At 33.6% G+C, this 72,089-nt stretch overlaps 1 protein-coding gene across 1 annotated transcript; it reads left to right on the forward strand.

The window, feature by feature from the left end:
* Window positions 1-15,788: 15,788 nt before the first annotated feature.
* DAL1 (E3 Ubiquitin ligase family protein) lies at window positions 15,789-45,337 on the forward strand. The gene is made up of 11 exons (XM_039042546.2): window positions 15,789-16,339; window positions 16,502-16,554; window positions 25,628-25,749; window positions 25,826-25,921; window positions 26,054-26,191; window positions 26,278-26,343; window positions 40,794-40,906; window positions 41,022-41,132; window positions 41,416-41,459; window positions 41,538-41,646; window positions 44,879-45,337. The coding sequence occupies exons 1-11, from the start codon at window positions 16,266-16,268 to the stop codon at window positions 44,979-44,981; spliced, it is 1,029 nt and encodes a 342-aa protein (XP_038898474.1). The 5' UTR covers window positions 15,789-16,265; the 3' UTR covers window positions 44,982-45,337.
* The last annotated feature ends 26,752 nt before the right edge of the window (window positions 45,338-72,089 follow it).

The following is a 72,089-nucleotide window of genomic DNA, read 5'->3' on the forward strand; positions in this document are numbered from 1 at the left end:
GATCTACCTGCACGGACCCCACACTCGTTGCTAACCATTGGGCGATCCTATTAAACACCCTATCCTTCAACTAAGAATCTGCTCCAACCTACGAAGTACTCGACTCACCCTCAGACGTCGTTTCCTACACTACTGGATCTCTACCCTTTTTATTGGTTGGATCTGCATCTCTCCGAACCTCGGGATCTCTAGTGGCAAGGTTAAGGTCCCCATCGGCTGTCTGTTTGCTCCGCCTGCCACTTCTTCTTGACATCTTTACCCAATTATAAAGTACACATATTAGGGACATACAACATCGACAAATCCTAAACTAATGCATGAATTCTCTCTCCTAAAACCTTATGCTCTAATACCAACTTGTCATACCTCTTCCAAGATTAACCTCTTAGTCTAGAAGAGACTATGACGGCAATAATTACCAACCCTCTTATTGTTGGGTTTTATGTCCTAAAACTCGCAGTTTGTAAAAGATAAACATATTCTATAGTTAATAAACTTATTATTGATTTTATAAATTTCATACGTAAAAGTTTAAATCCAATAAACTAAGATCCATGGCTATTATTTGAATACTTGAACTTTATATAGAGACATAGAGATGGATCAAGTTCGAGTAAATAGCTAAAGCGGTCTATAGTACATGATTAAGGTTGGGTACCTTATTCTGATAACACTATTGGATGTGGCCTACTCTGTAGTTGTTACAAGTTGTTGTAAAGATACTACAAACGAAGTTATCCAGATTCGTTCATGTATTGACATGAGGAGTGGGGGCGTCCTATGCAATGAGTTTGCATAGAGAGAAAATCAAAATTTCTGATGATTGATGACCAAGAAATAAGTCACTCTTACTTTATAACGTTGTTTACTGTATAAGACTAACTATTTCACTTAAATGACCTAGGTAACTCGATCTTAATTCTGAGCTAACTATGAACTCCTGTTTATTTGGGATTATCCTCAGATTTACATAGGTGAGGGTTGGCTCAACAGCGCTGACTCAATAAGCCTCCCATTTCAGAGGTAAGACCAGGTAGATAACTGGGGATATAGGGTGCAAGACGGATTTCACGCCTACCCGATTTAGAAACAGGAGAAAGGTTGTTCTCTTAAGTACTAAATTTAAGTCTTGAACAAGGGGTCTCATCCTCTCATTGGGTTGAGAGGTATCTGGTTTAGTGACTGGATCACAAACCAATTGTTCAATAGGAACTTAAGGAATAAGATGTGTAAAACAAACATTTGACCTAATTGTTGATACGAAAAACCTGTGAAGGGTCGACTTACTAATTATGGTTAAATCATGTGGACATAATATATGTACAGTGAGGGAGGTGCAATTATGGGCTTTAGTGAAGTGACCCATTAGTTAACGAATGGGGATTAATTCGGTGTAAAAAGTTTAGCCACTTAATTTCATATCGTTGTAGCCCATGATCTGTAGGTCCGCGAGTCCCCCTACTAACTCATAAGTGGATTAACTTTAGAGTAACGTGATAAGTTAATTTGAATTGTACAAATTAAAATTTAATGGAATTGGAGAATTAATAATTAAATATGATTTAAATATTAAATTCATGAATAGGGATTCATGAAGGTGGAATTTTTGTAAAATTAATTTAATATTTGATATTAAATAAATTAGAATTAATTAAATTATTTAATTAATTAATTATTGTTAATTTTGTTATAAAATTAATTTATGAAATTAACTTTGTAAAATTAATAAATGTTTTCAGTTTTGTAAAATAAAATTGATTTTAGAAATCATTTTATCAAAAATTGGAAAAAAAAACACAAGAAAAGAGAAATATGGGATTTCTCCACCAAGCAGCTTACTCAAAAACCCGCTTGCTCTTGCTTCAATTCACCAAGCATGAGCTGCATCTCTTACAACCTTCTTCTTTGCATGAATGTCCTGCAATAAATAAAGAAGATGGAAGTGGAAATTGGGCATACAAACTATTAAAACTTGCTGAAGTTTTGTTGAAAACTTGTAAAGTTGAAGAAGTGTTTTTTAAGTTGCATCAGTGGTGTTCTTCTCTAAATTCCTTTCATTCAAACTTATTTTGAGTCCCACAACTCAATCTAAAGCTCCAAGAGAATAGTAGGGAAGATCTCGAGGTGGTTCACAAGAAGAATTAGAGAAGATTTGCAGCTGAATTCGAGATTTAAAAGGTTCTACAACAATATGACATGAAATCCTCTTATTATTGTATATGTATGCTTTATTTATAGCCAAAATTAATGGATTAGAATGCTTATTGATCATTGTTGCTCCCGTTGCATGCTGATATACTCCTTCACTTATGGCATCTACTGCCCATCTAAACTTCTTGACTTTCTTAAATAACCCTTGCCATACGAACGCAACATAAACATATAAATATCATTCCCATACTAAATTGAGAACATCAAGGGTTCAACACACAAGCATACATAACATATTTACAACACAAAACCTAGTGGGTCCCAACACTTCCTTACTAACAGACATTAACACAAACATAACCAAGGTAAACACCTAAAACTTCTCTTCTATCTTTAAGCTTCAATATGTCCTTTGAGTGGCAGAGAATAACACAGCTATCCTTTGAGGAGTTGACTACTACCTGGGGAAAAGGAAAGCATTTAAAAAGAATGAACTACTAGCCCAGTGAGTGACTATCTAAAAACATATGTACTGAAAAACCAAGCAAACTCATACTTAAAACTTTTAAACATAAGACTACTAAAAATCATTAAACATCATGATCCTTAGTAGAGAGAGAACCATTTTGCTCAATCCCTCAACATCAACCCTTAGTTAGTGTTGAGTAATCTCAACATAACCAACGTTAACTCTACACACGTTCATTGTGATAATAACTAAGTATCATCATACCTTAGGTACTAGGACTCGAATACCTTCTCAAAGTCCTTCAGTATCGGGTTTATCATCAAATCATCATAAAACTAACATAACATAAACAGATGTTCAACGCATGCTTCATAAAACATAAGAATGGAAAGACTTAAGTCATGCTTTCATAGAATCATCATTGTACTTAAGCATGTGTTAAAGAGAACTTTTAAAACTAGTTGTTTGGAAACCTTTCTCTTTATACTAGAAATAAAAACAAGTGTCAAACTAGCTTAAGGGAAATCATGCGTTCATCAAAGCATTTGGAAAAAACTTGAATTTCTTACTCACTATCTTGGGTGTCCTTCTTATGGTTGGTAGGCCTTCCCTATTGGCATTTGTCCTGTGAAATTGACAAACACATTTGGCAAATGCTACTAGCTCCCTAATGAACCTAACTTATAAGAACAAGCTTAACATTTAACTTAGGGTACCATTTTTCCCACAACGCATAACCATTTACGCATGCCATCATTTGTACCTTGAGTCAAGCTAGGCTAAACAGCCAAGTGAACTTGTCCCTTGTGTTGTGGCACGCTCATAACTCCCATGAGTTGCGCACCCTAATTATATGTCAACGCACACAGCCTCAACGCAACCACGTGCGCTACCTCGCATACCACAACACGTTTCGTGCCTTCTCAGTGCAATCCTTGTGTGCACACTTGTGCAACGCCTTGTGCCAACTTGCCCTCACCTGCATGACTGCTAGTGCCTCCGACTAGTGTAAACTGCTTGCTTACTCAACCGTTGCAGCCGCTTACTTGTTTAACTAAAAATTCCATCTTCAACTTTGAGCTCGAATAACTCTTTTCCTAGACTTGATTTTGGAAAACTTCCTTCTACAAACTTGTTTATAAATGTCTTAACTCTCTTACCTTAAAATTTGAGCAAATTCCTCCTGATCAGCCCAGAAACCTTCAAACTTCACACCTTGCTCACGATCACTCGAGAGCTTGAACTACTTGGGGGAATTTCAAATTTCAACTCGATTTCTTGGGAGATTGCTTCCGACAGCCTAAAGACATCATCTATACACTCCAAACTTCAAATTAGCTCAAGAATTTTCCTATTTGCTTGAGTTAAATGGCCAAACTGAGAGCCTCTTCTGCTCTTTTCTTTTTATAGTTGAAGATGCATGCCTCAAATCAAGCTTAAGGTGCCAGCTAGCTCATTAAGTGAGATTAGATTCCCTAACCTTGACAGCTGGCCCACTAATGAGTGATTAAGCTGAAATCATTCACTAACTCACCAACGCATGGCTCATCCTTCACCTCTCATCCGCATATGGTTCACTCGATCCCATGCCCACAATTGACCAATGCATGCGCTTATTCCATCATCACCTGAGGCATCCTTACTCGTTTCTATGTGCCACCAACACCTCTTTAACCCTAGTGCATGCTTCAGCACCTCCTCACGCCAACGCCTAGACCAGTGGTCGTGGCATGGCTTCATTCTCGGCCATCACTTAGCCAACGCATGCCTAGACCTTGCCCCCATAATGTATGTCTTGCCTTCACCCTTGCCTTAACTCGTGTCTTGTGCCCCTCCTAACCTCGTTTGACACATATGACTGTCGTACACCCGCCTTGGTCATCAAGCCTACTTAGCCCCAATGCATGGCCCATACTTAGCCACATTCTTCCTACAAGGCGTACACACTTCCTTTACTCGAGAGCCCTATACTTCAACACTTAGAATATTTCCTTCCTTTCTTACCATTCTCAAGCCTTTTCCCTACATTCTAATGCTTAACATTAGCTAACCATTCTTAACATATTAATCAACATACGTAAGTAGGAAAATAAAGGCACAGGGTTTACATGAACGACCCAAAATTTTTTTTGAACTACTTTATGGCTTGATCCCTATTCATTATAAAGAGTACGTAGGTAGCTCAAAGGAAACTTTAAAAAAAATTGAATTACGTTATGACTTGATCCTTTTCTTGAAGGATACATAGGCAACTTAAATAAATTTAAGATGAGTCTATCAAACAATTTCACATAAAAAAAAAAAAAAAGAAAGAAAGAAAGAAAGAAAGTAGTGAGTCAATCACCCTGCGTCTGGTACTACAAAATTATGTTGTTCATCCTCACTAAGGAATGCAACTCTAAATTGAAGATGTTCATCTCTATTAGAGGCAGTACAACAAATTGAAGATGTTCATCCTTACTGGGGGGAACATAACAAATTGAAGATGTTCATTCCTAGTAAAGATGTGATGCATCAAATTGAAGAAACGTGTAGTTTACATGATACTACATACGTTGGATGCATACAATAAGGTCTTTGCTAAAAAATTCAATCGTCTTTCCGCTCATTTAAGAAATGTTGGGTATAGCTTGCTTCAAGTTCGAGGTATCATTCATCTAAAGTTGGACTCTTCATCTTCTATTATAAATGTCCTTCAAAATCAAGTTCGAAGGTTTTGTCGATGCTTCTTAAAATTCAGGATCAGAAGCTGCGTTGATGCTTCATCAAATTCAAGTTCGAAGGATTTGTTTATGCTTCATCAAATTTAAGCTCAAAGGCTTCATTGTTGCTCTTTCATCTTCAAGTTAGGGCATCACTTTATCTTCAATATAGGGGTTTTGCTCATATGAAGTGGCATTTCAACCTCAAGTTTGGTACGGCTCACTTCACTTCACTTTCTCAAGATCTGAAGCTTCAACAATGTATCTTAAAAAGTGTGAAAGATTCATCGATTCTTTTTCAAATTCAAGTGCAGAAGATTCACTGGTGCTTCATTAAGCTTAAGTTTGGAGGATTCATCAATGCTTCATCTTCATGCTCAAATTTGGAGGTTTTGTGATGCCATCATCATGCTTAAGTCGCGAAGTCAAGCTTAATGCAGAAGACAAAAAGTCAGGTTTGATGCGGAGGGTGGAAAATCAAGTCTGATGCAGTTGGTAAAAAGACAAATCTTTGCTTCATCAAGTCCAGTCTACATGGTTCTACCTCATATACGAGATCAAGTTTGATCCGCTTAGCTGCCCCTCATATGCGAGATCAAGTCTGGTTTGTCTGGCTTTGCTTCATATGCGATATCAACTTCGGTTTGCCTGGCTCCGCTTCATATGCAAGATCAAGTCTAGTTCTCCTGGCTTTGCCTTATATGTGAAATCAAGTCCGATCCTCTTAGCTCCCTCTCATCTATGAGATCGAGTCTTTTCTGCCTGACTCTACCTCAACTACACAATTAAATATGATATGCCTTGCTTTGCTTCATCTGCAGGATCAAGTCCAATCTACCAAGCCTCACGTCTGGTCGCTAAGCTTTGCCTTATATGCAAGATTAGGTGTAGTTTGCTTTGTTTCATCACATTTGCAATATCAGAGTTAATGAAACATTGAGATCGAAGCAACCAGAGCACCAAAATTAGGGCTAATGGAATACTTAGATCAAAATCGGTAGAACACTAAGATCAAAATCGACAGAAAATTCAGGTTGCGCACTAAGACTGAAGCCAATGGAACACTGAGATCATAGCCAGTAGAACACTAAGCTTGAAAAAAATGAAACGCTCGAGTCAATAACTGAAGCCAAATCCAATGGAATCTTAAGGTTGCGCACTAAGATCGAAGACAATGGAACATTGAAATCAAAGCCACTAGAGCACTGACCTTTAAAATGATAGAATGTTTAAGTCAAGTACTCAAGCCAAAATTGAAGAAATCCTTAGGTCATGGATTAAGATCATGCTTGTAGGAAGAACACTAAAATTGAAGCCCTAAACTACCACCCATTCTATTCTTTTCTTTCTTTCTTTTTTTCTTTTTTTTAAAAAAGGTCACTTGCCATGTTAAAAAAAGAAGAAGAAGAAGAAGAAGAAGAAGAAGAAGAAAGGAAATGAAGGAAGTAATAAATTACTTAAGTGAATAAATATACAATGAATGCGGTGGAGTTAGCGACCACTCCTATAAGCTACACAGTCACCTATATAGAAGTTGTGTCTAACAAGAGTTAGCTCGTTATTGGTGAAGCTAACAACCACCCCTACAAGCTACATAGTCACCCATATAAAGCTTGTGTCTAACAGGAGTTAGATCATTGTTGGTGGAGCTGGTGACCACCTTTGCAGACTGCACAGTCACCCATATAGAGGTTGTGTCTAGCAGGTAGGGATGGCAATGGGGCCGAGGCGGGTTAGAGATGCACTCCCCATCCCCGTCCCCATGGAGATTCTTAATTCACGTCCCTGCCCCATTTCTCATTTTGGGGAGTCAGAGTCGGGGTTAGGGAATCTCCATTTGGGGATTTGGGTTCTTGCAAAGAAAAATTCCCATTTTTATTTTTTATTATTTAAATTTAACTAAATTTAGTATTTACATTAAAATTGTAAATTTTATGTAAGAAAATAGTATTATTATTGCATATATTTGTTTAAATCAACAATTAAAAAACTATTTTATTGTTTTTTTATTATAAATTAATAAAACATCAAATTTATTATATTAAAAAATTAAATTAAAAAAAAAAACTTAAATAGTAGCTTAGCTACTGTTCCAGTTGTGTGTACATATATATATATACACACACATAATAATTAAAAAAAAAAAATGCAGTAGCTGAAAAAGCTACTGTTTTAGTGTGTTGTGTGTGTGTATATCAACAATTAAAAAAATCGGGGTGGAGATCCCCTCGCCATCCCCACCCCATTGATTTAAATCGGGTTTGACCCCTGTACTCGGTCAAACTAGGGATTCCCCGCCCCGATCAGGTTGGGAACCCGCAGTGACCTGACCCCATAGGGAATTTTGTCATCCCTACTAGCAGGAGCCAGATCATTGTTGGGGGAGCTGGCGACCATCCTTACAGGCTACACAGTCACTCACATAGAAGTTGTGTCTAGCAGAAGTAAGGTCGTTGTTAGTGGAGCTGATGACCACCTTTACAGGCTACACAGTTACCCATATAGGGGTTGTGTCTAGCAAAAGCCAGATCCTTGTTGGTGGATGTAAAACCTGAACCTTAATTACTTTAAGTAAGAGTAAGTAGTGTGATGTCTTTTAATGAGTTAAATGAAACCATGTTTTAGGAGGGATAGAGGATGGAAGCAAGTAGAAATAAGCTCTTGTGTAGCTAAGTGTCAACCTCAAATTCTAAGTTTCCTAAACAAGCATGTTTAGCCAAAGGAATGATATATTAAATATCTAATAAGTGAAAATCCATGTTATTTATAGAAGTTGTGGAGAAAGGAAGAGAAAAACATATTAAATAAGGAAAATCACTTATTGGTTTGGCTGGAGGCACTAAATATGGGGTGACGTGGTGGTTAATCCTTGAACTCGGGAGGCGGCAAGAAGATTAAAAGGAAGAGGAACTTCAAAAGCTTGGTTTTGGCAATCTACATGAGCAAATTTAGTGAAATTAGTGCTATTTGAAAGCTGGGAGAATCTAACTTTCGAGGTTGTCTTTTCGGAGAAAGATTGCAGGAGGAGAAGAACAGGAAGTGAAGAAAGTGCAGAGGAGGCAGAATCTCGGGTTAATCAGGACTCGAGGTGAATATTGGAAGCTTTAGGCCAAACTATAAGGAAATTTTGGCTAAAATTTTAACATGAGGAAGGAAGTTAACTAGATTCTAAACATGTTTGTAGAAGGAAGTTTCTTCAAAAGAGGTCTGGATTTTGAGTTATGAATTTTTGAAGTTGTAATAGAGAATCTGTGCATAAGCAGACAACTACTTAGGAAGAACAAGCAAACAACTCACCGTGGAGAGTTATAGTGAGATATGGAGAATGGGGATCTCGCTAATTTTGTGATGAGGATCTCGCTCTAGAAGAAAATCTCGCTAGAAATTGGGCTGAATCTTGCTGGTATGGTGAGTATCGCTAGGTTGAAGTTTGTTAAAGAAAAGCTTGATCTCGCTCATAATGAGGATCTCGCTCATGAGGAAGAATTCATTCATAATGAGTATCTCGCTAGTAAAGTTGTCTTTGATGATGAAAGTTCCATTAGTAAATGAACTATTTGAGGTATTTTGCTAAGAATTTTAAGTAGTTTAATTGGGAATTATGTCCTTTCAGGCCAAGAAGAGCTAGGAGAGGTGTATAACCCGTTAAGAGACCAACGAGCTTTGAATGACTATGTGATGATTTAATATTTTAATGATTTAGAAACCATGATTTCCTTGAAGTTATTTCTCATGCTAAGTGTTTATATGAAGTGCCAAGCAACATATGTTTGAAGTTATTTCTCATGCTAAGTAAAGCATGTTTTCCATGGAAATTGACATGATTTAAATATGTTATCTTGTCCAAATACTTTCAGCATGTTTAAGTAACTCCATTTTTATGATGAACTAGTATGATGGATGAACTAGTATGATGATTTGAGCACTAAGCCTCAGTGTTCAAGTAAATGTTTATGACTAATTATATGACGGATACTGAAGGACAATGAGAAGGTATCCTAAGGATATCAAAGGATAATGAGAAGGTATCCTAAGGATACTGAAGGACAATGAGAAGGTATCTTAGTCAAATACCTAAGGTATGATGGTACTCAGTTATAACCACGTGCACGTTGGTAATACGACATCGAGGGATTGAGCAAAAGGGTTCTCCCCGACTAAGGTTAATGTTGAGGGTTAGATCTAGTAGTTCACTCTCAACTAAGGATAAAGGCAGTCATATCTTCTCTAGGCTAGAAGGATAGTTTGGAATTGCTAATGCTTATGAATGTTTATCAACGCATGATGTTACTAATGTATGAGTTTTCCAAGTATCCTATATCTAACGCATGCTAATAGTTTTTACAAGCTAGTCCAACAAGAGTTAAGCCAACTTATTTTACAAAGTATGAAGCATACATTAGGGTTGAAACTAAGGTTGAATGAAGCTTGATGTACTGTGTTTAGAAATATCAACGCATGTACTTTCTTACCTTAGGTACGTTTGTCTAGTGACTAGTATTCTAGATGGGCTCACTAAATTGTAATATTCATGTATGGACAATGCTATGAAACCTTGTAATGTAAAAGTGTTAAGTTCTGAGTTATTATGTTTGTATATTGATGATATGTATATACTCAGGGTTTGAGCAAAATTTAACAGGTTAGATAGGCAGTAAGTGCCAGCAAAAGAGTTGGTAACTGCTGCAGTCACCATTCCATTCAGGTTAAGAGGGTAATCTAGAGCGGGATGTGACAGTGGAGCTAGCAACCACCCTTATAGGCGATAGTTGGGGTTGATGCCCAAAATCTCGTGGGTTCTATAGTTTGTAATTGTAATGTACAAACAATTTTATTTGTTTAATAAATTATGAGATATTTTATTCATTTAGTAGCATTAACCCATAAAACCAATAAACTAACATCCTAGGTTATCTTTTGTAACTTAAATATGTATGTAAAGACATTCAGGTGGATCATGTTTAAGTGATAACCTAAATGGTCTATAGTAGATAGATGAGGCTGGATACTTTATCCTGGTGACACTACGAATATGACTTGCTTTGTAAATGTTACAATTGTTGTAAACTGCCACAAATGATTTGATCCTGATCATTCGTGTATAGACATGTGAGAGAAGGTATTTTATAAAGAGGAGTTTGTATAAGACCGGACCACGAAATGAATAGTCTCATTATATAACACCGTTAATAATAAAGACTCACATTTCACCAAGATGACTATAGGTGACATGACCTGAATCTTGAGTGAGTTGTGAACTCCTACCTATGAAGGCGGTCTTTTGATTTGTATGGCTGGGAGTGGCTAGATCGTTGACTCAATGAGCCTACCATTTGGGGATTCGTCTGATTGGGGAGCTGGGAACACAACTACACAAGACGGAATTCACTCATTCCTTAATGTTAGGGTAAGTAGATAAATTGTTCCTTTAAGGATTGATTCCAGGGCTTGAACAATGTGGCACCAAACTCTCTCTTGGCCCGAGAGGGGTTTGGTCATAGTTGGACTATGACTTATTATTCATTAGATAGATCAATAGTACTTAAGGAGATAGATGTAACTACAGGGGAAAAATGCTAATTTTAATCCAATTGTACTTACGAACAATTTGTAAAGAGTCATCGCACTATTGACTGGTTATATCCAATTGACACATAAATATATCTGTAGGGTGAAGAATGCAAATGTCAGTCTTTAGTAAAGTGATCGACAATTAATGGATGTTAAGTAACTTAATTAAAGGAGTTTAATTAATTATTCAAGTACCATTGGAGCTTCAATCTATAGGTCCATAAAGTCACGTCTGTAGCTCAACAGAAATTATTGAGAATTAATTTTAATTGCTCAAATTAATTGAGGGAAATAATTATATGTGATATCATTAATTTAACTTAATTATATATGATATAATTAATATAATGTATTTGATACATTATAATATAAAGTTTATTTGAGAGGAATTAAATTTAGTATAAATACGATTTATATTAAATATCATACATATATGAGAGAAATAAAACTATACGTTATATTGTATTTGATACAATATAAAAACTATAGGTTATGTGTTATGTTTGATACAACATATAGTTATATATATAATAAATTAGTTATTATATATGTGTGTATTTATATTTATTTATTTATTTATTAAATTAAATTTATTTTTTATTTATATTTAAATTTCAAAATTAAAAGGAGGGAGTTACAACTCCCTTCCTTTCATTTTCTCTCATTAGACGTGTAGGGGAGTTGGTTTTTATTTTATTTTCATCTTCTTCCGAAGAAGAGAATAGAATTCTCTGTAAGTTTTTTTCCAAGATCTCCCTAAAAGCTTTTATGCCCTCTCTCAAATTTTCTCTCTCTCCCAAAATTCATAGCAAATCCCACAACTCTGGCTCATATTCTCATTCCTAAGGAGAATACAAAGGTCTCTCTTATGATGGCGGCCATTTTTTTTGTTTTTGATTGTGATCATCAAAGGGTTCATGATCGTGTTTGTTCATGATCATTTGGAGAGGAAATTCGTGAAGGCATTGAATCTTTAAGGGTAAGTTGTTTTTCCTTCCCAAATTCCCTTCCTAAAGTATGCTATATTTTTATTAAAATATATACTTAGGGTTTTTTGATTCCATAATTGTGTGAAATTGGAAATTAGGAACGATCCCTGCTTCTGCTATAGACCTCTTGGTTCCTTCAACACAATCACCCACATAAGAGTCGTGTCTAGCATGAGTCAGATCGTTGTTGATGGAGCTGGAAACCACCCCTACAAGCTACACAGTCACCTACATAGGGGTTGTGTCTAATAGGAGTCAAATCGTTGTTGGTAGAGCTGATATCCATCCCCTGCAAGCTACACAATCACCCATATAGGTGTCGTGTCTAACATGAGTCAGATCGTTGTTGGCGAAGTTTGCGACCATCCTTGCAAGCTACACAGTCACCTACATAGGGGTTGTATCTAGCAGGAATCAGATCATTGTTGCCGAAGCTGACGATCACCACGGCAGGCTACATAGTTACCCATATAGAATTGTGTCTAGCAGGAGTCAGATCGTTGTTGGCAGAGCTGGCCACATGATCACCCACATATGGGTTGTATCTATAGTCAAATCAGTTGTAAGCAACTTTGGTGTCCATCTCATTACAAGGGGACAAGTATTTAAAACATTCAAGGATATATCCACAATGAGTATACAAAAAGTATGATTTTTAAAATGAATAAATAAATGTGAGAAAAAATGAAGAAAGAAAAAGAAAAATAAGAATACAAGAACAAGGGGAGAAAACGTGAAAAAAAAATAAGAAAAAATAAGAAAAAATAAGAACAAAAAATAAAGGAATAAGGAAAAAAAAAAAGGAAAAAAAGGAGAATGAAGAAAAGAAAGAGGAGAATAGAGTAGGAGGGAAAGATGAGAATGAAAAAGATGGTGAACCCTATTTATAGAGATCAAGATGGATTCAAATTTCATTTGAATAAAAAAATCTTATCTTTTAAATTTGAATTTATGATTATTGGTAGGTTTGAATGGATTGGCCTTAAATCAAGTGATATCAAGATCCATTTACATTAATTTTAAATTTGGCCGTATTTCAAATTCTATTCCAAGTTCAAATCATCCAAATTTAATCTTCTATCCTCGAAGAAAAATTAAATTAGGGATAAAGTCTCAAATACATCTCAAAATAAAATTTGGCCATATTCCAAATTTTATCTCAAATTCAAATCAAGCTTAGCTTTTATCCTCAATCCAAATCAAATTGGAAGGTAAAATCTCAAATTAAAATTTGGCCATATTTCAAAGTTTATCCCAAATTCTAGTCAAACTTATGTACTAAATTCATAGTTTGACTAATACATCAATTTGAGTCATTTTGAATTTCGATTCCAACTTTATATTTTTCAAGATTCATCCATCCATATATGCACATAAATCTCGAAAAAGAGACTTTTTGTTGAATCAGAAATTTTAGACCAATCGCAAATTGTCATGCTAAAATAATGATGAAATTTCAAATAATTGAATTTGAGACTAACTAGAAGTTGACATGTGTCCCGAATTGAAGTTGAAGACATAGTGAATTCTGATGATGTTATGGATTGAATAAAATTAATTTGGTTCAATTTGATATTATTATTTGGGCTAAAGTCCAAAAACCCAAAATTAGGCTTAATTTGACCCAAATGTCAACTAAGGCCCAAGTCCAATTAGTTGAGCCTAAGGGTCGGGTCTATGGACCAATTAAACCCAAGTCCACAAAGTCCACCTGAGAATTTTATAAACAAATGAGTTTTTTATTTATGGAGGTAAAAAATTATATACTCGGGAGAGCCTAGAGAGAATTCTCTAGCATCAGAAAACTCCTTAACTCCTAAATACCGAACCACTTCTTGACTTTAAAGATTGAATCACCCCTTGAAGATACAAAGACACTCCGCTTTCTTAAGTCAAGCATACGCATTCCATTGAGAGAGAATCAAGTACTAGAGATTAAACCACAATACATCAAATCTACATCAAAACAAGTTTTTTCTGGAAACCTCGTATGAACAAATACTTTCCTTATCATTCATGTGGATTTAGTTTCAAAACTGGGTTTTATTCATTCATTTTTTTAGAAAAAATCTAACAAATTTGGTTGAACATATATTTTCCCCAAAAAATTTCAAATTTTGTTTCAAGAGATGCATTTGGTTATTAGAAAAAAGATCAAAATTGGTTTCAACAGATATATTGGTTTTTCTAAATTTAAAAGAAAAAAATAATGCTATCTTAAAATTAAAAAATTAAAAAAAAAACTCAAAATTTATCCCCTTTTCACATTTAATTCACATGTCTAAGGGACGGATTGAATTTTTACGATTTTTCTAAATTTAAAAGAAAAATCATGTTACTAAAAATTTAGAAAAAAAAAAAAAACCAATTATATAAATTATGTGAGATTTGAGGCTTAGAGTTTCAAAATCACTACGAAAATAATATCTAAGGGAGTTATAGACTGCGATTAATAAAATAGTCTTTTAAAACAAAACATTAAAAATTTTAAAATATGATATAATTAGGAGATGCAAATAACTCTCTGAAATTGAAAAGATAAATTTGTAGATTTTGTAAAAAAAAAATTATTTTTATTATATATAAAAACAGATGAGTTCATTTAAGTTTTTACCATATAATATTAACGTGATAATATATTTTCTAATATATTGTGATTAATACCTATAAATTAAAGGGTATAGATCATCCAATCTCTTTTTTGTATTAGTATTGTCACAACGCTTTTAAGTGAACTGAAAGTTTCAATATGTTATTGAAATAAGTGAAAAAATGATAATCTACTTTTCATAATTATTATGGTGATATATAAAGGTGATATATAAAGATACAATTAAATTAATTAAATGAACAACATAACGAACAATATTTAATAAGATCACATATAACTTCTATAAAATTATAATTTAAATTTTTATAAGACGTGCATCACACGTATGAATAAACTAATATGTTAAAATGCACATTGTCTTGATCAATGGTATTGAGTTTTCATTGACATATTGACATTTTCTACATTTTCATGGGTTCAACATGGACATAAGGGGTACATCACAATTTTTACAATATCATAAAAAAAAATCATACAACATAAAAAGTAAGCAACAAAATGTTGTTAGTGTGGATGTACAACAAACATTTTAGATAAAATATTAAATTAAACCCATAAAACTCGTTAAAACAAACACTAGTAAACTTTAGGGACATATCAATTAAAACCCCAAATTAATAAGTATATAAATTAAAACACCATATTTTTATAAGTGTATCAACTTATATTCTCTATTAAATTTTAACTGGATAAAATACCAAGTGAGCTCTATAATGTTATCAATTAAATCTCTGAACATTTATATGTGAATCAATTTAAACTTTCAGTTAAATTTTCACTTGAAAATTATCCATGCATCAATTATAATCGTCCATTTTTATTAAGTGATGTTTGAAAAAGTATACACATGTAATGCATTAATTATCAAATGTAATCTTAATTGAGGGCTAAATTGATTCATAAACAATTTATTATAACAATTTATAAGTTTAATCGAAACAATTATATGTTTCACACGATATTTTTCAAATAGTGATTGATATATTTACAAAAGTTCAAAATTTAAATTGATATAATTATTAGTCTATAGTTTAAATTGAAACATCCTAACATTTTAACTTGTCTAAATCTAAAATCCTAAAATATTTATTTGAAATAACTTCTCTCAATGTTTTTTTAGTATGTTAAGGATGATAGAATTTGAACCACTAATTTTGTGATTACTAAGTCAGTTGAACTATACTCTTGTCTAAGATTTTTTTTTTTTTTTTATTATAATTTATTCAGAAATTCTGAGCCTTCCAATTTTTTGGAGGTATTTTAATTATAGATTAATATAGTTTCAAAGTAAACATAACTCAATCGAGAGATTTGAGCGTGCTGGTAAGTAAAAACAAAGATACGCTACTTTCGTTGGTTAAGCTCCAAATAAGATCTCTAGCACTTTATGTAGTTAATCCAATGCTCTCATCAATCATCATCCACATGTTTTGCTGCAGACATCAACGGAGTTCGTGAGCTAAGAAAGGAGAGCAAGACGCTCGATTGAATTGAACTCCTTTCTCAACACTCCATTACTTCCTTCATCCCCTTTTTCGTCTAATCCTTCCCATTTCTTCCAATTTTCCTCATCAGATTTCATTCACTCTACAATCCACCCGAGAATTCCCACTCCGAAGTACCCAATTGCCAATTCATCCGCACTGTCTCCCCGCTTCCCGCGAGAACAACGTTCCTTACTTTGGATGTTGCTTCATTTCTTTGATTTTTACGTATTATGAAGTGTACAGGCTTCGAAATCTGAAATTTGAATCTACTGTTGGTTGTCGAGGATGCTTCCGTGGGGAGGTCTTAGTTGCTGTTTGAGTGCAGCTGCTCTTTATCTTCTTGGAAGGAGTAGTGGCCGGTCCGTTCTTGTTTTTTTTACTTTTAATTTTGGCCTATTTGTGTTTGCATATTGGTAGGATTACTCATTTGCAAGTTAGGGATACTCAGCCAAGTTCTCACTATCTTGTCAATTTTGGTATATAGTAATCGTATTTTTTGTTGTTGTCTTATGGTGTTACAGGGATGCGGAGTTGCTGAAATCCGTCACGCGGGTCAATCAGTTGAAGGAATTGGGTATGTGATTCTCTATTTTATTGATGATACAATTATCATTTGGTTTGCTTTCTATTTCCCAAAATTATAGTTTGAGAGAGATCGATTTTATGGTGCAAGATACTGTGATTAAGTTCAGCGTCCGCCCTTGGGGTTGTTATTTCAAAATGGCGTCCTGATCTCACTGTAGTCCTCGTAAGACCATCTTTTAGAATGTTCCATTGTTTCTTTGTTTTTGCGCATGTTTTGTTGACAATATTCATGTTGGAAACATGTTTCCTAAGAGTGCAGGGACCTTTTTCAGTCATTTCAAAAACATTAGGATTTAATGATTTAGTGATTCATGGTACTCATCATGAATTTCTAATTAAGCCGAGGAGGTTGTTTTATTTGTTGTCTGGACAACGACTAATCTAAACAAATGATTGCTCCATAGTGCTATTTTCATCCATTTTGGTTTTTTAGCCTTTTATTAAAGCCATTTCTCTTGGATCATGGCCGTGGAAAATAACTTTGCACAAAAGGATAAATTCTTTGTTCGGTTTGTGGACAATAGTAACGTAAACTCCTTGTATCTTTCTCTTAGGAGGCTTGGGTCTTTGATTTTCATACTGGTATATTTTGGTAGAAGCCACTGAGGATCAGGATTGTTTGGTTCTTTTGTATTGCCTCATCTCCTGTTCTTTTTGGTGTGAACTGTTCTTGTAGGTGAACCATGAGTTTGAGACCACCATTTTTTGGAGGGTTTGCTTTCCCTTGTAATTTTTTTCCACCGACTAATATGCATTAGAGACCCTTTTCCGTCTCTTTCACTTGTCTTACTTTAAACACCCTGATTGGTGAAGTGGTGTTTAGGCACGGGAGAAGGGATTTGTGTGTGGAGCCTTAACCCTTTGGAGGGCCTCTTTTTGTAAATCCTTTTTTTCATATTTTGTTGAACCATGCTCCCATTAGAGTCGGTTTTTATGATTTCGAGGAAATGTAAGTTCTTAACTTGACAAGTTTTAAATGGTCATGCTTACACTTTGAATCGGTTTGCGAGAAAGATGTCTTCGTTAATTGGCTCGTTCTGTTGTATTCTCTATTAGAAGGCCGAGGAAAATTCGGGTCACATTCTTTGAAACATGAGTTTGCAAGATCCATTAGGAATCTTTTCTTCTAGATGTTTGGCTTTTTGTTGGCTTGACATAGGGATTCTAGCGATATGGTTGGGGAGTTTCTCCTCCATCCACCTTTTTGTGATAAGGATCGATTCTCGTGGCTTGCTTGAGTGTGTGCTATTTGTGGATTTTGAGGTGAGTGAAACAACAAAGTATTTAGGGGGCTAGAGAGGGACCTCGGTGAGGTTTGGTCCCTTGATGAATATCATGTTTCTTTTTGAGCTTCAATTTCAAAGTTCTTTTGTAATTACGCCTTAGACTCTAGTTTGTTAGTTGGACTCCTTTTATTTAATGGGGTCCCCTTTTGTGGGTTTGATTTTTTTGTATGCTTTTGTATCATTTCATTTTTTTCATTCATTAAAAAAAAGGAAATAGAGACCCTTTTCTTGTAAAGTCTAGTGGGTACTTTATGCAAAAGGTTTTGTTTTCTGTTGTAATAGATTTGGCGTTTGATAACCAAAGTTTCACTTTCCGTTTTGCTATACCTTCCACTGAATCAATGAAAATCATTTTTATAATGTTAACAACCGTTATAGAAATTTTATGCTATTGTTTTTTTAAATTCCCCTTTACGTTGTTGTTGGGTAAACCATGAGCAACCACAAGATGTGTCTAAGTGGTGAGGGTTTGAGATGTTTGGTGATAACCTCAAAGGCCTTGGTCAAGCCTCAAGTTGAGGACTTGGTAAGTCAAGACTCTTGTTGCCTCCTAGAGTTGGCCGTGGATGGTAAAGCCTCTCGAGGATTAGTGGGGTGAGCTATGACTATGAGCACAATAGAAGACTTCCCCCTTGATACACCAATTGTTTAAAGGAAAAAAAAGGAAGTAAACAACAAACATTTGATTTAGTTGTCTTTTGTATCACCATGAGCTCTTAGGCTATATGTAAACGTTAGGGTGGTTGTTCAATTGAGACCATTAACCGCTAGCATTCAGGCTACATGTAAATGTTAAGGTTGTTCACTTGAGATCATTGATCACAAACACATGCTTTTACCTGTTGTGCTACTGAAAGATCTGAAATTATATTCTTTTGGACGTGTGTGTGTCACTTTTTTCCCCCTTTTTGTCCTTGGTTTTTGGTTTCTACCTTTCTCATACAAAACAATGAACGGGACTGAAAATGTTCTCTCCTCTCTCCTCTTTTCTCTCTCCCCTTTCCTCTCTCTGGCTTCCCCTTCTGACCTAATACCGTGCTCTCCTTCCCTCCGATCAGGCTCTGACTAAACTCATAATCGTCCTCTGCCTTCCCCCTTGTTTCTTCTCACATCCGATCCTCATGGCCCTCCCCCCAGCCCTCCCTTCCAATATGAATTCAACCGTCGAAGTTATAAGCTGTAGGATTAATGACACCCATTTCTGTGCCCTCCTCCAAGATGGTTCTGTTATCATAGAAGACGTGGAAGCCAAGAAGCAAATCTCCTTGGCAGAATCGCAGCTACTTTGGTTTGTGGAAAACATTTCAGCCTTTTCGAAGCTTCCAACCTCGGGCTTCTTTGTCAAAAGCGGTCAAGATGCATTCGGGGTAACTAAGATATCAAAGATCAGAGTCTACTCAAAATGGTTATTAAGATGTGTCGTGTGGCCTGCGTCTGGAGGACGCTTCTTCATCCATGTTCCATCAGGAACCCTTAATTCAGGTTGGCATTCATTCTATAACATGTTAAGCGGTGCATTGTCATTATTTGAAGCTGTTCATGTGACAAAAATTCCCCTCAAGGTCCCAGACACCTATGTAGACATAGTAAGGGGTAGAAAATCCTTGGTTAAGTCGGCCTTTTCAGCCAAACAGATTCTGCTGCCCCCTCAGATCACTAAAAAACAGAGAAAAACCAAATTTTGGGTTCAAAAAAACCAAGATGTCCTCAAGGAAGATTTCAACAATTTATGGGTAGTCAGTTGGTTTTGTGAATTCAATGACCGGTCGGAAGTCTCAAAGGAAGTGAAGTTTTGGTCAAATTCTAAAGCTATCATCAATCCTCTTTCAGCGGAATCAACCTTAATAAAGTTGGAAAAGGGGGAATTGGAAGATTTGATTGAACATCCTGGAGTGTGGCAAAAGATTGGACAGCTTCATCTAAAATTTGAAAGGTGGAACACTACTTTACACAGCTGCCCAAGGTTATCAAAGGTTATGGAGGCTGGATTTCAATTAAAAATCTGCCACTAGAGTTTTGGTGCAAGCAAATTTTCGAAGCAATAGGTTCATATTTCGGAGGATTAGAAGCCATTGCTATAGAAACTTTAAACCTCTTAAATGTGGCAGAAGCTAGAATTCAAGTCAAGAAGAATTTATGTGGGTTTTTACCAGCAACTCTAGAAGTTTCAGATGAAAACAGGGGAAGCATATTTCTACATTTTGGTGATATTGAGTTCCTAGATCCTCTAAAGAAGGCCCAGAAGTTTTTTAATGAAAAGAACCTCTCAAATCCGGTAGACAAGGCTAGATTTAATCAAGTTTTGATTGATGAAGGGTTAATAAATTCAAATGAGTTTGAAGAATGGTCCTTTCTTAAGTCAACAATTAATCAGTTGAATTTCTCTAGAAATCCCCTGTTTTCAAGGGCTTCATTGTCCCAAACGGCGGATAAAACTACCAATTCACTGGAAATGGAGATTTAGGGAACTTCTCCATCAGAAGAGGCGGCTCCAGTGGTTTTTCAAATGGATGGAAGAGGAGTCAGCCCGTCGGAAGTAAAGTCTTGTGAAGATCAATCAGAAACCATTCAAGCTCCTAACCGGTTTGGTGTGAACAAAAAGAAAGAGAAAGTAGAGATGTCATTAAGAAGAGAGAAGGAGATATCTTTAATGAGGAGAGAACCTATAGAAAATCAAACTCACCCTAGTGGAAGTCCAACAGTTTTGCACTCGGTTATCCCACCAACCGCACCTTTAATTTCTTTTTTTGAAAACCCGGCTGACATCAATTATTTAGAGGAACTCCTACAGCCCAAAAAATCTTTTTATTCCGAGGAAGTTCAACAGTCCAAAACATTCAATAGTGGAGATTTATTAACAATGGTTAGACGGGAAGTTCAACCACCTGCAACAGACCCTTCGTGTGGTGAATTTTTGGTCCCCAAGGCGTTAGATGCATTTCCTTTTAATAAAGAAGTCCAAGCGTCACCTTCAACAACCACCCCCCCTCCACATCGTCGAATTATTACTTCCAAAAGAATCTTCAAGTGACAAAATATCACCCACATCTTTACCCGGTATTATTCCAGAAAATACAAGCAAGGCCTCCATTTTAAGACCTTTTCGAAAGCATTTCATAAGAAAAAAAACCTCTTTCCAAAATGGCTGGACTTCCTTGTTAAATGCAGACATATTGGAGAACTGTTGTATCAAGGTGCAATTACCCTCCGGCCCTATTATCAGGTCAGTCCCTTCTCCTTCTCATCCTTGCTCTTTCTCATTCCAAGACTTCAAAGTCCGAGACTCACATGTGGCTTTTATGCGAGGCATATCTGACCCTCCACCAGTAGATATCAAAACCTATGATTCCGATGAAGACTCTCTGCTCAGCATTAACAGTGATGAAGGTGGCAGTATAGTCCTTGAATTCCTCCAAGAAGAGGATTACCTTGATTATGAGCAACATTAAGATTTGCACTGCCTGTTTCAACCTGAAGAAAAACTTAAAACGGTTAGTATCATCAGATCTTCCATTAAGCCTATTGACAAAGAAGATATTCCCAGTAATTTGATCTCGTTGGTAGAAGACTGTGGTTTGATCTTGGGATAAATCCAAGAATACATCATGAAAATCATATCATGGAATATAAGAGGCATGGGTGATGCTCCCAAAAGACTGGCAGTAAGAAGATGTATCAGAAAAGTCAACCCGGATTTGGTCATGATCCAAGAAACCAAAAAGGATTCTTTTGATATCAGAATTATAAAAGAACTTTAGAGTTCCAAAGACATAGGCTGGGAGTTTGTGGAAGCGCAAGGCAGATCAGGGGGCTTATTAACCATATGGGATGAAAGCAAAATCTCAGTGATAGAAGTTCTTAAGGGTGGTCATTCATTATCAGTTAAGTGCATTACATTATGCAAGAAAACAAGTTGGGTCACGAATGTATACGGTCCCATGGATTCTCCGGATTACAAAGAAAGAAATCATATTTGGCCAGAATTATATTCACTTTCAGGATATTGTTGCGAGTCTTGGTGTATTGGAGGAGATTTCAACATCACAAGAAGGATTCAAGAAAGGATTCCAACAGGAAGAATAACAAAAGGGATGAAAAAGTTTAACAAATTCATTGATTCAGCAAAATTAATGGAAATTCCCCTTGGTAATGGCCAATTTACTTGGTCAAGAGAAGGTCCTACAGCTTCTTCTTCACTTCTCAACAGATTTTTGGTCTCGAATATTTGGGATGATACCTTTGCAAATACTAGAGTAGTAAGATTGACACGGTTATGTTCAGATCATTTCCCAATTCTTCTTGAAGCCGGATCATTCGAATGGGGGCCATCTCCTTTCAGATTTTGTAACAGTTGGTTATCCATAGTAGAAAGCTGTAAAATTATCAAAGACACATTATCAATGGGTGTTCAGCAAGGTTGGGCCGGCTTTGTCATCTCTATTAAGCTAAGAAAAGTCAAAACAACTCTTAAAGCTTGACATTTAGATTTTGAGACAGCAAGAAAATCAAGAGAGGAAGTGTTATTAAGAAAATTAGAGGAAATTGATCAGCAAGTAGAAGCTCATGGGTTAACGGAATCAGAAAGAAGTATGAGAAATTCTTTGATAGCTGAACTATTTTCCCTCTATAGAATTGTTGAAAGAAATCTAAGGCAAAAAAGCAAGCTTAATTGGCTAAGCTTAGAGGATGAGAATACAAAATTTTTCCACAGATTTCTGGATGCAAAAAAAGAAGGAATCTTATCTCCGAGCTCATAAATGACCAAGGAGTAGCAACCAATTCTTTCAAGGAGATTGAAGTTCTAATTTTAGACTTCTACTCCATGTTGTACACCAAGTTTCGAGGCCAAAGAACAGTTCCTCTCAACTTGAAATGGTCCCAAGTCTCTACTGCCGAAAATGCAAAGCTGACGGCAAGGTTTTCTTTAGTCAAAATCAAATCTGCCTTAAACTTGTTGGGCAAAAATAAGGCCCCTGGACCGGATGGTTTTACAACTGAATTCCTCCTCAAATTATGGGATTTTTTCAAGGATAAATTCCTAGAACTCTTTGAAGACTTTTATAACAATGGGAAGTTGAATTCATGTATAAAGGAAAACTTCATCAGCCTAATTCAAAAGAAAAAGGATGTTGTTCGAGTATGTGATTTCAGACCAATAAGTTTAACTACTTTGACTTACAAAATAATAGCTAAAGTACCAGCGGAGAGGCTGAAAAAGGTAATGCCAAGTATAATAGAGGCTTCACAAAGTGCTTTCATTGAAGGAAGGCAAATATTAGACCCAATCCTCATAGCAAATGAAGTGATTGAAGATTATCGATCCAAGAGAAAAAAAAGGGTGGATTTTAAAACTTGACCTAGAAAAAGCCTTTGATCGTGTTGATTGGGAGTTTCTTGAAAAAATTCTTGTTGGAAAGAATTTCGACTCAAGATGGATAATGTGGATGATGGGTTATATTTCTAACACAAACTTCTCAATTTTTATAAATGGAAGACCTCGCGGTAGAATTCAAGCTTCAAGAGGAATAAGGTAAGGTGACTCTCTTTCTCCTTTCCTTTTTCTATTAGTCAGTGAAGTCCTAAATGCATTACTGTCCCAGCTTCATGAGAAAGGCAAGTTTGAATGCTTTATAGTTGGCAAAGATAGAATTCATGTTCCTCTCTTGCAATTTGCGGATGATACTCTAATTTTCTGCCAAGATGACAAGGAAAAGCTTAGAAACCTAAAGAAAATACTTGAACTCTTTGAGTGGTGTTCTGGGTTGAAGATTAATTGGGAAAAATCAGCTATAAGAGGCATCAATATTGACCATTTTAAGCTACAATCAGAAGCTGCCATTCTGAACTGCAAGGCTGTCTCTCTTCCATTCATGTACCTTGGTCTTCCATTAGGTGGCTACCCTAAACAATCGGCTTTTTGGCAACCAGTGATCGATAAAATTCAAAGTAAATTGGACAAATGGAAGAGATACAATCTTTCAAGAGGAGGTCGTTCCACCCTTTGTAAGTTGGTTCTTTCTCATATCCCAACTTACTATATGTCACTTTTCCTGATGCCAGAAAAGGTGGTTCGAATTTTAGAAAGACTTTTGAGAAATTTTTTTTGGGAAGGGCATTCCGGAAGCAAAATTAATCATTTAGTAAAATGGGACCTAGTTTCCCATTCTCAAGAAGATGGCGGTCTTGGTATTGGTGGCTTGAAACTCAGAAACCAAAGCCTTCTAGCAAAATGGGGGTGGAGGTTAATCATTGAGGAAAATTCACTTTGGAGGAAAATAATTATAAGCATCCATGGAAGAAGTAAGTTTGGTTGGCACACCAATGGTAAAACTACTAGCAGCCTTAGAAGCCCTTGGATCAACATCTCAAGATCTTGGCTAAAAGTAGACTCCTTGGCAGCCTTCAAAGTTGGTAATGGTGAAAGGGTAGGTTTTTGGTGTGACCCTTGGTTGGAAATTGTTCCTTTAAAAGTCTCATTCCCTAGTCTTTTCTCCATCTCCACCAAGTCTGAAGGCTCTTTACAAGACTATTGGGATGGGACATCAACTTCTTGGTCTTTCCATTTTAGAAGACTGCTAAAGGATGAAGAGGCAGAAAACTTCCAGCTCCTGACTAAAAAGCTTTCCCACTCTAAACTTAATTCGCTTCCCGATAAAAGGTGGTCTTTAGAACCAAGTGGGATTTTGTCAGTCAAGTCTCTTGTAAAGCATCTATCCTTCTCCCCCCCAATTGGACCGCTACTAGAATCAGCCTTATGGAAGTCCAAGAGTCCTAGAAGGGTGAATATACTGATATGAATCATGCTGAATGGCTTGCTTAACAGTGCAGTATTCTTCAAAGGAAGCTGCCTACTACATTATATTTCTCCATAGGTTTGCTCTCTTTGTTGGATAAACTCAGAATCTCTCTTACACTTGTTCTTCCAGTGCGTTTTTGCAGAAAACTGTTGGATACGTTTATTTAAGTGCTTCAATGTCAGATAGGTTCTTGACAATGATTTTAAGGCAAATGTGCTTCAACTCTTAATCGGTCCAAATTTGAAGAAGAAACCAAGATTACTCTGGGTCAATGCAGTTAAAGCTTTGTTATCAGAACTATGGTTCGAAAGGAATCAAAGAGTGTTTCAAGACAAAGCATCTATTAGCTCCTCTAAATTCAATATCGCTCTTATCAATGCCTCCTCTTGGTGCTCTCTCTCCAAAGCTTTTAAAGATTTCTCCATTCAAGACATCAGTCTCAATTGGAACGCCTTCATCTTCTCCCTTTCTTGATCTTGTATCTGCCTAGTTGTGGCATCTTTTAATTTTCAGATTATCTTTTTGTTGTATGCCTTTAAATAGGCAAGGTCTACTCAGTTTTGTACTCAGCAATTGAATTTTTGTTCTACTTTCTAGGAGATGATGAGAATGCTATAGAGGTGTCAACCTAGTTGAGATATCCTGGTGCATTTGCTGATCCTTTTTATTTAGTTTTGCTCTCTATGGTTTGTTTCCTTTCATACACTTGTAACATCTTTCATTATCTTAATGAAATGGGTTGTTTCTTGTTAAAAAAAAATCTCACGAAGGCTAGTTTTGTAGTAAATTCTAATAAGGATAGTAGATAAGAGAATAAATAAACTCTAGGTTGCAATGCAGATGCAGGCCCCAAGTACATTTAATATTAATATTGTATAGTCATCTATTGTCTTGCTGTTAAAGGTATTTTTGTTTCTTGTTTATGTATATGAAATTATCTCCTTTTAGTTTATTTTAGAAACATCTCTTTCTGTTTCAGCTCAATTGCTTGAGGCAGAATGTGTATTACCTCTTGTCGTTGCAATTTCTGGAAGAGTGAGCTCTGATACACCAATAAATTGCGAATTTAGTGGTTTAAGGGGTGTAATTGTGGAGGAAACGGTAATGGATGTTATTTTCCTTGCTAGAGTACATCCAACACTATATTTAACTCACGTTAGTGCTTGTTTTTCTTTAGGCAGAACAACACTTTCTAAAGCACAACGATGCAGGATCATGGATTCAGGATTCTGCACTGATGCTCTCCATGAGTAAAGAAGTTCCTTGGTATCTGGTGAGAGATATACTAATTCTATTAGTGCATTCTTTTTTCGACCTGTGTGCAGGGTTGATAGTTCAAGTTCAACCTTCATGTATGATGATCAGTGTGATCCCATAAAGTTGCCATTTTTTTCCTTTTTATCAGGATGATGGGACTGGTCGTGCATTTGTGGTGGGAGCTCGAAATGCCACAAATTTTATATTACCAGTAGTGAGTGAGGTATTTGAAGAGTCTGGCAGATCCCTTATGCGTGGCACTTTAGATTATCTCCAAGGTCTTAAGGTTTGTCTTATTCAGAAAATGTTGCATTTAGTATAATGTGCTTGCAGTGGTCTTATCGAACTGATTTATAATTTCTCTCTTTCAAGATGCTTGGAGTTAAGCGAATAGAGCGCGTTCTACCTACTGGTACTTCCTTGACTGTTGTTGGCGAGGTATGGAATAATCATTTTATGCAAGCTAAAATCAAGAATCAGCTGAAGCTGACAATTTATGTTTGGGAGTACAATGTTGATTCATAGTATCTTGATTTTTTTATTACAAGTCATATTATTAACTATCATGGGTTGGCCTAACGTAAAGAAGAGAACATCCTCTTGATAAAGGGCTAAAAGGTCATGGTTCAATTCAGGGTAGTCACCTACCTAGAATTTAATGTTCTACAAGTTTTCTTGACACTCAAATGTTATAGGGTCAGATGGGTTGGCCCGTGAATTAGTCGAGGTGCATGTAAGTTGACCTAGATACTCACGGATATTAAAAAAAAAAAAAAAACGATTACAAATCATATTATGAGTCCAAAAATTACCACCTTCACCTATGTTCATAGGCCCACAATGAAAAGTCTATATGTGGAGAACTAACTTGTGGTATTAGGCAGCAACTTTAGTAATAGGGTCTAAGAGAGAGAGACACACACTCACATGCCCACACACATGCAAAGTAACTTGAGAGAACTGTAAATAGATGTTATTACATTCTTTTAAAACTAGTAGAATGAGAGCTTATGGTTCAAATTTTGGTGAGTGAGGGAGAGAGACAAATAAGTGCAAGCCTGCATTGTACTTCTCATGTTGTTTGGTTCACACCTACACTATAAGTGTCATGCCAAAAAGCAATGGCTGCCTTCCCATTGCCCAATTTACAGATAGCACGTTCATCCATTCTGTTTTGGAGAAAAGAAATAGCATTCCAAGGTCCTTTGGCAGTGGAGAGGGAGTGTATGCCAACTTTGGTCTCGAGTTTGGAAGAAGCATATTTTCCCAGGGTCGAACAATAAATTGGGAGGTTACTCGAAGTAGCTTGTATAAGAGTCAATCTACTCCCTTTGAGATATATGAGCTCATCTTTTTCTCTCAATGGTGCTCTACTTATTTGGGATAATTTGAAAAACTTAGATCCTGATCGCCTTTTGCTACGGCTTTTTCAGGGCAATGCCCGGAGAGGAGAGGCTTGATGTAATTGAGCTTGGCCAATAGGGAGAGGGGCGTTAACCTTTTTTTTTTTTTTTTTTTTGGCTGAGTTGACCAAGTCTCGAGTCTTCTTTCAACCTTTTCAACCATAGGAAGCCAAAAGGAAATTGCCCCAGCTTATCATTGTGAGGAAGGCCTAGGTAGGAGTTTTGCTACAATCCAACCTTGCATCCATATGAATCAGCAATGTTCTGTACTTCACTTTGCTCAAGGTCAATAGCCAAAATTTCTGATTTGTGGTGATCGATGGAAAGGCTAGAGCATGTCTCAAAGATCTTGATGGCGTTGTATAGGTTCTTTATAGATTTCTCATTGTAAATGGAGTACAAAATGGTATCATCTGCAAATTATTGGTGGCTAATAGAAAAACTGTCTTGCCCTACCTCGACTCAACTTCAACATAATTACTCTGATATAGCTTGCCCTTTTAGGTACTTGAATATTTCCCAACTGTTCTGGACCATTTACGGTTATTGCTTCTATAAACGTAGTAGCTTAATAATCCCAACGTAAAGCCTTTAATTTTCCCCTCTAGGTACTTGAATATTTCCCAACTGTTCTGGACCATTTACGGTTATTGCTTCTATAAACGTAGTAGCTTAATAATCCCAACGTAAAGCCTTTAATTTTCCCCTCTAGTTTGGCTTTAGACACAAGTCTACTAAGTGAGTCAATCATGTACTCTGTACTTTTGGAGAATGAATTTCTTATTATTTAATTAGACAAAAGATACATGTATATAGATGAATGAGAAACCCTAATCTAGGATATACAAAATTACGATAAAGGACAACTATACATATTAATTTAAATATATATTATAACACTCCCCTTCAAGCTGGAGCAAATATGTCATTCATGCCCAACTTGTTGCATAGATAGCTTATTCTTGCCCTGTTTACAACTTTGGTAAAGATATCTCCCAATTGTTCTCCAGTCTTCACATATCCTGTAGATATTAACCCTTGTACTTTCTCGTGAACAAAGTGACAATCCACTTCAATATGTTTAGTTCGTTCATGAAACACTGGATTGGATGCAATGTGAAGTGCAACTTGATTATCACACAATAATTTAGCTGGCACGATAACGCTGAAACCCATCTCAGATAAAAGTTGCACACAATTTCACACACAGATTGTGCCATAACTTTATATTATGACTCAACACTCGAACGAGAAACTACATTCTATTTCTTACTTCTCCATGACACTAGGTTTCCTCCTACAAAAGCACAATATCCAAAGGTCGATCTCCTATCCTCTCGAGAACTAGCCTAATCAACATCTGAAAAACATTCAACCCTTGTATGATCATGATCTTTATATAAGATCCCACGACCAGGTGCAACTTTTAGATAAAATAGAATTTGTTCTATTGCAACCCAATGATCCACTGTAGGAGAAGACATAAACTAACTCACAATACTCACAGAATAGGCAATATTTGGTCTTGTCACTGTTAAATAGTTTAATTTTTCAACTAATCTTCTATTATCTCTCAGGGTCTTTAAATAATTATCCTTCTGTAGCAAGTTGGAAATTTGGTATCATTGGAGTACTACATGGTTTGTCTTCTAGTTTTCCAGTCTCAGACAACAAATCAAGTACATATTTTCGTTGTGACAGATAAATGTCTTTCTTGCTTCTCATTACTTCAATACCCAAGAAATACTTCGATTGTCCAAAATCTTTAGTATGAGGTTGACCCTGAAGGAACGTCTTGAGAGAAGATATACGTGATATATCATTTCCAGTGATAATGATATCATCAACATACACAACAAGCAAAGTAATACCATTGTCAGATTGTCGATAAAATTAAAGAATGATCAGAAGTACTTTTCTTCATACCATAACATTTGAGTGCTTGACTAAACTTACCAAACTATGCACGAAGACTTTGTTTAGTCCATACAAATATTTTCGAAGGCAACACACCTTATCACTCTCCCCCCGAGAAACAAACCCTGGTGGTTGCTCCATTTAAACTTCCTCCTAAAGATGCAGAAAGACATTTTTAATATCGAGTTGATGCAAAGGCCAATTGTGAGTAGCAGCCATGGACATAAATAGTCGAACAGGAGAAAATGTACCAGAATAATTAGTCCCATAGATTTGGGCATAACCTTTGGCATCAAGACAAGCTTTCAACCAGGTCATTGTTCCGTTAAGATTGGCCTTTATAGCAAACACCCATTTACATCCAATAACCTTCTTTCCTGCCGAATGTGAGACTAAATCCTAAGTACCATTATCATCCAAAGCATCATCTTCTCAATCATTGCACTACGCCACCCAGAATGAGATAAAGTTTCATGAACAGAGTGAGGAATAGAGATGGAATCATGAGATGTAATAAAGGAATAGGTGGGTGAAGACAATCTGTTATATGAAACAAACGAAAAAATAGGGTAAGTACAAGTGCGTTTACCTTTTCGAAGGGCAATGGGTAGATCATCACTCGATTTTGGATCAGATGTCGAAGAAGCCATTGATGTAAGACATTTGTCTGAAGGTGGTTGTGGAGGATGTCTGGAGTAAACTCGAGTGACAAATGGGCGATAAGGAAGAGACACAGAAGAAGGTTGAGTAGGAGATGATGTGGAAGAGGTAATCTCATAGATAAAAAGATCATCCTTCTCTCCTTTACAATGACTTGACATTGAGGGGCTAAAAGGCACATCTTTAAAAAACGTAACATTGGAAGAGACAAGATACCTATTAAGAGTAGGACAATAACAATGATAACCCTTTTGAACACACGAATAGCCTAAGAAAATGCATTTCAAAGATTTGGGATCTAATTTGGTACGATGTGGACGGATATCCTGAGCAAAACAAACATAGCCAAGGATCTTAGAGACAATTGGAAACAAATATTTCGTAGGAAAAAGAGTACAATGAGGAATCTCTCCATTGAGGATAGAGGAAGACGTTCTATTAATCAGGAAGCAAGCAGTGGACACCACATCAGCCCAAAATTGTTTTGGAACATACGTTTGAAAGGATAAGGTTGGGTTAATGAGGTGTCTGTTCTTTCTTTTAGCAACTCCATTTTGAGATTTAGTGTCTGCGCAAGAGGATTGATGAATGATGCCATGATCACATAAGTAAGATGCAAGTACATGAGAGAAATATTCACTAGCATTATCAATGCACAAGGTTTTGATAGAGACATTAAATTGATTTTAAATTTCAGCATGAAAAGCACAAAAATGAGACAATAACTCAGAACGATTTTTCATTAAATATAACAAAGTCACACGAGAATAATCGTCAACAAAAGTAACAAAGTAACGAAAACCTGTTTGGGACACGAATGGACAAGGATCCAAAATATCAGAATGAACCAACTCAAATGGAGCGTTGACTCGTTTATGGACTCTAGGACTAGAATTGATGAAATTTAGCAAACTGACACAAATCACAATTCAAAGACGACGAAGAACGAAATTTAGGATAAAGTTTCTTCAACATGGACAAAGAGGGATGGCCTAGACGACAATGAATTGCAAACGGGGATGTAACTCCAGAGCAGGCTATAACTTTTGGTATCTGGTGGTTAGAAATGTAAAGGCCCATCGACTCATGTCCTCTACTAATAATCTTCTTCGTCATACGATCCTGAAACAAGCAATAACCAAGGAAAAACGAGACACAACAATTAAGGTCGCATGTAAGTTGGCTAATAGAAATTAAACTAAAAGACAATTGAGACTGTTAAAAATAAAGAATAGGGAAGAGAAAAACAAGAAGATTACGTGGAAACCCTAGTACAGGGAGAAAAACCACGATCTAAAGACTTTTCTTATTCTTTTTAATTTGATACACTGAATACATAGGGACACACTGTATAAAACCCTAGGGGTCTACACAATTACATAAATGCCCCTAGGTTAATAACCCTATTTTCAACACTCCCCCTCAAGTTGGAGCATAAATATCGACAAGGTCCAACTTGTTTACACAATAATTAAAATTTTGTCTCAGTAACCCTTTTGTAAGTACATCAGCAACTTGTTGGTTTGAAGGAATATAAGGGATGCATATGTTTCCACTGTCCAACCTCTCCTTAATGTAGTGTCTGTCTATCTCTACGTGTTTAGTTCTGTCATGTTGAACTGAGTTGTTTGCAATACTGATGGCAGCTTTATTATCACAAAACAATTTCATCGGAAGCTCATTATCTTGCTGGAGATTTGATAATACTTTCTTCAACCAGATTTCTTCACAAATCCCTAGACTCATTACTCGATACTCAGACTCAGCACTACTTCTAGCAACAACTCCTTGTTTCTTACTTCTCCAGGTGACTAGATTTCCCTAGACAAACGTACAATACCCAGACATCGATCTTCTATCAACAACAGACCCTGCCCAGTCAGAATCAGTGTAGGCTTCAACATATCGTTTATTGGTTTTCCTGAACATTAGGCCTTTACCAGGAGTTCCTTTCAGATACCGAAGAATACGTTCAGCTGCTGTCATATGATCCTCACAAGGAGCTTGCATAAACTGACTCACAACACTTATTGCATAAGAAATATCAGGTCTTGTGTGAGACAAATATATCAACTTCCCAACTAACTGCTGATACCTTTCTTTATTAACAGGAATTCTATCATTCTTATCACCGAGTTTCGCATTGTATTCTACTGGTGTGTCAACAGGTTTACACCCAGTCATACCTGTTTCTTTTAGCAAGTCCAGAGTATATTTTCGTTCAGAAACTGATATACCTTCTTTTGAGTGAGCCATTTCCATTCCTAGAAAGTATCTTAGCTTCCCGAGGTCTTTAATTTCAAACTCTCTAGCCATCTCTGTTTTTAGCCTCATGACCTTTACATCATCATCCTCAGATAAAACAATTTCATCAATGTAGACAATAAGAACAGCTATCTTCCCTGATGTTGATCTTTTTATAAAAAAAGTGATCAGAATGCCCCTGAACATACCCCTGTGCTTTCACAAAAGTCGTGAACCTGTCAAACCAGACCCTTGGAGACTGTTTCAATCCATATAGTGACTTCCTCAATCTACACACCTTGTTTTTTAATCGACTCTCGAACCCAGGAGGGGGATTCATATAGACTTCCTCCTCAAGGTCCCCATTCAAAACGTATTTTTAACATCAAGTTGGTGTAGAGGCCAATCTTTATTCACAGCGACTGACAAGAGCACTCGGATAGTGTTAAGTTTAGCCACAGGTGAAAAAGTTTCAGAATAATCTACTCCATAGGTTTGAGTAAAGCCTCTTGCAACGAGTCTAGCCTTGTACCGGTCAATCGTCCCATCTAACTTGTACTTTATAGTAAACACCCATTTACATCCAACTGTCTTGTGCCCTTCAGGCAAAGTCACCGGTTCCCGGGTTCTATTCTTTTCTAGAGCTCTTATTTCTTCCATGACAGCAGACCGCCATTCTGGTTTTTTCATTGCAACACTTATGCCATCTGGAACCACCTCAGTGTCCAAACTAGTAGTGAATGCTTTGAACTCGGATGCCAGATTACTATACGTCATGTAACTGTGCATAGGGTATTTAGTACATGAATGAGTATCTTTCCTCAAAGCTATAGGAAGATCAAGTGAAGCATCATGTTCTTTCACCTCTCCAGGCTCCTCACCATGATCGACCATCTGTGTATCAGAAACTTCAGTAGTATCTTCCGCATCATCATTAGCAAGAACCATTTCATTCTCTACAGTTTCAATCATTTCATCTTCTGTAGTTTCCCCTTCTGTCACTCTTTTAGTATTACTGCTACCTTCTCCCTTGTCTTGCCTGCCTTCATCAGTCTCCATACATATATCATAACAACCATCTTTTCTTGTTGAGCTTGTTGAACTTTGACATCCGAGCTAAAAGGTAATAAGGTGAGTTTGCCAGCTATTAGCCTCATAAAGTAGCTTGTAACAGATTCTACTTTCTGTTCGACTCGAAAGAATTGCATACAAACTTCAAACATTTGATATATATGTTTTTTTCCCAAGTACAAAAATTCTAAGAACTCTAAGTGTTCCTTAATAGAATTACAATGATCTATTAAACTAACAACCTCACTCTCAATGGAATTCTTAATTTGAAGATAAAGTCGAGTATCATCACGAAGCCAACCCTTTTTCATATCATCTTATGGTGGATTCTAAGTTACATGATCATCCATATCGGTACTAAGTAAATAATACTGAATCGTGCGACGCCAATCATAGTAATTAGCTCCATTAACTTATGTTCTGTTATCTTTAATGCTAAGGGAATTACATTAGATACAATCATATGCTTCGTCTCATCCATTAAGAAATAACACACGACCCCACGAGCAGAATTAAACAAATCAGAATCGTAAGCAAGGTAAACTAAAGAGCAAAACAATCCCAAATTAGAACAAAACCTCACAAACTTTGGGAACAAAAGGGTATTTTCCAAACAACCTCACACTTGAGTAAATGTTGATAGAACAAAAGGCAAAGATGGATCGGAAAAGACAACCCGAGATGAACCCAACCGACGAAAGCAGAAAATCCGAATGCATACGCTTCCATGCGCAGGCACGTGGCCACGGCAGAACCAACTTGGTGGTGTGTGTACCTCATGCGCGGTAGTTTTTGGTGAACGATGAAGGCAGACTGAGGTGGGCGGTGTGGACAAACGGCACTCGAAGTTGATGGCCCAAACTCAAACCCTAACTTTGCGAGAACAAAGCCGTCAAACAAATATTCTAAATCCTAAACGAATATCAGTCTGATACCATGTACTCCGTACTTTTGGAGGATGAATTTCTTATTATTTAATTAGACAAAAGATACATATATAATAGGTGAATGAAAAACCCTAATCTAGGATACACAAAATTACGATAAAGGACGACTATACATATTACTTTAAATATATATTATTATTGAAATTGAATAGAAAGAAGAAGACACAAGGAGTTTATGTGGAAAACCCTAATTCAGGGAAGAAAAACCACGATAGAAAAGGACTTATTATTTAATGTCATACATACAATAGACCCAACCTCAGATATAAATAGAATTAGGTGAAACCCTAATTTAGCAAATATAGTAAATTACAAAAAAACCCTTAGGGCTAATTCCACGTATTTCAACACTCCCCCTCAAGTTGGGGCGTAGATATCGGCAAGACCCAACTTGCCAATACAATCTTCAAACGTCTGTCTCGATAACCCTTTCGTAAAAACATCTGCAACCTGTTGGACTGAAGGTACATAGGGAATACAGATAGCTTTGCGGTCTAACTTTCCCTTAATAAAGTGCCTGTCAATTTCCACATGCTTGGTTCTATCATGTTGCACGGGATTATTCGCAATACTGATGGTAGCCTTATTATCACAATACAGCTTCATGGGCCCTGGACTACTCTCGTGAAGATCAGATAAAACTTTCTGCAACCAGATTTCTTCACACACTCCTAGATTTATAGCTCTATACTCTGCCTCAGCACTACTTCTGGCCACTACACCCTGTTTTTTACTCCACCAACTTACCAAATTACCCCATACAAAGGTACAGTACCCTGAGGTTGACCTTCTATCAATCACAGATCCGGCCCAATCTGAGTCAGTATATGCCTCGATGCTCCGTGTGTCATGCTTTTTGAACACCAAGCCCTTTCCAAGGGTGGACTTCAGGTATCTCAAAATTTGAGTCACAGCTTCCATGTGCTCCTCATATGGACCCTGTATGAACTGACTTACTACACTCACAGCATAGGAGATGTCGGGCCTAGTATGAGATAAGTAAATCAGTTTTCCTACCAAGCGTTGATACCTTTCCTTATTCACAGGAACTCCTTCCGAAATGCTTTTCAGTTTACTATTGACCTCAATAGGAGTGTCAATAGGTTTGCATCCAGTCATTCCTGTTTTCTTTAACAAGTCCAGAGTGTATTTCCACTGAGATAACAGATATTCCTGCCTTCGATCTTGCCACTTCCATCCCGAGAAAATACTTCAAACTACCAAGATCCTTGATTTCAAATTCACGTGCCATCCTTTGTTTTAGCTTAGCAATTTCTGCCGGGTCATCTTCTGATAGGATGATGTCATCAACATACACTACCAACACAACAATCTTTCCTAAGGGTGATTTTTTGGTAAACAAGGTATGATCAGAATGCCCATGAACAAACCTTTGGGATTTAACAAACACAGTGAACCTATCAAACCATGCCCTAGGGGACTACTTCAACCCATATAAAGACTTCCTGAGTTTGCAAACATGATTCCCAAACTTAGCTTCGAAACCTGGAGGTGGACTCATGTAAACTTCCTCTTCTAACTCACCATTTAGGAAGGCGTTCTTTACATCTAGTTGTTGTAGGGGCCAATCTTTATTTACGGCGACAGACAGAAGAACACGAATCGTGTTTAACTTAGCCACTGGGGAAAAAGTTTCTGAATAATCAATCCCATACGTCTGAGTGAACCCTTTAGCAACTAACCTGACTTTATATCTCTCGAGTGTTCCGTCAGACTTATATTTCACTGTGAACACCCATTTGCAACCAACTGTTTTGTGACCTCTAGGGAGAGCTACTAACTCCCAATTCTTATTTGCCTCGAGAGCTCTCATTTCCTCCATTACTGCTGCTTTCCACTCGGAAACTTCCATGGCCGCATGTACACTGGTAGGTATTGTTAGAGCATCCAGCTGAGTAGTAAATGCCTTAAAACCAGGAGATAAGTTACTATAGGTCAGAAAACTATGCAAAGGGTATTTTGTACATGACCTGGTTCCCTTTCTCAGAGCAATTGGCATATCCAGAGTGGTATCATAGTTGTCAGTTTTCGTCTGTCCCTCTTCAGTATCAGACTTTTGAGATAATTCTGCATCTTCTTGAGGATCTTTCAGCACCTCATTACCTCTTGAATTTTCAACCTTCTCTGAGCTCGTCTCATCATTTATGTTCCCAGACTTCTCTTCAAGACTCTCCTATGGAACAACGGGATCTTGAACCTGAGCTGGTTTCGACACTTGGACACTTTCCGATGGAACACTGGGGTTTCCTGAATTTCCTTTCTGAGATTCTTCCTATAATATGTTATCCAGGGCACTTGTCTAGTAGGAAGAACCGACACAGGAACAACAGGAGTAGAGTCAGGTTCAAGACTAGGTAGACTTGGTTCAGGAATATTAGGACTAGGCTCAAGATTGAGGCTAATAGGTACGGAGTACGTGGAATTGTTAGTCTCTTCATTCGTGGTCTCCCCCTGAAGATGACTAACGGGAAAGAATGGTTTATCTTCAAGGAACGTGACATCCATAGTGAAAATATTTTCTGGAGGATGAATGAAAGCATTTATAGCCTCGCCGATGAAGGGGATACCCGACAAACACACATTTTTGAGCTCGTGGGGCAAACTTAGTCTAGTGTGGACCATGAGTTACAAAGGCTGTACACCCAAATACACGAAGAGGAATCTCAGGAATAAGACGGGTAGACTAATAGGACTCTTTGAAGCACTCAAGAGGAGTTTGAAACTTTAGAACTCGTGAAGGCATTCTATTAATTAGATGAGTTGCGGTAAGAACTGCATCTCCCCACAGGTATGAAGGAAGAGATGCTGGAATTATCAAGGAACGAGCAACTTCAATGAGATGGCGATTTTTCCGTTCAGCCACCCCATTTTGTTGTGGAGTATATGCACACGAGTTTTGATGGATGATCCCCTTTGACACTAGGAATTCCTGGAAGGTGTGATTGACAAACTCACGACCATTGTCACTCCGAAGAATGGCAATCTTTGTGTTGAGCTGTGTTAGTATAGTGGAATAGAATTGTTTGAAGGTAGATAAAACTTCGGACTTATCAGCAAGAAGATATACCCATGTAAGTCGGGTATGGTCATCGATGAAATTTACAAACCACCGTTTACCAGACAGGGTAGAGATGCTTGAGGGACCCTAAACATCACTGTAGACCAGGTGAAAAGGCTGGGTAGGTTTATAAGGCTGAGAAACAAACGACACGCGAGGTTGTTTAGCACGTATACAAACATCACAAGATAATGAAGAAACATTCACATTATGGAATAAATGAGGAAATAAATATCGCATATATTGAAAACTAGGATGTCCAAGACGAAAATGGCACAATAAATAATTTGTTTCAGACATAGTAAATGAAGATAAAAGACTAGTCCTAAACAAGCTTCTGGAGGAAGCATCTGCAGAAAGGAAATATAGGCCTCTGTCATATCGGGCAATGCCAATCATCTTCCCCGAGCTCAAGTCCCGAAACAAAGCAGTATCTGGTGAGAAGACAACTCTACAGTTCAAATCTTTTGTTATTTTGCTTATTGATAATAAGTTGTAAGAAAGTTTGGGCACATGTAAGGCATTTTGCAGAGTTAATCCTTGAAATGGTGACAATCTGCCTTTTCCAGCAACAGGAGTGAAGGACCCATCCGCATTTGAATCCTCTCATTTCCAGCGCTTGGATAGTATGAGAGAAACAGGTCGGATGAGCCAGCCAAGTGATCGGTCGCTCCTGAATCTAGAATCCATAACTCATTCCCTTCAACAAAGAAACTAAAAGATTGAGGGTTACCTGATTGAGCAACTGTTCCGATCCCTATGGTACCTGAATCACCAGGGTTGGTCACTGGAGGCTGTGTCTGAGGTTGTGCATCCCCCTCAACTGATTCACCCACTAGAGCACGCCTAGATTTCGACTTGTCATTTGGAGGGCGACCATGCAATTTTCAGCACTGATCTTTCGTGTGCCACTATTTTTTGCAATGCTCACATACTGGGGGTGCTTTACTATTCTGCTTGTCACCATCAGCTCCAGCGGACTTCACCCCGAAGGCAGCTGACTCTACAGTGGTAACACCCGGCCCATTCATTGCACTCGATCTATCTTCTTCCAATCTAACCTCTGAACAGACCTCCATGAGAGACAGAATTGGTTTCTGCCTTAGTATTCGACTCTGAACTGTATCAAATTTGGGGTGCAGCCCTGCAACGAAATCATACACACGCTCATCCTCTTCTATCTTGGAGTATTGAATTCCATCTTGCGGGCAGTTCCAGATGATCTCCCGACATAGATCCATTTCTTGCCATAACAATGACATCTTGCTGAAGTATGACATTACATCCATGCTCCCTTGTTTGCATTCGTGAACCTGTTTACGTAGAGTATACAGGTGAGATGTGTTCTGACACCTCGAATATAACCGTCGGACTGCATCCCAAATATCTCGGACAGTGGTTGAATAGAGTAAAGGTTTCCCGATTTGTGGTTCAAACAAGTCTCCGCTCGGCAAAATTCTATAAAAGCTAAGGATGTGCTGGGGATTATAAGCAAGTCTCTGCTCGGCAAATTTCCTGTTCAATAAAAGCTAACTTCAGAAGTAAGACTTGTTGAGTTGAGATAGTGCTCCAATTAAAAGGAGGAAGTTTCTGGAGGTTCGCCCTTTTTGTAAAGAGATTTAAAAGAAAAAAGAATGAATTCAGATTAATTTTAGCCTTTGTAAGTAAACTGACACCTCTTGAGATAAGATTTCAAGAATTGAGCTTTTTCTTCTTTCGGTGGCCACCACTGTATGGAAGAAACGAGCATTTAAATCACCATCTTTTAGCCAAGTCAGCTTATGTTTTCATCTCCAAAGAACTTTTTTAGCAGTAAGGGCGAGCAATTGGGATTTTAGGCTGTTATGTTGGACTCCGTGAATATTCCTTCTATTTCTTCTAAATTATGGAGCAGAGTTATTTCCACCAAAGTCTGGTTATTTTGAGTCATGACACACTCAAAAGTAGTTTGTTCCATGCTTTGAGGACCTCCTTTAAGCCCTTTAGATTTTGGATGAGTCCATGGCCTGGCCACCTCTAAGAGGGGTGTTCTTCCACCCGTATTCAACTGTAGGCGAGAAACTAGTGGGTAGCCATATACTCTTGAAACAAAAAGGGGTTGGTCCCAATTGGCCATTTGTCTGCCCTAACGAATAGAAAAATGAGGCAATTTTCGAATATGGGTTGCTTAATCCTCTTGACTGTAGAGAAACCAAATTTATCTATAACATTCTCTGTGAACAAAAATCTGTCTATGAGTGAAAATGTGTAGTGCACAAAATCGGACCATCCATAGAGGCCATTTCTTGAAGGGGAAATCAATGTTTTGTTGAGATCTCTTTATCAGGGTGATCTTTTATGCTTGAACTCCCTTCAATGCTATAAATTCTGTCTTCTGCAGAAGATATTTTGTTCATTCGCTCACTGTACCATGCTCAAAATGGAATAAAAAGCTAGGTTTCGAATCAACTTATGTAGGGACTGTCTAATAGAAGTGTAGTAGATAGCCGTTTAATAGGGTAGTTGCTATACACAAGCACTGGCAAAGGACCAGCTAAATTATCTCGAGGAAAGCAAACATGCCCTAAATTTTCCTAATGACACACTTATTCCTCACGCCCGCCCATGCCATTCATAGTTCAGTGCAAAGGGTCTTCGCATCTACTAGTTTCAGAAGTGTTTCAACACAAGAAAATGTCAAATTTTGTTAATATGGCTTCAAGAGTTATTTGATTATTTTTAAAATCTTTAACTGGGAGAGATTCCTCACTTTCTGGGCAAGTCATTGAAATTTCATTTTCATTTTTTGCTCAATTCCCTCTCATGTTTGAGTCCTTGAAATTTCAACGATGCCATTCGTTCCGGGATAATTTAGAATCATTTTGCATATATGGAGGATTAAGTGTATTTTTTGAAACCTCACAAACCAAATAAACATGAACTCCAAACCCTAGAGATAAAAAGTGCATTTACCCCAAAAATATAAGAAACTGATTCATAATTGCTCGGTTCTCGATTGCCTATCACAATTGGAAAAAGATGATCCTCCATTAAGATATTAGAACCCATTCATAATGAAATAATCATTGGAACGACCTTACTTGAACATGATTTGTTTTTTAGGTTGTACAACTATGTCCTTGAGTTCTAATGAAATAATCATTGGAAAAATACAATTCAAAATGTCCCCAATTTCTTGGACCTTGCAAAGGTGTGATATAGGATGAATCAGATATACCCCATTTATGGTAAACAACTAGCAGACTCTCCAAATATTCCCTTTTCCTTTAATTTTGTCCTTCTATGTTGGAAGATTCTATGAAATATAGCTTTTGAATGTACCTCTAATATGGAAATCTTGTTTATATTCTTCTATGAATGTTGTTTCTCTTCTTTTAAGTAGGAAGCGGGTTGATGAACTAGCTTTGATGAATGTTGATTAAGAGTACGGGGTTTCTCAAATGGAGTGATGAATTCAGTTTAATGGGATAGAGAAGGGTTTTCCTATAGTCTGCATGGATTGTTTTAAATAGGAAAGTACCATGGTTATCTTCTGAATTACTTATGATTCGTCTATTTGGTAATCAGGCTGCCAAAGATGACATTGGTACCATCAGAATTCAACGTCCACACAAAGGACCATTTTATGTCTCCCCAAAAACAATTGATCAACTCATAAGCAATCTTGGGAAGTGGGCCAGGTTGATTATGTCCTCCTATTTATATAGAAATTTTCATCTCTTTATTTGCCCATAATGTATGTATATGCTGGGCATTTGTTTCTCTGTGCTTTGTTATGACACGGATACTTACCAGGTGGTACAAGTATGCTTCCGTGGGTTTGAGTATATTTGGTTTGTATCTGGTCACAAAGCATGCTATTCTTTATCTCATGGAGAGAAGGCGTCGCTGGGAATTGCAGAAAAGGTGCGCTCGGTTTATTTACTTATTAGATTTGCTTCATTCGTTCTTTTTCAAAAGCACTATTTGAATGTAGACTGCACATAGAGATATGAATAATTATATCCAGAAAACACTTATAATTTGTATCATTTTAAGGGACGACCAAGGACCAACTATAAAGATAGATGCTTATAATATACCAGTCAACCTTATGGAATATCTCTCGTGTCTCTTTCCTCCCCATGTTTATTATTATTATTATTATTATTTTTCTATAAGCTAGCTGAGAAATATTCTGATTGTACAGGGTCCTTGCTGCAGCTGCCAAGAGATCAAGCCAAGAAAATGAAGGTAGAATCCCAAGTTTTTGATATATAGCCTCTAGAAATAAATATACACATGGATGATACTAAAATTATATTGCTCCAGGGGAAGATGAAAAGGCCAGCAATGGAACAGATGGTACAAAGAGAGACCGGTCAATGCCAGATCTTTGTGTAATATGCCTCGAGAGAGACTACAATGCTGTTTTTGTCCCGTAAGAGCTCTTTCTCTTCATCCCCCAAACACACACACACACGCACAAATGTTTCTCCCGTGCCTAGAGATGATAGATGATAGATGATAGATGCAGTGATCTAAATATCTTCACTAGCTCCAGCATCAATGGTGAACAGACTTGGGAAACATTGCTTCATTGAGAAGCGAGTGAATTTCGAAGAGATTTTAGATAAATTTGGTTTTCTTGCCTTTGGTGGCAGCCGGTAATTGGAATTGGAAATGGAATTAGAATACATCCCAATGTGTTATACGCCGGTTTTTGATGTTTTAGTGCGAGAGTGGAAGTCCACTCTTAATTGCACTAGAAGTACCTCTTTTTTTTATTGGGTCCACTGTTGTATGAAAGCATGACTAAGCACACTTGGTGTCTCTTTCTCATGAATGTCGCCAAACGATCAACTTCTAGATTTTGCCTTTACGGCTTTACTATATTCGAGCCCCTTTTTTTTAAACTATACTCTTAAAAATAAAACTTAATTTTACTTGAAAGATTTTATTGACTCTTAATTTTCTAATTGGCCGTCTTTCTCTTGGCTTATGTTTCCTCTCCTGGCTCTTTTTCTTTTTTTGGCATGTTGTCAAAACACGATCACAAGTCTTTTCTTTCCTCCTTTTGTTCTTTGTTATGTCGTTTTATAAATGATAATTTTTTAAGCACTAAATTATCCTTAAATGTTATGTCCTTAAATGGATAATGGTATCTCTCTCTTACATGTTTTTACATGTAAGAGTTACTATTATTTTGAACCCTTCATGTGCTTACTATGGAGCACATTTGGTTTTTTTTTCCCCTAATTGTAACGACCGGATCCTTACATATTATGGTCTAATCGCTACGGCATGCATACTTAGACTTTTCTATTATGAGATGAGTTTTGGTAAAAATCTCAAAAGAACGTATCTAAGATTTTATTAATTAGGTAGAAAACTATATAAAAAGTTTATTTTACAAAACACTAGGATCCATAAAACACTAGCGTAGTGATACAAAAATGCATATGCCTATAATAGTGAGTTTGATGGTTGGCCATTTGAGTGACGTCCAGTTCTGCCACCTACGCTGTGTCCTTACCTACAAAGTCTGTAAAAATAGGATGAGTATATAATATACCCAATAAGTAGTTCTCACAAGGGTAGTGACCAAATGCACAATCACATGCAACATGTTTTGAAAACATATGATTGGGACCGAAAACATATAATAATATGTGGTGGTCGGTTATGCTTCTAACATAAATTTCTCCGCCCTGATAGGAAGATGAGGACTTAGGCGGAAACTAACCCATCTGATGATTAGCGGGTCATGCAGTCAGTAGGGCCAGAGTCGCATCCAACATCAACCATTAACATAAACGTAAGATTGGACTAGAGGGGTGCAACCATACATACCCTATTAGTCCCTAGCATAAACTTGACATAGAATTGGGTCTAGAGGGGTGCAACCATACATGCTCTGCTAGCCCTAGAAGCATAACCTTTGTCTAATTAAAATTTAATCTTATGAACAAACATAATGCATGAGGTCCCTTGTTGATAAACATATTTTAAACATGTAATGCAACATAACAATAACATATTTTAAACATGTAATGCAACATAACAATAACATAATTATGCAACATATTAAAGGTACACTACCATGAAACACTTAAAGAGATGGTGAGATAAACTATTTACCTTGACTGCGATCCTAGTTATTCCTTATGGTTAATCGGTAGAGCTTTCCCTCTTAAATCAGAAGGAAATTTGGGCAGCACTTCCCTCGCGTTTTCTCCTTCAAACTAACAAAATTACTTCACCCTTTTCACATGATTTTTACTACTGAGTTTTGTTTGAGAATGAGTTTAACTTCCAGCCCAAAGCCTCCTATTTATAGCCCTTTCCAACTCTTCTCTGTGTGACAACTCATCCTACAAATGGCTTCTTTAAAATTACTTAGGTTTAAGAATTTCTCTTAATAAGACACCTAATTTTGGCTTACTTTTGCCCTTACGTCTTCAACCTTTGTTTGTATTCAATTTTAGGGCTCTCCATGTATAATCTATAAGATCGTGGCCAAATTCAACGCATAATCCACGCTTCTATCCAAATCTCGCTCTTTCTGTTCTCAGAATCTCGCTCTGTCCAGCTTTCTCGCTGGTTTGGCTCTCGTGACTCTCGCTCTCGCTGATTTGACTCTCGCTCTCTCCCACTGTCTCGCTGAGAATCTCGCTCTCTCCACTCTCGCTCTCTCCAATTTTCTCTCCGCTAGTTTTTCACGCGTGGGTTGCTTTCACTGCTTGTGGATTCCACTTCCTTTTTAACTCTTTCAAATTTTAAGAGTATATGGGCAATTAATTCGCCTCCAATTCTTCCAATGAGCAGTGCCCAAACAAAAAGTTATCAACCTTTGTTTGTATTCAATTTTAGGGCTCTCCATGTATAATCTATAAGATCGTGGCCAAATTCAACACATAATCCACGCTTCTATCCAAATCTCGCTCTTTCTGTTCTCAGAATCTCGCTCTGTCCAGCTTTCTCGCTGGTTTGGCTCTCGTGACTCTCGCTCTCGCTGATTTGACTCTCGCTCTCTCCCACTGTCTCGCTGAGAATCTCGCTCTCTCCAATTTTCTCTCCGCTAGTTTTTCACGCGTGGGTTGCTTTCACTGCTTGTGGATTCCACTTTCTTTTTAACTCTTTCAAATTTTAAGAGTATATGGGCAATTAATTCGCCTCCAATTCTTCCAATGAGCAGTGCCCAAACAAAAAGTTATCTACTGCCCTTTGTCTCCTGAATTATAGCATCCAACTTCTAATTATTCTGTTCCTTATTCATTATTTTTGGATAATTAATAAATTTCTTATTTTTTTTCCAATTCTAAATTTCCACCCAATTTTTCTATTAAGTTTATATATTTTTCATTCTTAATTATATATTTTATTTGTTTTTCTGCTTTCTAAATTAGGGTTAGGGTATTACATTTATCACCCCTTAAATAAAATTTTGTCCTACTTAACATTTGACATTTAATTTTCTATAGTGTATGCGTACAAATTTGGGTTGTTACACTAATGATTATCACCTATCTAGTTAACCTGTAACGTATCAGGCTTGAAGGAACTTTTACGCCTTTATTGTACCTTATCCTGAATAAAATCAATTGCAGTTTAGCATTCTAAAAATCTCAGTATTTAATCCATAAAAACTGGTCAACTGGCTGTGATTTCAGGTGCGGCCATATGTGCTGCTGTGTAGCATGTTGTTCACATTTAACAAACTGTCCCCTCTGTCGTCGGCGAATTGAGCTGGTAGTAAAGACTTTCCGCCATTAATGTTCAGCTTTGAGGACTCGTTATCATCATTAACCTTCACGAGCACTTCTATATGTCTGGAGCTGTACTAAAAAATCTGAAAAGCTATCATATCGTTTTCTTAACGAAGGCATTTGTCACATGTTGCAAGAATCTGACTAGCCAGTTACATATTGCAACCTCCCCGGATAGCAGTTGAAAGCTTCTTTCAGAAGGTAATTAAACGTAATTGCTGTGTACTAACTTCCTTTGTCTTTGAAATTGTAAATGGAACTAAACATCTCTATGTATATTATCATATTACTCTCAGATGGACCCATTAGGGGAAGAGAAAAAGGTCATTAGTCATACTTACCTATTTCATTTTGGTCCCTAAACTTCTAATTCTTCTATTTTAATTCCTTGACTTTAAAATTTTAGTTTTGAACTTAGTTGTACCTGAAAACCACTTTAGGTATTAAAATAGATAGATAGAAACTTCAGGGGTCAAAATGGAATATTTACCAAGAGTTTAGAAACTAAAATATAACTTAGAAACAAAAAAGAAATTGGGGGTTGTCATCCTTCCACCTTTTTTTTTTGTTTGCTTTCTTTATATTACTGTGGCTTTCATAGTTAGAGTTGTACACTTTCCAAAGTCCAAAAATGCATGCTGATTCATGTCATCAGCATGAACAAATAAACTTTGTTTTTCATTGGTGTTGTGTTGTCTATCTGTAATCAAACCTATAGTCTCTGTCACAAGACTCAGGTTTTCATTTATAAATTGTTGTTGAATTATTAAAGAGGTGCACAAGACAGAAGGGATGTCTTTTCCTGGTTTCCATTTTCCATTTTCTCAGTTCCTTTTTTGGTCCATATTTGTCACCTTGCACATAATGATGGCCATCCACTTCATGTATTTTTAAAATATAAAATTATAAAAGTATTGTTGTTGAATCTTCAATGAAGTGGGAATATATTATTTTGCTGTTCATTGTTTATTATTGTTTACATGATTTTACAGAGTATGATGCAACATGAAATCATTAGAAATAATGTCAAAGTGTTTATCATTGCATGTTTGGTACATTTCTATAGGCTTCATTGGTTGGTTGGTGGCATCTAAGGCCCATCAAATTAGATGAGATAGATACAGGTAGATCAATAAGGATTTGCTCCTTTTATCTCTTCTACTTTTCATTCTCTTTCTAGAACAGGTTGGGGGACAAAGGGGTTGAAGAATAGGTGTAGGACTCACATTTAAATTAGATGGTTACAAATATAGCAATCAGACTCAAACTATTAGTAGATCACAATAACAAAATTTGGATCTAGTTTTTGGAGTCTATTAGTGATAAATTATATCGTTGAGAATCCCACGTTGGAAAAATGAAGGGTCTTTACACTTTTTATAAGATAGACGAGTTCTCTCAATGTCAATTGGTTTTGATATGAAATTCCATGCTATTTAATAAATCTAATAAAATCTATCACTGATAGATTTTGCTATGTTTACATTTTATCGTTATTTTGTTTCTAGAAGAGACGACAGTTTATAAATGTTTTTATTTGTTAAAGATAGGAAACTGAAATTGAATAGTTATCAATTCGAAGTCTTTGTTTCTTTGAATTGGGTAAGTATCAAATTTGCATGAATTGTTATTCTAAGATAAAAAGTGATTTCATTAATATTACAATAGAAGTTTTTAAGTACAAAGCTAGTCTTTTGAAAGAGAGAAGATTAGAAAAATTGCAACTTGTAGAAGGGAAAAAAAGTGCTCCATGACATGATTTTACTTTTTCATGAGATTAAAATTGCAAAATCATTGAAAAGAACTTTCTTGAATTCTATATATTGAAACGTTCTAACACTTTTACGTAAACACATCAGTTTTGTTGTTGTATACTACTGCATTGGTCGAGTATTTCTTCTTACGAGTTGTAGGTTTGAATCTTCTTTCTCTTATAATGTAATATAATTAAAAAAAACAATATATATTAGTATTAGTTAAAAAAAAAAAAAAAAAAAAAAAAAACAGAGCATTTGAGAGATGTTTTAAGAAAGAATATGAGAAAAAAAAGAGAAACCAAGTATCGATATCGAAACTAAATATGGTTAAACTTCCCTTTCAAGCAACTTCTACACCATCATGCAAAGGAATCCAAATCCTTCTACTTTTTTTTTTTCCTTTTTTTTTCATGTTCAACGGTGTAGATCAATTCACATGACTTGTTTCAATAGTTTGAAGCATAAAGTGGTATATAATCACTTCCACTCACTTTGGATGGCTCAAAATATTTTATCTCTTTCAACCTTTCTTTCTTAGATGCTCTTCCTACCCTCCAATACTCACTCACATAAAGCTTGTAAAAGCACTTTAAGAGAGAGAAAGAGAGAACAATGTGTACTTTTTTTCAAAAAATAAAAATCCATTCTTGGTGCATATTGTTTTTGCCAAGATTCCTAGTCAGATTTTTGAGGGGATGGATACAAAGAAGTATGTTTTGTTTTGGACCAAGGTTCAATTTTTTCATGAATGTGACAAAAGTTTTCCCACTTGTATGCCCAAAATGATTCATGTTTTAAGAGTAGTTTTTTTTAATCCCCTCTTTCAAATAAATTATCGGTTAAATTGTAATTTAAAATTTAGTTCCTATAGTTTATAATTAGAATTTAGTCTCTATGATTTGATAAGATTCTCATATATCGTTCCTATAGTAGAGACTATTTGTGAAAATTTTATCAAATCATAGAAACTATTTAAGAGTTTTTTTAGTCAAAATATAAGGACTACATTCTAACTTCTAAAATCATAAGGATTAAATTCTAATTTTTTCCAAATTAGGGAACCAAATTTGTAATTTAACCTAAACTTATTTTTTTGAAGCTCACATTGTTTTTCTTTTTTAAAGTCGTAAATGTGTGTGTTTTGTCACTCTCAATAGCTTCTTTGATATTCATACGTACATACAAGGATATTATCTCTATATCTGTATCGAGGTTTTAATTCCACGAATTTATCAATAAAATTTCAATATTGACAAATATGTATGTAAATCAAATAATTTATAAAAATCATTTAAATTAATAATTATGTTCTTTTCACTTTCTAAATAAGTTATAGGTCTTATTATTAATATTAATATTTATATTGGTGACTAACAAATGATATATTTTAATATTTTATGGGTAATTACATGAGATATTGAAGATATTCATTAAATCTTGATATCATAGTTAAACCATCCGACTTATAGAAATATCAATGAATATATTTAAGGGAAATTTTCACAGATAGAAAAAATGTCAAATTATTTATAGAAATAGAAAAAAAAAACTGATAGATACTGATAGACTTCGATCAACCTTTATTAGCCCTCTATAAAAGAGGATCAAAATTTTGCTATTTTATGTAAATAGTTTCCCTTATTTTTCTATTTTTAAAAATTTTCCTATATTTAATCCTTATGCTTATATTTATTTCTATCAATGTTAGTAAGTGGAAAGAGGGTTTTTTTTTTCTTAAGTGGAAAGAGGGTTCTTTTCTTTTTTTCTTTTTAATACAAAATTGAACATAGCTCAACTAGCATAGTGCTTGTACTATCAATCTTAAGTCAAAAGTTCGATTCTCCCACTTCATATATCATGAAAGAAAAGAGGTTGTTTATTTATTTAAATTACTAGTATTATATTTATATTTTTAGTAGAGTTTAGTACTTTAAAATATTTCCATTCAAAGAGATATGCAACTGTCCCTAAGATATGCCTCTTTATCTCAACATGAGATGTACAAATTTCTAGAATTCTCAATCCAACGCTAGAATGTGATAGCAAAGATAAACACATTTTGGACCAATAAATAATTAATATGATAAGATGGGCATCTTAAATAGCTAGCATTAAGAATATGTCAAAGCACCACTCATCCCCCTCCAAAAGAAAAAAAAAACATGAAATTGATTTTGATTAAGCGAGAAGTTGGTAAATTCTCAAATAGTAATAATGATGTATCCATCTTTATGCATCCCATTTTAATCATATACGAAATAATAATTCAAAAATATTTTTCAAGAGGTAAGAAGAATTTGTTACGTAACAAACTATGATTTGACAATTAATCAGATGAGATATTAATCTGTTTTAACAGTAAGATCATAGGACGTTTTTTTGATAAAATTTTGAGTTCAAACACAATAGTTTAAAACCCTAGTCATCTTTTGAAGTTGGGCTTAAAGTAAGAAAAGCTTATTGGAAGAATAGTAGAAATATGGAATGAACAATGACATAAGAAGAAGTAGGGACCATGAAACCAAAATTACAAAAAGAAACAAAAAAGAAAGGGAAGATAGTGAGGAGGAAAAAGCAAAGGTTTTTTGAAATGGGAATTTGACTTTGTATAATATTATAAAAGAAAGTGGGAAATTATATTGGTTAGTTTTAATGGGTGTGTGATTTTATGTCATGAGAGCATGCCCATGCCATCACCATCCAAATGAGCATTACATTTTATTTTATTTTTTATATTATTTTATGGGTGTTTGTGTTGTGTTGGCCTTTTAACATGGACCTTCCATGAACAACCCCTTGACTTTTTATTTATTAATTTTGAATTGAATTGAATTGAAATTAAAAGGGGCAATGGGAATCATGGCTTTTTGTGTTTGAAGAGTTCCATTTGAATTTCTTTTTGGCACTTTAATTTTGAGGGGTCAGCTTGGCTTCTAAGTGTCAATAGTCTTAGCCACAAATTTGGAGTTGTTTGCTTTTTGTCACTAAAAAAAAAAAAAAAACCTCAAATATATACTAATAAAGTCTTAAAATACTTTTCGATTTGGTTTGAAAATGATTTTTGTCCATCAACTCATAAAACTTAAACTTTGAACTAAAAGGTCAGAAGTTTGAATCCGCCACATCGCACATTGTTAAACTCAAAATAGAAAAAAAAAAAAAAGGGAAAAGAAAATATTTTGGTCCCTAGAATTTGGAGGTTTTTTTTTTTTAGTTTAGTCCCAAGGATTCAGATTTAAGATCCAGGGACAAATTTGAAATAAAACTCAAATCTCAAAGATATAATTGTGACATTTTGATATCTAAGGACTAAATTGAAATCAAACTCAAAATTCAAAAACTAAATAGTTATTAAGCCCACAACTTAGGGATCAACAAAATATCTTTTTAAGAAAAGAGAGAGAAGAAAACGATTTCATTTCAAGATACTTTCTGAAACATTTTTCCATTGTTTATCATAGAATTTGTATTTTTGACAATAAGTATATTAACAGAAGTAAATAAGTGAGTATATGAAGATTTGAATTTCAAATCTCAAGGAAAGTAGTTCATGCTAATTACTGTCATTGTTTATTATAGAAATGAATAATAAGTCACAAGTACCAATTATATTCCAATCATTTTTTTAATAGAAGACATGGTTTTTGTAACTTTCAAGTGTTTAAATTAATCTTCAAAAAGAGGAATATAAATCCCAAAAACTTTTAAGCTAATAAATCTTCCATGGTCTCTCTCTTGTGGGTACAATTTAAATATGTCATATAATATAACTTGTGCACATTGTTTATATTTATACCTACTTGTGCCTAAAATAAGATCTTACCTCTAAAATATTACACTTGACATCTCATATTGTTCTAAAAATAACTTTATTCTGTCTAACCTAAAAAGCTTAAGTTCTAAATAACCAAATATTTTGATAATAAATTATTTTTTTTAAATACAATTTTAAAGATCCATAATCTTTCTAATTTATCACTTTACATCTTTTATGAGTTAGTATTATTTAAATACAACTTTTGACACTTAGTTTTAATTTTCTTTGGAGATATATGATATTAAAATGAAACTAGGAAAAGTTACCTTTTTTTCCCGAGTCTGGTAAAATAGGTGCATTTGGTCTCTTAGATTTCAAAATATACATTTTTAATCATTGAGTTCTTAAGAATATGTATATTTAACTTCGAGTTTTCAAAACGTATCTTTTTAGTCAATGGATTTTTAAAATGCACCTTTTTAATCCCTAATTTGTAAGTAGGTTTAAGAGGTCCCTGAAGTACATTTTAAATTAGAAAATTAATTTTAAAGAGAGGAGACCGTTTTTTAAAATTATTTGTTATAGTTTAAAATATCATATCATTATTTAAAAGAATAAAAAATTTTACTTCAAGGGTCTTTTAAACATGTTCTAAAAAGTTCGAAGATTAAAAAAAGTATATTGTGAAAACTCATGAACCAACGCGTCTATCTTTAAAAAGTCGGAGATTAAAAAATATATTTTAAAAATTCAAGGACCAAACACACAAAATTTTCATAATGTGGAAATTAAAAAGGCAATTTTTTCATAAAACAAATATAAATAGTTTGATTTGTTTGCTAATATTAGGCGCCCATTATGCTAATAATGCTCTCCACTTTGATGTCATTGTGATTAATTTTTTTAGAGAGAGATAAATATAAAAGAGAGGAGAGAGAGGGATTTGCTTGATCATCTTTTTAGGAACAAAATTAGCTTTGAAGCAAGAGAATAAGAAGGAAAGTGATTGTCCTATCTTTAAACTCAAAAGGGGATTCCTTTATGCTATCAAAAAGAAAAAGTACTTGTGAATATATATATATATATATATATATATAAATTTAAATATGGGTAAGTCATGAATCAATAATGATTGAAAAATAATATAAAGCAATCTTTGAAACCCTTCCTTGGTGAATAATACAAGTCCACTTGGACTCTTTTGGGTTTGGTTTTGATTAATATATAGTTTTATAAAGTTTCTTTTAATTTTCTTTTTTGGCAAAAGTTAAAAAATAGATGCTTTTAATTTTTAAAGGGACTAAATCTATATATCTTGTAAATGCAAGAATATGAAAACAATAAAGAGGTGAAGGAGAAATGGTCCTATATTTGAAGGTTCCAACTCTAGCAAAAGAAAAATCTTTCACTTCAAATTGGCAATTTTTATGGATAGAATGCCCTGTATTTGGAGGACATAATCATCAATCAACTTTTATCATTATAAAACTGTTACGAAATCTATTATGATACTAAAAAAGATGGCGATTTGAAATTGTCGTTATCATATAGGTTCAATGATAATATAAAACTTATATTGTGGATCGAAATTGAGACGGTAACTCTAAATTTTATATTGTTTATTCGGAGATTTTTTTTAATAATATCTAGAAGATCATAATGAGCTAGTATTGGTGCATCAAGTTGTTCTTTCTTAATATGAATTTTGTTACCCTATAAATTTTGATTCTTAACTATATATTCCTTCACGTAATCCTAGGTTTAAATACTACTTTGGCCTTAGTATTTTCAACTTTAGTTCATTTTGGTCTCCATACATTCAACATTATTTTATTTTATTTTTCTGTTCTTTTTTTTAATAAACATTTTGGTCTTTTTTAAAAAAAAATTTTAATTTTTTATCTCATCTTTAGATCAAAAGTTATGCACGACATCCCATCACTAAGTTTCTTTAAATGTAAGCTATTAATGAACAACTTCTAATAAATTTTACCCAAAATTTATAAATTATTTTTAAACACATCGTCAATCGAAGAAATCATTATCAAACACGCATTTTCTGAAATACTAGAATTAAAATTTCTATTACAACTATCATCACAGAAATATTCTTTTCATCTCGACTATTCGAACTATTTATAAACAGTTACTCAATTTAATTTCACGATTATTTTTTCAACGATAAACCATTTGATTATCAAATATTTTCTAAGGCCTAAAGCAATAAATAATCAAATGAACAATAATTACTTTATAAAAAAACCATGAAATTCCTTTTCTTAACCATAAATCAGTATCTCCAACATTATCAAAATAGAACTATGCATCTCCATCTCCATTAACTTTTTCATAGAAAATTATTTATATAGTTTTTTTTTTCTTTTTGGGTAATGTGTTCATTGGATAGCAACCTATGAACAAAAATAACTACCTCATCTTTGATAATGCAATAAATACATATTCTTTTCCCTAAAGGGTAAAAGTTTCCATCTAGATAGAATATAGATGTCACGCATCAATATAATATAAACCATAAACCAAGCTTTTGGGGATATGAATTGGACTTTCTTTATATAAACAAAAAGTTAAAAGATAATATGTTGGCTTTTGTACTTTGAGCTTCACTACTCACAAATATTTAAATTTAGTATCGATACTTTTAATAGATTTTAAAATTAATCTCTACCGTTATTTTGAAGTTCATTTTTCTTAAAATAAGTTAACTCATAGTAATTATGATCCAGTAAGAAATTTTCGAAATTCATATTAGAAATAAGGAAGGCTAAAAGAGACCAAATATTTTTTGAAAAAGTAATAATAAACTAATCGTAGGGAGATATTTGATGTTTATTGAAAATACATAGATTAAATTTGAATACTTGAAAGTACAATAAATAAATAAAACCGAATAAGATATATTCTATATTTGAGAGTAATTCTAAAATTGTTAACATATTTTTTTATCATTTTAAAGGAAAAAATATTTTAAATGATAAAACTGCTAAAAATATTTACAAATAATAACAAAATATCATAATCTATCTGTGATAGATCGCAAAAGACAACAATAGATTACTTATATTTTATTATTATTTATAAATATTTTAAATTATTTTTCTATATTTAAAAATAACACTTTTAAAATCACTCTGAACATGTTTCTATTGAAAATGAATTAAATAGTTTATAAAGAATGAATTGCTAATTAATTAAATTGAAAAAAAGGGAAATAGAATAGAATATGATTCAAAAAGTATTAATTCGAAACCCCAAAAGATGGTTTGACACGTAATGTTGAATGGATAAAGTTATTCTTTTTTTTACCTCTTCGAATCATTGGATCTATTATAAATATTATAAAAAATGGATGACCATTCTTTAATATCCTAAAAATCATGTTCATATTTGTACATGTGTTTTGTAGTTATTCATATTTGGTATCCATGTAAGACTACATCCTACTTGTCACTTTATCTATAAATAGTGGCATTTGGTGGATCTTAAAAGCTCACACATTGGTGAGAAATCTACTTCAAATTTCCACTAAATGTTCATAATTTTAGTTATTTTATTTATTATTATATTATATTATATACATTTATTTATTATTATATTTATCTATATTATATTTTCTCTATATCCGTCGTAGTCCTCAATTTCAAAACAACATCAAAATTATTAACAAATGCTTCTTGGGGAAAAAAAATTCTTTTTTTCTTTATATTTTAATTAATATTTACTTTAAACTTTAAACTTCATTTATTAATTATACCTAGAGAGTAAAATTAATACTATCCAATAGCCAACATGAACATAACTCAATTGGCATGAACTTGTACTATTGACTTCGAAGTTTAAAGTTCGATTCCACCACCCCACATGATATTAAAAAAATAGTCCACGAATTAGTTAAGGAAACTTTTGTGATCGAACAAAAAAAAAATTTTTAAAGAAAAACTAACTCGTTACACTTAGATGCACGTGACATTTTATAGTTTTATTTTGGTATATAGAAAAAAATAAAAAGATATATGCTTAATGACATAGTCTTTTATATTGAATGGCTTAAATAGTTGCATAGTTTATAAGTATTGGCAGATAAAGATAAAATAAGAATTTATAAAGATTTAAAGGTCATGAGGAGACATATTTTTCAGTGGTGGATGCAATTACACTAATATATTTAATTGGTCTAACTGTGTATGAAAGTTTGGATATGCATCTTATGAATATAGTCACAACATATTTATATAGATCTCTTGATAATGATATTTATATTAGAATCTCTAAGGTATCTGAAATATATACATCAAACTCCTGAGAATTGTATTCAATAAAGTTACAAAGACCACTATATGAATTGAAATAATCATGATGGATGTGGTATAATCGTCTGAGTGGATATTTATTGAAAGAAGGATATCAAAATAATCCAATATGTCGTGCGTTTTTATAAAGAAATAATAATCAGGATTTGCTATTATAACTTATATGTTAATGACTTTAATATAATTGGAACTCCTGAAGAGCTTTCAAAGATAATATAATATCTTAAGAAAGAATTTGAGATGAAAGATTGGAAAAAAAAATTTTGTATTGGTTTGCAAATTGAGCATTTAGCTGATGGAATCTTTATCCATCAGTCAACTTATACAGGAAAAATTTTGAAAAAGTTTTATATGGACAAAACACATCCATTAAATATTTCAATGGAAATCCGTTCATTAGATATAAAGAAAGATATATTTCGACCTCGAGACGATAATGAGGAACTTCTTGATCCTGAAGTACCATATCCTAGTGCAATTAGTGCACTTGTGTATCTTAATAATAATACAAGACCAGATATTACATTTTCAGTAAATTTATTAGCTAGATATAGTTCTTCTCCTACAAAAAGATATTGGAACGAAATTAAGCATATACTCCGTTATTTTCAAGGAACAATTGATATGAGTTTGTTTTATTCAAATAAATCAAATTTTGGCCTAGTTGATTATGTAGATACTGGATATTTATCTGATCCACACAAAGCTAGATCTCAAATAAGTTATTTGTTCATATGTGGAGGAACTACTATATCATAACGATTAGTGAAACAAACCATAATGACCACTTCCTCAAATCATGTTGAAATTCTTGCAATTCATAAGGCTAGTCGAGAATGTGCATGGCTAAGATCAATGACTCAGCACATTCGTGAATCATGTGGCTTGTCTTCTAATAAAAATCTTCCAACAATATTATACGAAGACAACACAACTTGCATAGCCCAAATCAAAGGAGGATATATTAAAGGAGATAGAACAAAACATATTTCACTGAAGCTTTTCTACACTCATGATCTTGAAGAAAATGGCTACATCACTGTACAACAAATTTGTTAAAAGGATAACCTAGCAGATTTATTTACAAACGTATTACCAACAGCAACTTTTGAAAAATTGGTGTACAACATTGGAATGCGACGACTCATAGATTTTTAAGTGATGTTTTCACGAGGGGAATAAATATATTGTATTATTTTAAGAGTATATATTATATGAAATATGTACTCTTTTTCCTTCACTAGGGTTTTTCCATTAGGTCTTTTCTAATAAAGTTTTAACGAGACATATTTTATATATATATGGGCATCTAAAGGGAAATACTATAAATATTATAAAAAAATAGATGCTCATTGCTTAGTGTCCTAAAAGTCATGTGTCAATCTTCATGTTGTCCATGTGTTTTGTAGTTATTCATGCTTGGTGTTCATGTAAGACTACATCCTACTTGCTACTTTGCTTATAAATAGTGACATTTGGTGGATCTTAAAATCACACACATTGGTGAGAAATCCACTTCAAATTTCCACTAAATTTTCATAATTTTAGTTATTTTATTTATTATTGTATTATATTTATTTATTATTATATTATATTTTCTCCCTCTCCGTTGTGCTCCTCAATTTCACAACAATATCAAAATTATTAACATATGCTTCTTGGGGATATTATTGGGAAAAAAAATCTTTTTTAACTTTATATTTTAATTAATGTTTACTTTAAACTTTTAATTTCATTTATTAATTATACTTAAAATAAAAAGTAAAATTAATACTGTTCAATAGCTAACATAAATATAGCTCAACTGGTATGAATTTGTACTATTGACCTCGAAGTTTAAAATTCGATTCCACCACCACACATGTTCAAAAAATCGTCCAAGATTTAGTTAAGGAAATTTTTGTGATCGAACAAAATCGTTCTTTTTAAAGGAAAACTAACTCGTTACACTTAGATGCACAAGAAAATTTATAATTTTATTTTGGTATATAGAAAAAATTAAAAAGATATATGATTAATGACAGTCTTTTATATTGAATGACCTAAATAGTTGCATAGTTTGCAAGTATTGACAGATAAAAGATAAAATAAGAATTTATAAAAATTTAAAGGGCATGAATGTAATTGTCCGTTCAAACATATTGTTACCATTATTAAATCATGATATTTTATCGTGTAACCACTTCGACCTAAATAGTTGTAGTGGGACAAATAATGTGATAGTCGATTCAAACATATTTCCATTGTTTGATCGCAATGTTTCATATCTATAACTTTGATCGCACACCACACATTAAAGGACATATCACTTTTTTGTAGACCCAATTTGACTTGAAATAGTTGTATCATGGTAAAGGATGTGAGCATTTGCTCAAATATATCTCTACCATTAGGTTTGTGATGTTCCATATCTGTGTCTATATCATACCTATATACAGAAGAATACACCACTTCATGTGCAACCATTTTGACTCAAATAGTTGTAATGAAAGATAAAGTTGAAATTATCCAAAGACGTTTTAATTTGTTTGCTTTCTTTTAATATAACAAATGTAGAATTTATAGATTTGAACTTATGACAATCTTTACTTGTTTGATTTTATGGTTAAGTTTGATGTTTTGTGATTAGGTGTATACATTTTTCTTTAATCTGCATTTTGTTAGTTAATTATTTTTTTTTTTTGTTACTATAGTGTTGCTTGACTATATTTTTCAGCAGATAAAATATCTCTGTAAATGTCAAGCATCATGTATTTGGTCAAGTTGTTTTTATATGAAAAATATCTTTCTTTATTTGGTGCAGATTTTCGATATTCATTTCCTTTCTGCTATTTTCGAAGTTTATTTCCTTTCAGAAACTTTTCTAAAAAGCATCTTGGTATATAGAGCATTAGCGGAAGTGAGATGTTCTCATACTTAAGAAGAGTTTAAGTTGAAACTAGGAATTGGTTATGTGTGAGTCAATGCTAGGTGTGTCTACTATCTAAGAATTGTGTTTGTAATAGCTGAACTTTTGCATTAGTATGAAGTTTCGTTTCATAAGATAATCTGCCCCTGAATGTAGGTGACTTTACACCAAATTGAGTTACTAATTCTAGTGTTATGATCTTGTTGTTTATATGTTGTGCTACAACTTGTTACACATTACGCTAACACTTTATGCTTGACTTGAGTTGCATATACACAAATTTATATTCACACTTTTTCTTTAATATACACAACTTTTAACTTCTGGTTCAAGTCAATAAAATTGAAAATTTAGTTTAAATTGATTCATCAAACAGTATAAAAAAATCTCTCTTTTGAAATTTCTTTATAAGAATTTGTGTTTGAAAATTGTTTCCATTAATATTAACATTGTTTGGCAAAGTGAACGTGACTTAGCTGAACGATATATAGTATGTGTTAACGACAAAGATGTTTGTAGTTCAAATATTCCTCTTTTATTGTATTAAAAAAATTCTATAACCATTATAGAACTTGTAAGAAAAAAAAACTAATTTATAATCTTAATTTCACTGCATATTTAAATATAAGATTCAATGTGATGAAACAAGAACAAACTTGACAGAACACACATTTAAGTAAATTAAAAAAGAAAGTCCCAAAAGAAAAGACATTACAATACATAAAATTATTACAAAATAGTCACATGTTATTCATGAATTAATTTTGGTGTGTATGATATTGCAGTTGAACTATGGCTACAAATTATTCAATGTTTGTTTGGTTTTCTTTTTCTTCTGTTTTTGGTTTCTTTGTACTTTTTTCCATTATTTTGAGTGTCACGTGGTTTTGTTTTGAAGCCAAAGTAATAATATTAGCAAGACTCTATTTTTCTTACTTAAATTATATTTTAGCTTATGAAAACTTCACTTGGAAAATTTATTTTAATCTTAATTGTCATTTTCTTTCATTAAAATTAAGTTTGTATTCAACTCTTTATATTTTTTTTGTTTTTGTTTATTTTAGTCTCTATACTTTCAAAATATTCATTTTGATCTCTGTACTTTCAAAATATTAAATTGATTCTTATACTTTCAACTTTGATTCATTTTGATCCTTATACTTCTAAAATATTTATTTTGATCTTTATTCATTCAACTTTGTTTCACTTTTATCCTTGTACTTTTAAAAACTGACCTTTTAAGTCTCTTTACTAGAATTTTATTTCATTTTTAAGGGATTGAATTATCACTTTTTGAAAGTTCATTGACCAAATAAACTAAAGTTGAAAGTACAATTATCAAAATTGAAATTATAAAAACCTCAATAAACATTTTAAAAGTACAAGACCAAAATAAACCAAAACAAAAAATACAGACATCCAGATAATATTTAAATCAAAACAAAAAACATAGGTAATTGTTTTCAATAACAAAAAACCGTTGAAAATATTTTTAAATAGAGCAAAACTGTCTATAAACAATAATAGATATTGATACACATTTATTAGTGATAGTGATAGGTACTGATAGATGTATCTATTAGTGTCTATCACTATGTATTATTGATAGATAGAGATAATTTGTTATATTTAAAAATATTTTCAACAGTTTTTTTTATTTAAAAACAACCCTAAAATATAAGGAGGAAAGTCCTCCTCTTTCTTCTTCTTCTTTCTTTCTTTTTTTTTTTTTTTTTTTTTTAATTTTCAACTATTAAAATAAAATATTTTAAATCTTAGGGATGAAAATAATGTAAGCCATTAGAAGTTTTGCAGCTAGAATAAAATTAAACATTCTTTTTTTCTTCTGATGGTTTGAGTTTTTAACTATAAGGGAGGTTATTGATCCTCCAACCAAATCAAATTAAGTTAACATTCTTTCCTCTTAATGATATGTTAAAGCACTATATTTTGAATTTGGATGATAATATATAGGAAAATAAAATAAAATAAAATTTTATCCCTAACCTTCACTTTTAATTTTTATACTCTGATTTTACCTAATTGCGTTACCATTATAATACATTTTAAAAGATTTTCAACAAATTCCGTTTGAATCATCATTATAAAAAAATTATTCTTCTATACTGGTTCAAAGAATTATACAACTTACCTATGGTACAAAATCGATATGATTTTAAAAAAAAAACAATAATAAAACTAAATTTTTGTTAGAATTTGTGAGTTTTGGCAAAATTATTCCATAGTTAATTTATACATTAATACTTAAATTAAAATTTGTGAACAACTTGATCGTATTGAATTTAGTGAGTTTATGGAGATGTTATCTTTGTTTATTGTTAAAATTAATGGGTTCAATTGAGTAGAAATTGAATGCTAGGAAGAAATTGCCATACTTTAAGATCCAATTTGATGAAATTGAAAGATTATTTTTTTCATTTTTTTAATTAAAATTGATGATACAACTTAACCAATTTAATGGTCAAAACGAATTTTCCCCCTATATATATGAATGCTGATTGTTGATATATATATATTTTTTCATTCAAGATTGTAGGTGGATCAAATCATTAAACTTTGATATATATATATATTTTTCCTTCAAGATTGTAGGTGGATCAAATTATTAATCTTTGAAAAGATAATTTTTGTTTTTTCATTAACTATACACATATTGGTTATGAAGGATTGATTTTGGATTTTTTTTGGTGCAGTACTACTTGTATTTTGAAATTTGTTCAATTTTAATTTTTCTACTTTCAATTATCTGATTTTAGTCCTTATACTTTCAATAAATGTTAAATTTAATCTTTCAAAATTAATTTTTTGATAAAAATTGGCTAAATAAGAACAATAATTTTTTTGTAAGGAAATATAACATGTTATCAAAATTTATTGTAAAAATACTAATAGATAACTTCTTTTAAAAAAAATAACAATAAATAAAGAGTATGGATTAAATTTAAGTTTTATTGAAAGTACAATGACTAAAATTGGACATTTAAAAATACATAAACGAAAATGGAATAAAATTCAAAATATAGAAACCAAAATTATATTTTAACATTTTTTTAATAATATGCGGAGTGTGGATTCTAATACTTAACTTGTTTAAGTTTACTATAAAATATTATAAATGTACAAAATTGCTCAATGGTGTCATTACAAATTTTCTTCGAAACCATCATCAATCGATTGGCTCCGTCGGTGTTAGTTTGAAAAAAATCCAAATTGAAAAATTTTTAGATAAGATTTAAAAAATAAAAATGATTAAAACCAATCGATCGATGGTTGATTTGCACTCTTCGACAATTGATGTTGGTTTGAACGTTTATTAAACCAACAAAAATTGGTTCGATGGTGGTTTGGTCGAAAAACCAACTCCAACCGACTGTGGCACGTTAATACCCCTCCCCCCATATTAAATCTAAATGTGAATTTCTTTTTACTAAGCTATTTCTTCTTATGCTCCAACGAATAAAAAATGAAATTAATTTTTTTTTTAAAAAAAGAGTGGACTATTTGATCTATATAGTTTCCTGGTTACTTTAATTATTTTAAGAGTTGTTTTTAAATATAGCAAAATAAGCCTATTTATTACAAATATAGCAAAATATCATTGGCTATCGGTGATGAATAGTGTCTAATATTGATAGACATCTATTGTCTTTTACTAATAAACAGTGACATTTTGTTATATTTGAAAATATTTTAAGTAAGTTTTGATATTTAAAATAATTACCTTTACTTTAAACATTTTTTTTTTTTTAACTAGAACAAATATATATAAATAATCTCTATACCTAAATGTTGGAAAGTGTCATTTCACTTTGATTTTTTAAGCTTTTTGTTGCTTTCTAGTTGTGAACTTCCTTCTCTTCCTTATTTATTGTATACATACCTAATATCACATTTCTTATCTACCTTTACCCTTAGTCATTACTTCCACTTTTTGCATGAAACTAGATTATTTTTTTCATATATATAAAAAGTAAGCTCTTATTCTCATTTTTTTTTTCTTCACAAAAATAGAAGTATAAATTTAAGAAAAAAATTCACAACTCAATAAAACTACTAGAGATATATTTGAAATATACTTTCGACTTGAAAATTCATCAATAGATTAGAGAATTAAAAAATTAAAAAATCGATATGTTAACCTTTCAATACATATAGTACTTATAAAATTAAAATGATGAATAAATAAATATACATTTGAAACTTCTTAAAATTTAAACATAAATAAAAAAATATTGGTTATGCTTTTATTAGTACATTTTTATTTTCGTTTAATTTGTAAAAGTTTTTGTCATCTTTAAAATTGTCATGAAAACCAATAGACAACTCTAAAGCTACATTTGATATATTATCATTACTCCTTGATGGTGTAGATATCAAGATTGATTGGGATAGAGACCAACAATTGAGGTGTGTGAGTGTTTGAGATATTGCACTCTCCTTCCCTTTAACTCGACCTAGATGAAATTTATTTTTGTCACCCTCTTCAAAATTCTTTTTTATCACCATCTCGTTCTACTTTTTTCTAGTACATCGATAATTAGCGTATGAAAATGTGATCCTCTAACTTCAAGAGAAAAAATACATGGCAATAACTCCCGACATGCTTGTTGTGGTTAGTTTCATATAATATTATATCATCTAACACTCTCTCTCACTTGTAATATTGTAAGGTTCTTGGACTACCTGCTCTGATACCATATTAAATCACTGATTGACCCAAAAGCTTAAGTTGGCAAGTAAAAAATAAATTTAATATTATATCATCTACCACAGATATATTTAATCAACTGTTATGAAGAACTAAAACAATTTTTTAAAAAAATTTCATCACTATATGTACAATGTAAATATAGCTTTTTTTTTTTTTTTTGGGAGGGTTGGATTTGATTGAACAATTAAGATTATAACTAAAAGTTATGTCCTTATCTCTTTCCTCTTGATTCATGAGACAAGAGACTCATCTTAGACATTGGATGAACAAATCTCGTGATCGAGATGGGAACATCAACCATATACTTCTTTTTCTTTGTCATATATTGGATCACAAGATAGAAATTCTATAAACCATGAATTTTTTTTTCCTTTTTAATTTTTATTTTTTTATAAGGGAGAACTCGTTAAAGATAGACTTAGATTGAAATTTAAAAATATATATAGTTCAACTAGTTAAGACACTATATTAAAATAAAAAGAAATTAAATTTATGTAAGATAACTATTTTGTTTTTGGTTAGATTTTGAAAATTTTGCTTGTTTTTTTTACAATTTTTTTACAAGAATTTTCATTTTTCTAAGTATACATTTGAATTCTTAGCTAAATTTCATGAACAAAACAAATTTATAAAAATTATATATATTTTTTTTCGTTTTGACAATTTGATTTGGATTTTGAAAATATCCTTAAAAAATAAATAACAAAACAAGAAATAAGTAGGTGTAAATAATGTTTATAAATTTAATTTTAAAAATTCCTAAAAACCATGGAATCTAAAAGCACTCATTTGCAGTTTCTGAAATTTAAACCCTAAATTAGAAGCATTTCTTAAATTTTGAAAAGAAGAAATATGATAAACTATCAAACAAATCTATTTTATAGAAAACGAGAGGAAAAAAAAAAAACAGGAAATAAAAACAGGAAATAGGAAAGCTGAAATATTATCAAACATACTTTGGAAGTTTACCCTCTATTGAAGAGAAAAAAAAATGTAACCAACCACAATTAATAAAGATGATGATTTAAATAAACAATAAATATATATGGGCAAAGTTTGTTTGTTTGTTTTTAATTTTTATTTTAAATATTCATGAAAAAGATAATTAATCAACTTTTAATCAAGTAAAAGGACACTTTTCACCTCTACCCCTTACCCATCTCTAATTGAAGCACTTTTAAAAAAAGAAAAAAATAGTAATGATTAAAAAGCTAGCTCTATGCACTAGAAATATCATTGAGACATATTTTAAATCGAAAATTGATATACATATAGATTAAGTTGAAAAATTTGAAACTATGAGAATTTAGTGACATATTTGGACTTTTTAATATCAAATTTTGAACTCTTAGTTATTTTGCAAAAGTTTTGTAATATTTGAATTTGTTAAAAAACCAATCAAATTCTAAAACTATATTTAAATTGAACCATGAATTTAAAACATGTTTAGGAATGATATTGAAATGAAAAAAAAAAAAAGTAATTCCACATATTTCAAAATTATTTTCAAATATGACATAAAATTTTAATTTAAAACAATTTTGTTGGCTTTTATTTTGATCATGAAGGCTCATCATCTTTGTTATGAAAAATAAACTTATCTCGTGATCGAGATTAGAATCAAGTTTCTTCTTTCTCACATTGGAGTCACAGGATGAGAAATATATAACTAAAAATTTGAAAAATCTTCTTAGATAGAAAAAATGTCAAACTATTTAAAGAAATAGCAAAAAGAAAAAAAATGATAAACTTCTATCAGCGTTTATAATTGATAGACTTTTATTAGTTTCTTTCATTGATAGACACCGATAGACTTCTATCAACCTCTATAACAAAGATTAAAATTTTGTTATTTTTTGTAAATAATTTTATTTATTTGTCTATTTTTGAAAATCTCCTAAAATTTTTCTCTCTTTATTTTTCACTTTATTTATTTATTATTTATTGTTGTGAATGTCATTATTTCTCATTTAGGTTATAAGAGATGTGACTCATTTTGGTTAGAAGAGAGGAATTCATCCAAGATAGACTAAGATTGGAATGACAAATCAAAGCATATAGTTTAAATAATTCAGACGATAATCACCATAAATATAATTCAATTTGTTAAGACATATACTTTCGAGTAAAACATCAAAGATTCAAATCTATCTCTCACGATATGAATTTAAAAAAAAAAAAAACACACACACACAAAAAAAAAAAAGGGAAAAGCAAGAGAAAGAGTTAAGGCATCATATCCTCAAAGAAAAGATGAGAAGTAATAATTCAACTTTCAATGGGTTGCTAGAATTTAGGAAAAGGGAAAAGAAAACCTAGATTGAGATTGGACCAACTATAACTAGTGGAAAAGAAAACTAAATAAATTATTAATTTATGGGCAAGTGTGTAACTTTACATTAAAGTTCATCATCAAAAAATTATTAATAAACTTTTAGCAAAAGGGAAACTTTTCTCCTCTCCCTTCTATTTTAGGCTAATAACAAAAACCTCCTCAACTATAGGTTATTTATTTATTTTTATGATTAGTATTTTCAAACAAAATAGGACAATATTAATTAAACATATGTCTTAAATCACTTCTACAATAAATATGTCTTTTTGTTGTTGTCAAAAGTGCCTTTTTTTTTGTTACTAATTAATGTTTTAACTTATAATACTAGCACACAACTAAAAGAGATTTTATAAAGCTAGATAAATACCAAAATTTAGACTAAGGTGTAGGTGTCCCAATTTTCAAAGATTGGCCTTAAATATCTAGGCTTAAAAAATCAACCATCACATTCAAACTTCCCTAGCTGACTAGGCCATTATGTAAATTGTCCTACTAAATTTAATGTCAAATGTGAATCAAAGAAAGTTGGAACTTCAAAATAGAATTTCTTATAAGAGATTATGATAATGGTATAATGTTACTTTTGTGTCCAACTATGATAATCAAAACATTTTGATTTATAATAAAACATGTGGTTTGTTTGGAGCTAGTCTTTCAAAATTATTGAGCTAACTTGAGTAGCTACACAATATATGATTAGTTTGAAATTTTTGGTTGGAAATTAAGATAAGTTAATTAGGGTTTGTTGGGTAACAATTTTGTTTTTTGTTTTTATTTTTGAAAATTAAGTCTATGAACATTACTTTCATCTCCAAATTTCTTCATTTACTCACAATGGTTTAAAAAACCAAACAAAATTTTGAGAACTAAAAAAAATAGCTTTCAAAAGGTTGTTTTTGGAATTTGGAATTTGGCTAAGAATTCAACCATTGTACTTAAGAAAGATGCAAATCATTTTAAGAAAGTTGACGATATATGCTTAATTTTAAAAAACAAAAACAAAAAACCAAATGGTTACCAAATTGGACTTTAGTGATTGTCTTTTATCAACATGAACAACATGTGAAAACAAGTATTTTTTGTTCAATATATAGTTTTGACCTTCAATTTTTAATTTCATCCAATTGTACTTTAAACTTGAATTCGTGGTAAAATTAATATCTTCTCAAGATTAAGGGTCTGTTTGGAATAACCAAACAAAAGAAGATTTACGAAAAGATCATTTCTATTTAAACTCTTTTGATAAAAACTATTTACAATACACTTTGAAACTGCTTCCTAAGTTATTTTAAGTAGCTGTCAAATACTTTAATTTTTTTTTTCAAAAATGACTTAGTTTCAAAACTAAATACTTAAAAAATTTAACTAAATACACCTTAAAGTTAAAAAAAAAAAAAAAAAAAAAAAAAAAAAAAAAAAAAAACCTAAACCAACCAAATCACAGTGTTATTTTGTTGACATAAGATTTACTTTATACGTTAAATTTGAGTTGATTGATAATTTTTTTTTAAAAAAAAAAGGACTCAATATTCACTGGGAAGGCCTTGTTAAAAACTCAAAATCTCATGCTATGATAAGTTGCTATGATTCCATATAAGATAAACGAATGTTCCATCATCATCTCAAAATCAATTGACAATGGAAGGAGTAGTTATGTGTATCTTTTAAAGATTGTGAGGTATCCTCATCTTTTCAAAGCATAAAATTGAAATTATAGTGTTTCATAGGCTATAAAATTTAATTTTATATTTAATAGATTAATTATCAATTAATATTTTTAAAATTTTGAATATATCGAAGATCTATCAAATATAAAATTGAAAATTGAGAGATTTATTAGACACAAAATTTAAAATTTGAAAAATCAAATTGCCACCAATTTTGTGATCTAAATTTGTAATATAATCTTAATTAAATTAGAAGCATTTATATACTAAAAAATAAACTTAGAAAAAAAAAAAAGTGAACTTTTTCAAAGCATTTAGTATATCCATTAAATGCAAGGGAGCTCCATATAGCGTCTAGGTTGCCTAATGATTAGGAAAGGTTTGAATTGTATTTATTAATATAATTTTGTCAAAACCGCTTTATGTCTCCACCAATATTTATTTTTGCTATATATTGTCTAAAATAGGATTTAATAGTTTCAAAGTCCTAAAGAAAAACAATAGTTTTAAATGTGTCGTTTTATTGAACTCATTATATTATATGTTATTAATCCCAAATATTTAGTAAAGCAAGAATAGGTTACATATATAGTATATTATATATTAGCAATCAAGATGTGTGCTTCGAATTTACACTCTCTAATATATCTAAAAATAAAATCCAAAATATTTGTTTATTTACTATTTAGTCAAATTGTTAATTTTATCAAGGTATACTTATAATTAAGTTAAAAAAAACAATTTTGGTTTTAAGTTTTGGTGGAAATAACAATTTAGTCCATGAATTTGAGTTTTTAATATAATTTAAGCCATATATTTTCAATTCTATAAAATTTAGTCTGCTAGTAATAATTAGGTCATTACCCTATCATGAAAATTATAACAATTCAGTAAGTAGACCTACATCATTCCCAATGAGTAGGATATCATCTACATATTGTTGGGGTTGATGCCCTAAAGTTTTGTATCATGTAGTTTGTAAACAGTATATACGAACACCAATGATTGTTAATATATGATATTTACTTCACATCTTGTTGTTTTGCTCGGTTCTTTGTTTTATTTGCTTTACCACAAACCAATAAACATAAAATCCCTGGTTATCTGTATGTGACTCAAGCATATATGTGGTGATATACAAGTGGATCATGTCTTGAGTGATAACCAAAATGGTCTGTAGTATATGGATATAGAAGGGAAACCTTATCCTGGTAATGCTACGGACGCGACCCGCTTTGTGGAATGGTCACAAGTGTTGTGACTTGCCATAGATGGTCTAATCCTGATCATTTGTGTTGGGGACATGCAAGCGGGGGCGTCCTATACAAAGAGTTTATATAAGACCTGACCACGAAGTGTTAATATCTCGTTATATAACACCGTTCATGATAGAGACTTCACTTCACTGGGATGACCATAGGTAACATGACCTCAATCCTGAGTGAGTTGGGAACTCCTGCCATTGAGGACGGTTCTTTGATTTATATGGGTATGAGTGGCCAAGTCGCCGATTCAAACTACCATTTTGGGGATTTGTCTGATTTGGGAGCTGGGAACTCAGCTACACAAGATGGAATTCACTCCTTTCCCGAGGCAGGGGTAAGTAGATTGGTGGCTCCCTTAAGGGCTGATTCCGGGGCTTGAACGATGTGGCGTCATACACCTTCTCTTGGCCTGAGAGCTGTTCACACATAGTTGGACTATGTTGTATTGTTCATTAGAAGAATTAGTGGTACTTAAGAAGTGAGATGTAACTAAGGGACAAAACAATAAATTGGCCCAGCTATACTTACGAGCATTTGTGAAGGGTCATCATACTCATGATTGGTTATATCCGATGGACACAGAAATATATCTGTGGTAAGAAGAGTTCAGCTATTGGTCTTTAGTGGAATCGCTGACAATTAACAGATGGTAGATCTCGTGGCTAAAGAGTTTAGTCAGCTATTTACGTACCGTTGGAGCTTCGAGCCATAGGTTCATTAGGTCACCTGGGTAGCTTGGATAAAGTCGAGAACCAGTGTTTAGGTTAATTTGAAATATTCAAATTGACAAGAAGAAGTTCAATTATATATGATATAATTGGACTGGTTAATTATATATGATATAATTGGCTAAATATATGAGATACATTTTTTTGGAGGAAATTAGATATAAATATGATTTATATCAAGTAGAGGAGAAAATACTATAGTAGATATATGATATCAAACTATAGGATATAAATATAATATTATTATATTTATTCATTAAATTAATTGATTAATTATTTGATAATTAACGGATTGACCCACGTTCGGACGTGGGAAGTGGGGCTGCGAAGGTTATGGTAACCGGCGGATTAAAACAATAAAAATAGTTTTCATTTCATTGAATCGTGCATTTGTATTCGTTCGCTCCAAAAAAGAATCTGTGAAAGCGATCGCGAGAGCCTATACGATAGAAGCTCGTTCGTCTACCTCATGCGTTCTCTAAACGATCGTATACATCTTTCCTAAACGACCAGTTTTCCTACACGATCGTGTAGTTCTACTATACGATAAGCATTTCCGCTATACGATAACAGAGTTCATCTCCCACTTGCTTATCGTCTACATGACGTCTTCTCCTCTGTCTTCTACCAAACTCATCAGAGCCCACTCTTTGAGTTTTTGACGCCGAGGATACCCAGGTTTCTCTTGTGGTGGTGTCGTCCCCGCTGCATTGTTCGTGTACATTCGAATCATGCTGTTGAAATCGACATACTCGCCGGGTGCCGGTAGATCGGTGGGAGGTTTTCCGCTGCTGAGGGTTCAGACATACGAAGATAGTCTTCATTTTGTATGAACCTTTTTCCTTGTGTTTTATTGTATTCTGAGCATTCCGATAATGAGTTTTACATGCATAACTGTATATGTTGAATGTATATCGTTTGTGTTTCAGTCACTATGAAATCGGAGCGATCTAAACCCGCTTATGGAACTCTCGGTATGAGATCCTTCAATTGGTATCAGAGCTAGGTTACTGATACTTCGATTTCATCTGTTGCAACGAAATAACGAATACATTCATGGTGGGTGCATTTTTACACTGTTTTAAATGTTAATTCTGCTATGGATGTGCCATATTAGTGGATGTTTTCGGGATGAATTACCTCGGTTTGTTTAAAGTCCTTTTACATTTGCGGTTGTTTGTAAAGGCCCCAGCGTTTTGGGCATAAATAATCGTAATCGAGTCTGTATTAAAAATTTTTGAAGTCTTGAGTCGTTCGTCAAAGTTCTGAGCAAAGGTTGCGGCTCTTTGAGGAAGAAGATGATCTAGGGTTGATCTCATCGTGCAAAAGAGGTTCTATGCAATCTTTGTCCATTGCATCATGAAGATGAAGGACTACGCACGCAGTTGAACGCATCGGTTGAACAATGGGGTATGCGATAAAGAGTTGGTCATATCGGTTTGACAATCAGGCACGTGATCGCTGAGTATCGTTTAATGCGCGTGCGAGCTAGACGATCGTTTAGGTCAACAAGCTTCATCACTTAGTAACTGACTAGCATCGCAAGGTAAATTGTTTACTAAGTTGCACGCATCGATTAGATAATCAGACACCCGCGTATCGTTTAAAGCGTTCTAGACGATCGTTTAGGTCAGGAAGCTTCATTGCTTAGTAACTGAAGGTAAATCGTTTACCTGTCGTCGCGCTACACGATCGCATGGACGATCAGGCTTCGCAGCCTCGTCTTCGTCTACGCGATCGTTTGCTAAAGTTTCTATCGTCTAGTGCGCGCTGAATGATCGTCTACCTGTTGTGGAGTTTGCTACACGATGAAGACCTCCTGGCGGTTCAAGACCCGGTTCGCCATTAAACCAGTTTGCTCGATGAAAAATGTAATATATAGGGTTTTCATTCCGGTTTTTTGGTCTAAAGGCTCATCCCGGTCCATTAATCTATTTATTTAATACATGCGATGTATGTTTTATATGTCATATGGTATGCACATATAGTAAATCCTACCTTAGGTTATGCATTTATCATGCATCATCTCTTTATTGTAATTGTTATAATTTAGAGAAGTATGATTTTAATTATGTAAGAGCATGCTCATGCATCATATAATATAAGAGTTATATTTATGCATGCATAAAAAGTATTGACATGCATCATCTTTATATTATAATTGTTATAGTATAAGGGTGAATGACAGCATGTTTGTTTGGTTATTACGCGTAATATAAAATTTATATAGTAATGACCGGACATTGCATGAAGCATGACACATAGGTTACTTTATAAATGTTGTAAATGCCTCGTTATGCGCAATGTTTTTTTAGTTGTTTCTTTTTAAGAGTTAAAGAGAAATTAGAACTAAAAGAAATAAGAAAGACATGCATGCTCACTTAGGTTTAATTCATGGTTTTAAAATGTTTAAAACTTGGATCACATAGACCTAAGATCACGGTTATAATATGATTAGCAACCCTAAGGCTTTAATCTTGTAATTAGTTTAATAAGATTAAATTGGCTAATAAAAGGTTAAAGTGTAGTAAATCTATCTATAAGGGACCTTTTGTCTAAGGCGGGTTCTATCTAGGCTAGGGTATTTAAGTTGATGGAAACATAACACCCCTACCTGGGAACTTACCTGAAAAGGTGAATTAGATAGATTTGATGCATGCATGCAAGTTAAGGACAGTCCATTAAAGTGTTTAAATGTGACTACTTGAACTTGTTTATATTTCATAAACAAACGTTGTTTATGAGTAGGCTTTAAAAAGACCATTTAGACTAAAATCAGTAGCCGGATTGTCTAGGTTAATGAATCCCTAGGTAGAACATTCAGTGGGAGGTACTTGGGGCATAAGATGTTTCACTTAAACCTTTCACTTTTCTCCTAAAGTCCACACCATGAGATCTATCCTCGACCTCGTGGAACCTTTGGCGTGTCCACCCAACGGATGGTGTTTGGGTAGGTCAATATCAAGGTGGATGGAGAGAATGTTCATAGTAATTGGGAGTGGGAAGTGCGACAGCATATCCCTCGGTCTCCCTTGTTAGGTTGAATAAAGTTTCTACGCATCGCCTCGAGGCACCCTGGGAGTGTCCCCCTAAAGGATGGCAGTTTTGTGCGTTTCTTTATTTCATCTCCTGTAAGAGGATAAGGTAACTAAGTATCTTGTCCTAATTTGTCTTTTCCCTAAGCACATTAGGGTGAGACTCTGGCACCGAAAATGAGGGGTTATACTTACACGGAATAGTTAAAGGTTAACGATTCTGGATCGAAAAATGGTGGCTGTTAGGTTTAGTTCCAAGAGTTGGTTCTGCCTAATGGTTGAGAATATCTCATCCCAGTGAAGGGGCAACTGATCACCCCACCAGTGGCGTTTGTCCTGACTCACTTGGACATCATTTTAAAATAAAAATCTATTGCTTAGAGTACTTGATTCTGTTTTGCAAAACAAATTGGTTTAAAAGTGGTTTAGAAAAATCTAATAAAGATTTGTTTGTATCTTCAGCAATTTTTCCAAATGGCTATAGCTACCTTATCGTTGTTAAGCGCCGAAAAATTAACTGGCGACAATTTTTCAACGTGGAAACACATGATCATGACGATCCTAAACATCGAGGATTTCATGTTCGCTCTCACGGAGGCTTGT

The sequence above is a fragment of the Benincasa hispida genome, chromosome 9 (genome assembly GCF_027475165.1).
Source record: "Benincasa hispida cultivar pf3 chromosome 9, pf3_genome.v1.1, whole genome shotgun sequence".
In the NCBI taxonomy this organism is placed as follows: Eukaryota; Viridiplantae; Streptophyta; class Magnoliopsida; order Cucurbitales; family Cucurbitaceae; genus Benincasa; species Benincasa hispida.

Coding starts and splice junctions, on each gene's coding strand:
- DAL1 (XM_039042546.2), top strand. CDS start 16,266: ATGCTTCCGTGGGGAGGTCTTAGTTGCTGTTTGAGTGCAGCTGCTCTT. Junction 25,750..25,825: donor GTGTAATTGTGGAGGAAACG/GTAATGGATGTT, acceptor GTTTTTCTTTAG/GCAGAACAACACTTTCTAAA. Junction 41,460..41,537: donor ATCAAGCCAAGAAAATGAAG/GTAGAATCCCAA, acceptor ATATTGCTCCAG/GGGAAGATGAAAAGGCCAGC.